The following is a 60,948-nucleotide window of genomic DNA, read 5'->3' on the forward strand; positions in this document are numbered from 1 at the left end:
ATCAGGCTTCCTACTCAGGAAGGAGTCTGCTTCCCCCTTGTGCTCTGCTCTCTCTCCTTTTCTCTCGCCCTTTCTCTCTCTCTCTCTCTCAAATATATAAAACCTTAAAAAAAAAAAAGAAGAAGCAGCGTTTGGATCATGGATCCTCTGACCCACAGTGAGAGAACAACAACTTAAAGAAAATAAAATGAGTTTACCACATCCTATCAACTGAACTCTCACATGTAAGCAGCCACACTTCGCTGAACTGGAAAGTCCACTTTTGTCCTGTGCTTCATTCCCTTTTAGGATATAGAAATCTAAGAAATTATGAGATAGAAAATGTCCTCAGCCTATGGAAGAGTGGAAAGTGTATTATATTCTCAGTGAAGAGAATATAATAATGGTTAGGAAGCTTTCTGATTTAAACTTTAGTCTTAGAGTACATCAGTTTGAGATCGTTTTCTTTTTACTATATATTCTGACTTCAAATTGTTCTACTTATAAATGATGACATCATATATACATTATAATGACAGCATCATATAGACATTTCAAGGGTGCATAGTAAGTGTTAATCCTTATAGCCAATCTTACGAACTCTGGTTCTACTTTCATTTGTAGTGATATGCCTAAGGCCACATATCAAGTGAGAAACGTAATATGATAAGAAATCAGAAGTTGTCATCATTCGGGTTTCTATTCAGCTATTTAGCTTTGAAACACCTAGTAATTAATTTTCTTTAAAAATTTAAGTCTTCAGTACTTGGAACAAAGTATGAGATAAATATAAATGTGTACACAGTCCCTATGAATATTCAGTATTCTGAAAATATCTCAATCAGACAGTTGCCTGATCTTCCCTTCACTGTTAGGTAAGTACAACAGACTGTTATTTAAGTCACATTTTAATAGCAAACCAAGAAAATCAGCCTTACTTCCTTGTGCCCATCCAGATAATAATAAAAATCCCATTGAGGCTACCAGCAATTCCTGAGAATTCAAAGGTACTTCTGTGCTCAAATAGCACTACTCCAACAAGAGAGCATTATACAGAGGATTATACAGAAAATTAATCAGCCTGAGGAGTATGAAGATTTGCAGTTATCTTACAAAAAGACATAAGGAAAAAATAATTTCAGGATAGTCTAGAATTTTTTGTTTTGTTTTGTTTTGTCTAAGAGTTCTGACATAATTGCACAGTTCTTTTAACTCTACCACACAGCTCTTTTCAGTGTATGTAATTACCATGAAAGATTAGTAATATTAAGCATGACAATGCTAAATTCACTTCAGCCCAAACCTTTAATAAAGGTCAAGATTGTCCTCACTTAAACAGCTTCCACTCTAGGGGCATCCGGGTGGCTCAGTTGGTTAAGCGTCTGCCTTCAGCTCAGTTTATGATCTCAGGGTCCTGGGATTGAGCCCTGCATGGGGCTTCCTGCTCACTGGGAGTCTGCTTTTCCCTCGCCCTCTGCCCCTCCCCCTGCTCATGCTCTGAAATAAAATCCTTAAAAAAGGGGGGGGGCTTCTATTCAAGTAGGAAAGACGGAAGTATAGCCATGTATTTATGATACCCTTTGGTAAATTTAAGGATTAAGAAATTTAGTACTATAGCACAAAAACGGAGTGTCCAACCCAGCCTGGCCCAAGGGGTGGGGAAGTGGAATGAGGCAACAGGAAAAGGCTACCATCAAGTAGAACTCCAGGGAATTATGAAGAATTAAGCAGGTTAATGTTTAGGGGCAGAGATCAGGTAGATCCATTTACCATTTTATTTATTTTTTTGTTTTACTGTTTCAGATAGCATGCCATCTATAAAAAGAATACTGGTGTTATCATCTATATGCCTGTTTATTTTTTTAAGCAACACATCTCTGTGCATCTTATCACTATGTGGGTCACTATTTGTTTCAGATGTTCAGATTTAGGTGAATTAGGCCATTATTATATCTCTCCATGCATGTACAAGAGTCAGTGGCCTTATCTGGCTACACCAATAATCCTTACACAAATCTCTTCCTCCATTCTAGGATTATAATGCCTTTTGTAAAGACCTGCCTAATGGTCCTGCCTTCGGTGCAGACAATATGGAAGAGTATAACAGATGTTGTCATTGCCCCATTGTGTACAAGTGTAGGACGCAGCTTCTCTTCTATCAGCTTGCAACTGAGTCACGACTAAACACTTGGACCCCAGGTCTGAAGATTTGGATACTGTAATACTTCTTGACTGTCCTAATGTAAAAGCACTACTGTTCTGTTCTAAGCGTTCCCAACTGTTCTAATTAAGAAAATTTTTAAGATTGGGCAACCACATGTAGAAATGTTTATTGGCAGATCTTTTCAAATAATGCTTTTCTAATTAATAGTCAAGGATTTCATATATAACTTTAGAGCCAGAATTATACAGTAGGTTGGCAACACTTAATTTTAAAGGCAGACAGTTTTTACTTTAGTACAAAAATATACATTTTATAATGATAAATTTATAAAGATCAAGAGACATTTCTCAAACACTGTAAGTTTTATGCACAACTGCCTGTAAAAATATGGAATTTCTTATTTTTTTACTCTGAAAGTAATACTTTTAAAATTACCTTTGCAGATCAAGTCATGGGAATACTTACAGAAAAAATATACAAAGATCCTAGAAATTATAGTAACAAAAGCATGCAGTGGTGATAGGAGCTATGAAATATAATAGGACAAATAAATGTGAAAATAGATTCATGAACATGTGTACCTTTAAATAAGATATTGTTAACCTACAGATCTATTTAATAAGATGTTTGATTTTACTGTATATTTTGTACTTAATGTAAATTTTGCTCTAATCAGATTGCTTTTGAGTACTTTTATTATATTTGTTATCTTGTTGAACTAATATATAGAATGAGTAAATGTCTCTTTCATGGGGAACTTCATTGGTGAGATTGCACTGTCTTGATAATGTAAGCATATATATCTTGTTTGGGAATAGAATGTAAAAGAGCAATATACAAGGCTTTTCTAACTTTTCCAGGCAAAATCCTGAAATGTTTTATGACTGAACTTTTCCTGGCTGTGACCTTAAAAATAATCCAAATCTAATTGGTATTTCATCCAGGAGATGCTTTCTCTCTCGTAGTTAGAGAAATTAAACTTGCATTCTGCATTCCTGTTAATGTCTCACTTTACCTTCAAGTAATACTGGTGCTAATTAATAACATTTTACATAAAGGCCATTTCTGACACTCGAGTATTATTTCAACTACAGTGATTCATGGAGATACACTTAATAGGAAAGTTGTCAATTTGTTGGGCCCACGCTATTTAGCTACATATATATATATATATATGTAAGAAACTAACCGATACAGACTTTTGTGATGTTGTCTGATATGGGATTTGTTACACAGTATAAAATTATTCTTATCACTTTTGAATTGTAGAGTCCTATTTCAATGTTATGAGTCACTGTTATTTTAAAAATCTCATTATTCCAAAATGATAGGCATATACAAAAGATGTCTATGATGTAAGTGGTTACTATAATTTACATATCTTAAGTGTGTAAAAGCTCAAATTTTAAGAATTATTATCAGAACCTGAATTAACATTCCTTTGAGTATCTATCTTCATAGATGAAGGATGATTTAACTGGAATACTATTGGGGGCCAAAGTAAACAAATGATTAAACTATGGAACTCCGATCCTTTTGAAGATAACTACAAAAGAGATTTCAAAATTGCCTCTAGGCCATTGTAGCATTCTTAGAAAAGATTCTTATGATCATTACCTTAAAACATTACCACTCATTTGACTACATGGATTTTATTATGTTAGTTAAAAAGATCAATCTCCTGACTTTATAGTTATACTATAAACTATAAACGATATAGTTGTATTTAAAGTTTTTTTTAAATATGTGGATATGCTGATTGACAAAAGTATTTGATTAATAAAATATGCATTTAAATAGATTATGTTTAAATAAATCATATCTTTTCAAATAGCTGTTGGTAAGTTTTAAAGCCAAAATATATAGCAAACCTTTTAACTTTTAACAAGTGAGACATATGATTTCCTTATTTCTGAATTGCATTGATTATTCACCAAAATGAATTTTTATTGAGATTTATCATTAACTATTTTATTTCAAAGACTGAAATTTTGTACCAAGTGGATCCAGGTTTCATGTGCAAATATGTTGGTTCTTTTATTTGGGGGTGGGGCAAATAGATGATGAGTATCTATAATAAACTTTCTAAAAACCCATAAAATGTGCTCATTGTTTTTATTACATTAGATAAGAAATTGATCAATAAAGAACATTTTTAAACCTTGTTAAAAACCCATAAGAGAAAAAAATACATGAAAAAAAAATACATGAGTTACTGCTCATTCAGGGATGTACTTATGAAAAATTATGGGATTGGTAATTTAATTATTTCTTTTCCCAGCACTTAAACAGGTTCCCTGTAAATTTTTCTATCATTTGATGAATAGTATACACAATGAATTGCTCACAAGCCCATCATACTTCATCTTCCTCATGAAATGAAAGTCTCTTGCTAATTCTAAGTAAACTGGTATTTCTGTTTTCAATTTTTTAAATAAGAAAGTAAAACAATATAAATCACATGTACTTGGATACTGGTACCACGAAGCCAGACTAGAGTCCAAAATTATTTTTGGAAAGTGAGTATGTGATGAGTAGTTGCTGATATTGGCATGGATTTTCCCATCAGCTAATCTGGAAAAATGAACAGCCCCTAATAATAAAGCAGGTGTTTGGCTTTCTAAAATGCTTTTTATAGTTTCGAAGAACTTAAAAATCTCCTCTTTTCAAATAGTCATCCACATTCCATTGATTTATTTAGATGTCTTTCCTGGGAAGCTGTTAGAGTGCAGTGAAAAGGGCCCTGCCCTCCTGATGAGGCATCTGGATTCCAGTCTCAGATCTGCCATTACTGAGGTGTGTCACCTGCAAGGGGTTTAACCTCAGGGTCTCAGTTTTCTTACCCCTTTAATGAAAGAATTGAACTAAAGGATCTCAGGAGCTTGCCATTTCATTGCTTTCTGTGACTTCAGTAGGATGAAGACTTGCCTATATATATATGCAAGCCAGTCTAGCTGTTCAGACCAAGAATTTTCTAAAAATTACAAACTTTCTATCAATTAGCCTATGTGCTATAAAGATAATAATGAACGCATTTACTTTTCAATCTTCAGCTGATTATGAAAATGAGTAATGTGGCTTTGATTCTCCATGACAGGGACTTCAAGGTCTTTAACAATTCTGATTCTTTATTGTTTTTACATTTTCTCTGAAAATAATGTGTTATTCTATCTTTTTAGTTAATTAAAATATATTTTATTTGAAGATATTTCTACCAAAATCACTTCTGTAAGACCATAATCGTTGCCATTTTCATCTTTTGCCTAGGTAGTTGTCACAGCCTCCTAATGGGCCTCACTTCCAGCCTTCAATGATCTCCAACCCATCTTCCTTTTCAAAAAATAGAGTGATCTTATCAAAACTCTCCTGACATTCTTCTGCATAAAATGATCAATTGTATGTGATTGCCCTTAGACCAAAATCTAAACTCTTGAGCTATGGATACAAGATATTCACTCTCAACCCATTGCTGTCTTCAGCCAGTGCCTATTCTAGCCCTCACTGAAGTGCCATTCTGCTCTTGTGTGCCCCACCCTCTCCTCTGTTCCCATGCCAACATCTCTCCTGGAGGCCTTCCCCACCCCCACTTCTAAAACTCCTCCACATCAAGTGCCTCTTCTATGTCTTCAGATAAAATCTTGTGCAAACCCCTGTTACCACTTCCCACATGGTAAAACCAACCCTGTTAAGCCCCTCTAGACTACTACATGGTCTTTGAGAACCAAAGACATCATCTTTGTTTCCTAAGATTCTGAAATGGTGCTGAGCAGTCAGTGAGCTCAATCAATATTTTCTGAATGAATGACAATGTGAATAAATAATTGAAGAAAACTAGGAATGATTGCAGAGCTGAGATGTGAATCACATTTCAACTTGATGATTTTCTTTATTTTCAAGAGATGTTTGAAATGAACTGATTGTAGTAAGATTTCCTTTCTCACCATTTTCTCACTCATGAGTCATCAAGTTGGGAAAACAAAAATGTATGTAATACATATTAGGTGTATTTCATCCTTTGGGATAATGCTTGTCTTTACTCTCAATTCTCTTACCTAAATGAAATGTATTTTCGCATCTCAGGGATAGGAAATACCAGCACTTAAAAGCTCATCTGGAGGGAGAGGGTGGTGGGGAAATGGACATTGGGGAGGGTATGTGCTATGATGAGTGCTGTGAAATGTGTAAACCTGGCGATTCACAGACCTGTACCCCTGGGGATAAAAATACATTATATGTTTATTAAAATAAAAAAATTAAAAAAATTTTTTAAAAAGCTCATCTGGAAACATATATTCTAGTATGTTTAAAATATTGCTATTTCTTTTACTATCGTATTTTCCATTTTGAAATCTATAATACTAAAAGATTGTTTTATGGAGTTTTACATTGTCGAAAACACAATCCCTACTTCGTCTCATTTGAATCCCAGGACAAATTAAATAGCATAGTAGAGAAATCATATAAAATAGTGGCTTAGTTTCTTTAGCTTGCAGCTTTGTCATTTAAGAATGTTTATTTAAGATAACAAGAGCTTAAAGAATGTTAAAAAAGCTATATATTAAGAAACCAAAAAAAAAAAAAATGTAGGTAGTACTGCAGTGAAAAATTACCACCACTAATGCAATTTATCATAAACCAGGATTTGGTATATTTCTTTCCTTCAAGGTATATCTATGTGTATGGGGAAGGACAAGAGAAAGAATTAAAGGAGGAGAAAGCAGAAGATAAAGATATACTAGATATTCAGGCAATAATTTTTAGGAATAAAAACAATTCAGGTTCCCATAATTTAATCATCCCAGTTTCCTCTCCCTGTTCACCCCCAAAAGGCAAAATGAGCAAAAGAAGATCCTTTATTATATTTTTAAGACATTTTTGTACCTCCTCCTCAGCCTTTTTCTTTGGACTATATCTGAAATACCAACAATGGAACCTTACACTTGGATGTTTGTTTAAGTAAAAGATGCCCTTGGGTGGGGTAACATTTCAATCATGAGCAGTCATCCATTACTTTATGTGAATGAAGGACCTGAGAAGGGGATACTGAAAACTACATAAGGGATCTGAAAGTGAAGACTTTAACCTGAGTTCTACATGAGAGTACCAAAGAGGAAGTTGGGACAGAAAAAGGGAAAATAGGAGCCTCCAAAGACAATGATCCTCACCCATCACAGCTTTGCTTTTGGACATTCCTGCCCCCAAACCTCTAGTGAAGGGGACAATGGAAAATGAACAGGGATAAAGGGAGTTGAAGTTATCTACTGACTTCTCTTTTTTCCATAAAAAAGTGTTACTTAATGTCTTATTGAAGGAAAAGGGCCCTGGAAGGGGGTGCGAGGGCTCTGCTACCACCATGTGCCCTAAAGACAATGTTGAAAAGCAAAAGTTGAAGTAAAAATGGAACTATAACTTCCGACTATCTGTCTCTCTCCCACCTTGCCTCTCTGTGCTCCTGATTGTTGCCATGTGTCTGTAGCAAAGAAAGAAGACCATGCAGCAGTCAGAGAAATCAGAGGACACCACTTCAACAATTATCCAAAAATAGGACAGAGACACCTCTCAGCCTGCACTTGGACGTGTTAGGTCACTCAGCTTGGCTGCACGGCTGGAGAAGTGGTTTTTGCCATTATAGGAAAAGGTAGGGGTGGAAAATGATGAGAGAAAGGAAGAGACATGACTCAGAGTGGGAAACAGCACGTAAGCAAGGGCAAATATTTCTCCCAGACATAAATGCATCAGGAAGAGACTGGAGCAAAAGGTCATCTGTGGAGCATTCTTTTCTTTCCCAGCCTCCCAGCAGCGTGTCATCAGCACCTGCCAGTAACAAAAGGGAAGGGAAGGGCGTAAGCAGGACCTGCTTCTCTAGCCGAATGGTATACCGGTTCCAACCAGCTGCTGGCTCAGCTAACTGGGACAGTGAAACAAGAAGTCGTTTGGAAAGCTGCAAGGATAAACACACAATTTCCCAGTGAGGCAAGTAGCAAGGATTAACATACTTCTTTTACTGAGGGGGAAACTAGTCGGACTCCTTCATGCATAATATAAGCAGAATTCTGATCTCTGGTACAAAAACTAACACTGATATTTGGTGATCATTTATTACCTGTTAGGCATTTATTCAATCTCCATGATAACCCTATGACATGTGTTGTATCATTATCCCCATTTTCCAGAAGAGTAAACTGATGCCCTGCAGTTGAGGGATTTTCCCAAGATCACAATGGGAATCAAAATTTGAACCAAGAGAACCTGACACCAGAGCCTAGGCTCTTAATCACTACAGAAATGATTTGCTATTTCTAGCATGTGTGCACAGCTATTGTAATGATTTGTTCTCCCTTCGAGACAAATTCTTTTTCATCCATCATTCAGTCATGTCACATTTCCTGCCCTAAGAAGCACTCCGATCCAAGTACTCAGTGGTAAGAGCTCCCCTCAAGCTAGTAACTGAGTTCCCTGTACCCTCCTCACTCTGTCCCCTTCTGATCCCTAAGCCCTCCCTGAGCCTCATACCCTGCTCTCCTGAGCACACTCTTTCCTTCCCTTTATGATCTGTGCTCTAGGCCCTATACTCCTGTTCAGGGCAGAAAAATATTTTTCAAATACCATCATTCCTATCTGTTGTAAATTTCATAAAATTTCACTATCTTTAACATAGACATCCTTAACATATATCAAAAACATGATGATGATATTTCTCTTCAGTACTTGATAGCGTGACATGTAAAATATTAATAATTATAGTAATAACTTCTATTGATACTAAGCATGTATTTTTCTAAACAGAGGCCATATTTTGTATCTTTTCTCACTTGGTTGGAAATTTCTTGTCAGTTTGTACATCTTTTAATACGTTATCCAGTCTGATTAACAGTTATTTAATCTTGGAAATCCCAGGGAAAACCATATCTAGATTTTTCTTTCTCTTACAAGGTAATTTGCTCATGATAACTTTTTCTTTTTTTAAAGATTTTATTTATTTATTTGAGAGAGAGAGATAGCAAGAGGGAGAATACAAGTCAGGGGGAGAAGCAGGCTCCCTGCTGAGCAGGGCACCCAACTGGGACTTGATCCCAGGACCCTGGGATCATGACCTGAACTGAAGGTAGATGCTTAACTGACTGAGTCACCCAGGCACCCTGCTCATGATAAGTTTTCAAAAGCAGAAAAACTGGATTCAAGTATGCTATCATATCAATGGTGTTTGTATATTGTTATACTGCTTTTCAATGGGCTTATACAATTTAAAACTGCAATCACAGTGTGTGATGGCATTTCTATGTATATATGTATGTTAGTAAAAAGTTATACATATATTTGTAATTTTTACTAAGGTATTAGGTGTTATTGTAGAACAACATTATAGTATTTTATTTTATACATATAAAAATGTAATAAACATTTTTCTATAGTGATAACAACTATTGTTATCCCCATACTCATTTCTCCTCCCGATTCTTCACTCACATCTAAAATAGTAATGCTGTCTGTGCTTTGCAATAATAATAATAATGCTAGACCCCATCGTAGGGCATGGACTTTATATTTCCCAGTGTTGGCCCAGTGTTGGGCTAGGACTGATCCATCCATTCTCTTCCTTTCTTCTTTCTCCTCCTCCCCTTTTGCAGTCCAATGAACTGAATACTTTAGATGGCTGTGTAGGGTAAAGTTTTACAAAGTTTTCCTTTGAGACAAAGAAAAACTAAATGCCCACAAAATATAACCTTGATGTCTTTAGAACTCTGTCTTAGATTATCTAACAAAGTTTAATATTCTTTCTGATTAAAACTTTGTAAACTACAATGCACCCAAGTAAAGAAATTACCAAATGGACATGTCTGCAATGACAAATACTTTCACATACATATTTTCTCACATCAATATTAAAATAGGGACCTGGGGTGCCTGGGTGGCTCAGTGGGTTGAAGCCTCTGCCTTCGGCTCAGGTCATGGTCCCAGGGTCCTGGGATCGAGCCCCCCCATCGGGCTTTCTGCTTGGCTGGGAGCCTGCTTCCTCGTCTCTCTCTCTCTCTGCCTGCATCTCTGCCTACTTGTGATCTCTGTCTGTCCAATAAATAAATTAAAAATCTTAAAATAAAATAAAATAGGGACCAATTTTGAAAATGAGATGTTGTAGCACTGGAATATATAAAATGAAGCATAAGATAAACCAAATCCTCCTCTCCAGCTTTAGATATGACCTACTTGAGGCTCTCACAGGAATAGCCCACATTATTTGGGGTTAAATAATATAAGCAAAATGAAAATCTCCACTGAGTATTTAGTAGACTCAATCAATTTCATGGGCTCCTTGTACTGGGGTCATGCAGGGGATAGAAGGGGGATGAAAGGGGCATAACCAAAGCACTGGAAATAAAACACCAAAATTTCATTTTTTACTACGTGGAAGAAACAGGTGAGCAATCAACCGAATTATTTATATACATTTTATTTGGATGAGAGGAAGAATCCTATCATAATTAAAAATTTGAAATAGACCCCTAAAAAAAAAAAAGAGCCAGTTTTGGTACTATTTATTCCAAAGGTGATTGAAGGGCCATGTGAAACATGAAAGATTTTGTACAAAGAAACGATTTTATTAAAACTATTCTTTTTTTCTGAGAGGGAGAAAGCCTAAGTGGAATTCTCTTACGTGAAAATTTCATTAAAGTAAATACACACAATAAGATTGTGATCATAAATATATTCAAACAAAACGGAAACGACAAAAAAGGAGATTATAAAATATTTTTCCTGGAAGAACTTTGGGAATGATAAGCATTAATCTATCTGAAACAGATTAAATGGAGGCAGGTTCTATGCTGCATATTGAACTAGGGATTCATTTAAAGGTTTTCATGATTTTATAATGCTTAGAGTTGAAGAAATATTCAGAATTGTAAAGGAAAATTTCCCCAGCCTTAAGATCTGCAGTGAAGTCTGCGCAGCATGAAATACTTCATGGTGCAAGATGGGTTTGGACTACTTTAAGCAGTCCCTAAGAAACTGCTCCGTGTTCTTAATAGTTAACACGCCAGTGGTGTCTCAAATCTAGCTACAGGCCAATACTTTTTTGGGTGTGGCTAATGGGATAGTTTAATATAGCTCAGGACCTTTCATACAAAAAAAAAAAAAAAAAAACCTTGGCAGCTTCCCAGTTTGTAATTCTTGATTTCACATTCCAAGAAGCCTTCAGTTTATAGAAATGAAAAGAACTGCCAGTTCCCTGCGAGCAACTGGGCCAACTTGGCCTGTAGGATTCCCCCTTAAATGATGGTTCCTTCACTTTGTTTACAAATATTTCCTTAATAGTATGTTTGTTACTTCCTCTTGTGGAGTTGGGATTCCCTGTTAAGTCATCCAGGCTTCAGTTCTACTGCTCTTCCCATCACGTAAAGGATCTTTTTGCATGTAATTATATTGGGGTGGGGAAGGGGGTCCTTCGTTTATAGTTCTTACATTGGAAAGTAGTATTCGCTGGCATAACTCCTGACCTTTAAAATGCTTCAGAGAATGTGCATTTTCAAGTCTCCCCTAGATCACAGCTTCTCAAAGTATAATGTGTATAACCTAGAGCTCTTGTTAAAGTGCAGATTTGGATTCAGTAAATCAGGCACTGGGCCTGAAATTCTGAATTCTAACAAGCTCTCTGGTGATGCTGATGCTGTAGCTCCCTGGACCGCACTTTGAGTAATAAGGCCCTTGTAAAACTTGAATAAGACATGGAGAGAGATGGCAATGAAGCAGCTGCAGACAGAGAAAAGATGAAACTGACCAATATATTTGTTTGGTCCTATGAAAGGATTCTACGATCTGTCTCATAACCATAATTCGTGATACCTGCTTTTAAAACACATTCACATTTCCTCTGAAGTAAGCTGAATTGATTGAAGGCAAAACCAGGAGTGCAAAATTAAGCCCATCCTCTAGTATCTACAAAAGCTGATGTTGCAATCACAGATTTTCTCTGAAATTAGTGAAAAAACAAACTCATCAAATGATTATAAGAAAGCAGAGTTCTCTATAAAGACCAAACCACTTAATAAATTATCAATATGAATTTACATATATTTTTGAAGAGTGAAGATTAAGCATCATGGCCTCAAAGGAAGTGGTTGTAGAGATAAATTTCTCCAGGTAAAAGCAACTCCTGGTAAATAGTTTATTTACTAGGGAAAGGGCCAAAAGGAAAGAGAGTTTCCTTTGTTATATAATGGAGCTCTGACTTAAAGCCAGGCGGGTCGGTTACAAAACAAAGAGCTTTTGTAGAGGACTCCTCCCAAATATTTACATTAAGTTAAGAAAAAGGTAGAAGTCTGTATCTCCTTGTAATTTTTGCCAATATTCAGGGGATAATATTATTTTATTCTTTATCATTTCATTATAGTTAAAATGGAATTTTAAAATTAATTATTTGTTAAGGTGAAAGATGCGATGTTCTAATATGCTGTGTTTGTTTTTTTTTTCTAATATCCTGTTAAAACACTCTGCTCGTAAAAAAATCACTCTACTAGTATATTATAAAATGGTAAATATTGCAGATATGTTATATTACATTATATCATACATATGACATTTTGTTGTCCTATTAGGTTTTCTAAGAGTTAGTCATAGTTTGAATAAGACTTAGGGGGTTTTCATAGTTCTAAAGGTAGTCATAATTTTGTTTTGCTTGGATAGGAGGAAATGCAGTCATTGTCCACATGTCTATTCTACTTCTCTCAATTAATCTGGTTCTGAAAATTGCTAGGCCCAAGCCTTATATTAAATATTTTCAAACTTCGATTAGATAAGACTGTAATTATAACTTTTATTATTGATATAAATTTATCTAGATGATAAAATGAGCCAAACATTTATTTACCTCTCATTTCATGCTTTCTGAATGCACTATCCCTAGGTTATATTATTATGTGGCTCTAAGTTTAGACTAAGATTTTCTCTACTAAAGAATGCTAGACCAGGGGCTCCTGGATGGGTTAAAGCATCTGACTCTTGATTTCATCTCAGGTCATGATTGCAGGGTATGAGATCATGAGATCCAGCTCACCACTGCGCACCCCCCTCAGCTAGGAGTTTGCATGGAATTCTGCCTCTGTCTTGGGATTCTCTCTCTTTCTGGGCAAGGAAGGAAGGAAGGAAGGAAGGAAAAGAGAAAGGAGAGAAAGAAAGAAATCAAATCTATAAATAAATAGATAAAGATGGACCAGTTATTTTGTTAGGGCTATTATAATCTAGTTATTAAAATAATCAAGGTAGGTAGATAACCCAATTTCATAGCAGTTAGTTTGATTTCTTACGTCATCATAATGAGATGATAAATTGAACCTGGAATTTTGCATGGATCTAAGCACAAATTAAAAAGAACTCAATTTGATTTGTGTTTGCTTCTCATTAAGCATTTTCTCAATATTTAAGTTTATATAAGATGACAAACCAGGCTGTTTTTATAGTTTTGCTTTTAATATAATATGTAAAAGACAGTATCTCAAAGAAAAATTTTATAGGTTAAAAAAAAAATGTAAAGCCATAAGTTTTGAGTGCTTATTTTTAGAGACAATATTTTGCTACATTTTCAAAGAAAGCCACAACTTTGATCAGAACAACAATAATAGTACTCCAGAACAATAATCCAGAATAATAATAATGGTGATGACAATGATAAGATGATGGCCTAATGTTTTGAAAGTAAGATAAATTGTCAACTGTCTGGAAAATCACATTCTGATTTAAAGCAAGAGAGTGCATCTTTTTTTATATGCATTTTTTAAGGATTTTATTTCTTTTTTTTTTTGTCAGAGAGAGAAAGAATAAGAGGAGGAATTGCAGGCAGAGGAAGAAGCAGGCTCCCGTCTGAACAAGAATTTCCCCAAGGAGGACTCAATCCCAGGACCCTGGGATCAGGACCTGAACAGAAGGCAAATGCTTAACCACTTAACCACTTAACTGACTGAGCCACCCAGGCATCCCAAGAAAGTGCATCCATCTTATCACCTGTCTAGACCCCTCTCACTGAAGCCCTCTGTCAAGCATCATATGTGAGAATCTTCATACAGAAGGTGGCATTTAAGATTAAAAGATTTTTTTTTTGTTACCAACTATTTAAATGGGAAGATTTTAAATATACTATATAAAGCTTTATGAGAATTAAATAAAAGATAGCAAAAGGTTATATCTAACAAACTAGATTAAAACACAGAAAACTGAAACCAAGAGCCAGTCCCTAAAAACTAATGCATTTAATGTATATTTGGGAACTTCACATCTTCCTGTATTCAAACTCTGCCCTGGTCTCACCATTGATGAAATTCACTCAGCAACCCTTGACTTTGGCCTAGGTCATGTGACTTGCCTTGGCCCACAGAATGGGGCAGAAGTAAGTGTGTCATTTCCAGGTCTAGGCTGCTGGGAACCTATGACATATTTTTTTCTCTTCCTTTTTTGTAGCTGCTATTTCTTGTATCATGAAAAGAATCTTCCCCAATAGCTTGCTGGTCCAAGGAAGACAGAGACATGAACAGAGCCAGCACAGACTTGCAGTGAAAAGCAGAGCTGCCCCAGCCATCCTAACCTACATCAGCCAAGCCCCAGCCCACCCAATCCATAGAACTGTGTGAACAAATGAGCTACAGAGTTTTGTAGTAGTTAATTTATGACAAAATATTATAACAATAACTGATTGATACACCCTAAAATTCAGTTTAAAATGTGCAATGGATAGGGGCACCTGGGTGGCTCAGTGGGTTAAGCCTCTGCCTTTGGCTCAGGTCATGATCTCAGGGTCTTGGGATGGAGCCCCACATGGCATCAGGGCTCCCTGCTCAGCAGGGAGCCTGCTTCCCGCTCCCCCTCTGCCTGCCTCTCTGCGTACTTGTGATCTCTGTCTGTCAAATACATAAATAAAATCTTTAAAAAAAAAAAAAATATGCAGGGGCGCCTGGGTGGCTCAGTGGGTTAAAGCCTCTGCCTTCAGCTCAGGTCATGATCCCAGGGTCCTGGGATCCAGCCCCGCATCGGGCTCTCTGCTCAGCAGGGAGCCTACTTCCTCCTCTCTCTCTCTCTCTCTCTCTCTGCCTGCCTCTGTCTACTTGTTATCTCTGTCAAATAAATAAATAAAATCTTAATAAATAAATAGATAAATAAAATAAAATATGCAATGGATAGATGATGACAAATGAAGTGTTGGTTCACACCATCTTTCACTTTTAACTAGCTATTGTGATATCACTCAGACATAGCCATAAAGCTTCATCCGCACTGATTTAGTACATACAACTATACTTTTATCAAGTTTAGTTAGGACACTGAAAAGAACTGCACTTTTCTACACAGGATTTGTATCCAAAATTTTTTCTCAAGAATTAATCTTATTTCAATCATATTAAATAACCAGTCAGATTGCTTTGGTCTTAGTAACAAAATATTTAATAAGAAAATTGTAAAGCAAACTGACATGATAGCTAAAGGCGAGATATATTATTCCACTACCAATATTTTGAGTTAATTAGAAGAATGGAAGCCTTAATGTAAAGCTATCAATAAAATATAAATATTGACAGAAGTCCTCCTATATTTAAAATTTGAATTTAAGGGTTTGTTAACATTTAGAAATACCAGATAGAACTTAAGAAAGATGTTACTGGCAAAACTTGGCAGGATTTGGTTGAAGGGGAAAAAGAAAACTGAATGATGACATTTCTGAAATGTTAACTTCTGTTCTTCTCTAGATGCCCCTGGAGCCCTCCCCTCCCCACCCACCCCCATGCCTAGGGAAGGATCATTACAGTGTAAAAGCAGAGATAAGACTTTTCTTGATTCCAAAAGCCTTGGTGAATGTCCTGGGGGAATTCAGGGCACAGAAAAATTGTTGGGTGATGTATAAGCATGGCTTCCTGCACAAGGGAAAAGAAATTGGGAAAATAAGCAAAATGATTTTTGACATATGTGTGTCTTTAGCTGAGGCCCTAATAAATTAAGAGAATCTTATAGCTGAGATATTTGTGCCTCCTGTTTCTGAGTAGGGCCTGTGGAGATGGCAACCCCCTAGAGTTTCTCTGTACCATGGCAGGGCATTTCTTCTCTTCTCCACAGCAGCTTCACCATGGGTGGATCCGTGCTGCTACGTAAGGCCTGCCCACCCAGATTCAGTAGATATAACTAGAGCCCCAAGAAAAAAACAGAAGTAGTAAAAAAGTGTCTCTAGCCCTAAAGGGTATATTGAAGGAACACGAAGGGACAGAGTAGCAGTGCTCTGAATGGACCAATAACTGAGGATGATGATGTACCTATCAGCAGATCCAAGACGGACAGCTAAGGAAGAGATTCCTCCACAGACCCACCCCGAGATTCCTTGGCAATTCATAAGCCCCTGGAATTTAGGTGCAATCCCGACAACATGGCAGAAACTAGAAATGGACTGACCTGAAGTTTCTGTCACCTGAAAGGGTGGGGTTTGTGAAGAAATTAAGCTCAGTTACCAAAAGAGAGGAAGTTACACCTCACAAGGGACTTCAGTAATACACGTTTTCCATTTTTAAAAAAAATCTAAAACAGGGGTGCCTGGGTGGCTCAGAGGGTTTAGCCTCTGCCTTCAGCTCAAGTCATGATCTCAAGGTCCTGGGATCAAGCCGTGCATTGGGCTCACTGCTCAGCGGGCAGCCTTCTTCCCCACCTCCCCCCTCTGCCTGCCTCTCTGCCTACTTGTGATCTCTCTCTGTGTCAAATAATAAAAATCTAAAAAAAAAAAAAAAAAATCTAAAACAAATAAGACAAAATGGTATTATTTGGTCAAGCTTGATGGTGGGAGTTCATTATACTATTTACTGCAACTTGGGGGAATTAAACTATTTTGCAATAAAAATACTTTAAATACATTTATTTCAATTCTGAATCTGTAGGCTGAAATTTGTCCCTAACCCTAGCATCTGTTATGATTTAGGCAGTATCCTTTGTGCTTTAAATGTATCACCTCATTAAATGTTCATGGCATCACTATTGGGTAGATGTCAATATGTTTTCCATTTTACAAATAAGCAGAGTGAGGTTAATTTAAAGAAACAATATGAAAAGAATATTTTCTCATCCATTGTGATCAGGAAGATTTTTGAATGTAGAAATAGGTGTTTGTTTATTATTTTAAGAAAATAAATAGATGGGGCACCTGGGTAGCTCAGTTGTTAGACGTCTGCCTTTAGCTCAGGTCATGATCCCAGGGTCCTGGGATCGAGCCCCACATTGGGCTCCCTGCTCAGAGGGGAGCCTGCTTCTCCCTCTCCCACTCCCTCTGCTTGTGTTCCCTCTCTCTCTCTCTCTCTCAAATAAATAAAATCTTTTTAAAAAAATTTTTAAAAAAAGAAAGAAAAAAGAAAATAAACAGAAAAAAAGACATTTAAAATACTCAAGATGGAAAGTCCCACAACAAGGAAGAGTCCAATGGGGGCCTTTAAGCCAGAAGAGGGATGGAACGGGATCAGATGATGAGGCAGATCTTCATCTAGAAAGCTCTTTCTTTCCATATATAAAATGGAAGTTATAGAAGAAGGTAAGGCAGGTGTGAGAAGGCCTGAATGGAATTCAGTGGAAGGTATGTGAGGTGGTGATGCTGAAACAGGATAAATATTCAGCTGAACATACAGCTTGTAAAAATATTGATATTTATGCATGTAAATAGTCACCCTCTGAAATGTTCCCGCTTCCCCTTCTCACCTTCTCCTAAAGGCCCCTAACACCCTAGTGAGCCAACAACTAGCCAGCAGGACTCAAAGACACAGCTCCAGAGCTGTAACCCAAGTTGGGAATGACTGCTGGGTAGCTCTGCCTTGCTGGTTATTATTCTTTTTATATCACACCTAGTGATGGCCGCTATTATAATCCAAACTGTAATCACTTTTCTGAACTCACTGACAAAGTCATATTTGGGCAGTCGTGGGCTTCTGAATATTGACAAATGTTGGAAAGCTGCCTGCTTCTTAAAACCACTGATATCATTGTAAGCAGTCAAACCTTAGACTCCTAATCCTAGAGTGGAAATTAGATGAAGCCAGTTTAGCAAAAGAAGATTCTAGGCTGGTGGGGACTAGAGAGGTTGGGGGGGTGGCGGTTGGTAAGATAAGAGAAAACAAAGGGCAACTAACTTCACAATTTTACCATGAGAAGATCCTCACCAGACTATTTAAGAATCTTATGTCCCAGAAATTGTTAATAGGCGCTCTAGTTATTTATCAACTTTAAAATGTTTCGTTACCCGCAAAATTCCTTAAGAACAAATCATTTTTATGTATTTAGACATCAATTTCCACATCTCTAACGTGACTGATTTGGATGAATGGTGTCCTTTTAGCTCTATATTTTTGGTAACATATAATGTGTGAGCTGACCTTCAATTCTGCTTCTTAAAAAAAAAAAAAGAACGCAAATAAGTTGCCATTTACTCATTTTTTAGTAAATGATTTAGAGAAATTTATTAACTTGCCTCCAAGCCTAAAGTTATCTGTGGGAGTATCAAAGAAAAAATATATTGCTTTTTATATCATCTGTTCGTTTCAAATCTTATACCCATGCTAACAATGTTCTTCATCTTTATTTCTCGAGAAGTTGGAGCCAATAGTTTAATTCAGCTATCATAACCAGAATACAATCTGTTTCTTTTTGGTTCTAGCTTCTTGTTGAGGCAGGTTAATAAAAACTTTGTGGTTTTTCCTCTCATTAGGAATTCATTTTGGCATTGACAACGGTTCAGTGATCATTATGATTCCCTGTGCTGCTGTTGATTTGGCTTCACCATGGACTTCCCTAGGTTGAGTGCTAGTTAAGCATTCACTCACAGGCCTCCCCAGAAAGTCCATTCCTTGCTGGAATGCAGGACACACACTCTCCCTGTTCCTGTTGACTTTTTTCACAGTCAAGATTACTCATCACAGCTGAAAACTGAGTAACAATGGATGGGAAACAGCTTCCACATTTTTCCACAGACCATAACCACAACTGCTTTGCAACCAACTTATGAAGGAAGAATTAGATGAAAAGCAACCCTTCAGCAATCACTTAGAGGTAGACTGGGCACCACACAACACACTGACCCTGACACCACTCTTCCATAGTATATCATGTTTGTTAAGCCACAATTTATTCAAAAAATTTAGATATGGATTTTGGCAGAAATAAAAAATTAAAAACCCAATTTTTAGAAGATCTTTAGTATTCTAATAATGACTAGTCACCAAAATTAATGCCAACACTTGTGACATTTTCCCTGCCATATAATTAAAGCTGATCTTTTTTAAAAATTGTATTGCTTTTTTACTATAAACAATAGCTTGTCCTTTATGGTTCTCTTTTATATTTTCGTATCTTCTCCCTAACTAGAGAATCAACTCCAAGTGTTCCATCCTCTTTTCCACCTCTCCTCCCCCTTTTGTGTCCCCACCCCCATGTCAGACTGCCAGTATTTTTTAATGCAATCTATGCCCCTTCATGTATATTCTCAGTTGTTGTTTTTTTTTTTAATTTCAAGTCACAATTTTACTCTTGATTGTATGTGGAATCTTAGGTAAAATGTCCTTTCCGGACAGTGAATTTCTTGACTTATTATAGCCCAAATGGAAAATTACTGCTTATTGTTTAATTATCTTGTGTTGCTTTATAATAAAAATTCCCAAATTCAACATCCCCAAATTCAGGAATAGATAAACTATTTTAACTGCTAACAATTTCTTAAACTTCTAATCAATTAGAAAAACCAGGTCTCCTCTAACTCACAGGCGAATACATTAGAAAAAAAACTCTATGACACACTTGAAGCTCTAATTAAATATTTCTACAACTGTAAATATTTTACATATTTGTAAATATGACATAACGTGTTGGCATGAATTTCCTTTGTTCCAAAAAGATCAGTAAAATTTAACATTTTCATTTATTTCAAAGCTTTGTGGAGAATTTCAGAATTGGTTGGGAAATGTTAAATTCTACATATCTGCTTCTTCCAGTTTCCATCCCCATCAACTAGATGTAAAGGAGTGTCACCAAAAGCACACCATACACAGGAAACCACACAAATTCCTTCCTTGTCTTTAAATGTGAAATGCACCTAAATAAAGGTTTTGGGTCATTTTTCCTCCCTTCCTCTGTGAAACTGGGAGATAGCTGTGTCTTGGGCAGCGATGGAACGTGGGCGATGAGAAAAGGCTTAGAACAAAGCTGAATTCTTTCTGAAGCTCGGGTGCCCAAGCTGGGCATCTCTGCTTACGCGCGGGTCCCTTCACTCGCCACCCCAGTGAGAATGATAGCACTTCGAAAACATTCGCTCTCCGCAGGACGCCTCTGAGTGGTTCATAACTGGGAAAATCTTGCCCCAGGTTTAAAATATTTGCCCAAGCAACTCAGCGCTGGTGAAACGCTTTCTCATTGCTCTTTGCTCCCTGCGGGCGCTCCCCGCCCTCTGCTGCCAGAACCTTGGGGATGTGCCTAGACCCGGCACCGCGCAAGTCCCGGCCAACCGCTGCAGAACAAACCCTTGGAGGACGGCCAGGAGGCTCCCTCCCAGCCACCGCCCCCCCGCCAGCGCCTTTTTCTCCCCCATACAATACAAGATCTTCCTTCCTCAGTTCCCTTAAATAACAGTCCAGGGAAATCTCAGAGCCTTCATCCAGCCACGAGCCAGCATGTCTGGGGGCAAATACGTAGACTCCGAGGTAGGCTTGTGTGGGTACGCGCCGAGCCCTGCCGAGCGCAAGGAGTGCCTCCTTCTGCTATCTCCCACTCCAAATATTCCGACTGCTTTCCCTGCCCCAGCCCTCTCTCGACTTCGGAACACTTCTCTCGCGCTGGCACCTCTGCGGAATGGGCCTGGGCAGAGAGGTGAAGAGGAGGCAGGAATGTTTTCTATTTTTCTATTTAGAAAAGGGGCCGGGTGCCCCTATACTAGAGGGAGGCGGAAAGGGGAGTCGGGTCCTGAAATTAGCACTGAGGACGCATTTCTAGGTGGATCTGGGGTGCTGCTTGCTGCTTTATTTCGGGACTCCCACGGTCCAGCCCCTGCCTGCTGAGAGGCGGCGAGATGGAACGCAGGGTGGGAAGTCATTCACCCGCAATCCTGGGGACAGTCCCCGCGGCTCCCTGCCAGGCTCCTGGACGGGTTGGCTTGGGCGGAGAGCGTCCTGTTTGCACTTTCCAAAGCTCTTGGGCCACCTCAAGAACTCTTTCTGCATCTTGGCGCCTGGCGGGGTGTTTGGAGAGGGATGGACCTCTCCTCCCCCCAACTACCACCACCCCTTCCAACCACCCTCCTGCGCTCGGGCTCCGCCCGGGTGTGGAGACCTCGTTTTCTCAAGCGCGGACGCGGCTCAGCCACCGGCCGGCAGCCTAAGAGTGACCTGAGGGTGGGTCGAGGGCGCTGTGCAGGTGAGAGATCGTTGTCCTAAGGAGTTTAGGGGGGTTGACACATGGCTCGCTCCACAGATGGGGGCTTTCGGCACTGTGACCACCACGGGGGTGGGGAAAGCAATGTAGGGACAAAGAGGGCTGAGGGAGGGTGGGGGACGCGAACAAGTGCGAGGGAGATGCGACCAGAAAGCAACAAAAATGGGGACACTCCGTGGGTCGGGGGTTCAAACTGGATCTGCAAGGTAAGCTTGAAGAGCTTATTGAGAGAAGGAATTGGGGCTAGGGGGACGGGAAAAATAAAGCAGGTGAAGCATTCGGGGCGACGGTGGCGTAGCAGCAAGAGTGGTTGGACAGAAGTCAGAGATTGGGTCCCCTCTCCTGCTGGGGTCTCTGCAGGGTACAGTGGGCTGGGTGTGCACCGGGCGGGGGCCTAGGCGGACGCTGCGGGGTTTGCCCTGACCCCTGGCGGCGGGCTGGGGAGACCGGAGCTCCCCGCCTGGTACGGAGGGGTGTGGTGTCCTCTCCTCGATCCTCTTAAAAAGCTTGCGGCGCCAAGGAGTTTACTGTGCGCGGAGCCACCACTGCCGAAGCCGTTAGTTCGATTTTGAAACTCGAGGTTGCCCAGCCACCAGGCTGACTTCTGATCGCTTGTTTTTCTTCTTGAAATTTTCTTCCCATCTCCCCGGCCACCCTCCCCTTCCTGGACGTCTGCACAGGGACATCTCTACACTGTTCCCATCCGGGAACAGGGCAACATCTACAAGCCTAACAACAAGGCCATGGCAGAAGAGATGAATGAGAAGCAAGTGTACGACGCGCACACCAAGGAAATCGACCTGGTCAATCGCGACCCCAAGCATCTCAACGACGATGTGGTCAAGGTAAGGTGAGGCAGCCAGCGTGTAAAGGCCGCCGCCCCTCCGTGCCCCCTGCCCCAGGGATGCTGTCAGGGTTGGGACATCTCTCCTCTGGCAAGCAGTCTGTGTATCCTTCTGTACCTTTGCCACACATAGTGTTTTCTCGGCTTGATAATGTGGGAGATTCCACAGTTGTCAAAAATGTCACATATTCCCTCCCACCACCTCCTGCTGGTTAGCTCAGGTGGAATTTAGCTAACTTGAGTTTCATATAACTGCACTTTTCTCCTGGCAAATGAACCTCCAGATCTCTGCAACAGATTGACCCGTACTCCTTGAGAGACTGAGACGGTTGCCTTGCAGTTCACCCTCTGTGTATTCCCAGGCTTAAAAGCTAGCAAAGGGTGGTGCCCCATTGCACACAAAATTAAAGCAGTAAGGTCATTGTGTAAGGTCTTGTGCCGAGATGAGAACAGGAATACAGAGTGGGCAGGTTCTCCCAGTTTCAATCAAGATAACCCAAAGTTATTTTTTTAAAAATAATAAGGTGGGTAAAATGCTTCTGACTAAAGACAAAGAGTACATATAATATATATATATATTATATATATATATATATAAATATATATATATATCTAGAGAGAGAGAGAATTTTAACTGGGAAAAAGTGGTACTTGTGCACAACCAAGCTAATTTACACAATCGAAAATAATGTGCACCTCTTGATTTCTCCCATAGACAACTCTAGTTAGGTATATAAAGTTTCTTCTTTAGGGACTACCTGGGTCAGGCTTCCCCGAGTTAATGGGACACTCAGGTTGGAGTTCTTTTTTATACTTTCAGAATGTGTTTAGTGATTTAAAAAAAAATAAGTCAATTGAATGAGTTACTGGCCAAACTTAGATTTGAGTCAGTAATCGGTTTTTTTATTATCATTATATTATTCAACTTTGATCCTTTTAGCAAATCAAGTCAGAGAAATTTATTATCTGAACCCATCTGGATTAGGAAATCATGGGCCTGAACCATTCTTGGCAGAGGGTTTACTTTGAGGGGTAGGGAGGGCCAAGGAAAATCCTGGCCTGGAAGTGTGAAGACCCAGCTCTGTACAACTCCAGAACAGCCAATGGGGCAGATGAGCAATTTCCACCTACCTATCTGTGGATGGGAGGAGCTATAGTTCAGAGACTGTTCACATTTATGAATAATATATTTCAAAAAGGAAAACAATTTAACCTGTAACTGGAAGGAAAATGTAACTGTCAGAATTGACTCTCTTGGCTTGCTGGTGGAGGAAAAAGGAAAATTGGACCATTAGTGGGTTTTTCTACTAGCCAGATTATGGAATATTTAAAAGCTTCAGCAATAACAAAAGTAGCTTATAAACTGGAAATTAGGGTTGCTAGAAACTATTTACTAAAAGCGTTACCTTAAAGTGGGGGGGAGGACATTTTTGCTTTTTTCCCTTCTCATGTAGCTATAGACAAGAAGAAGAGATGCCAGGAAAAGAGGCAGATTTCAGAAAGGGCTGGCTTTATTGGAGCCTCCCTGTTGTTCCACTGCAGTGTGAGTGGGGTTTCTGGAGCAAGCAAGCCTCCCAGGATGAGTCAGAGAGGCCAGCAGTGTGGATGTGGGTCTCCACACATAGCATGACTAAGCTAAGAAAGAAAGGCTCCACTGGGAAAGAGACTTCAACTCAGATGGAAAAAAGGCATAACAGGCTTAAAGGAAATAGCAGTTAACAGAATAGCATTTCAAAAAGCAAGTGTGGGGATCCTCATATTAAAAAAAAAAAAAAAAATTAAAAGGAAGAGTTAGAGCAAGCTCCTCCTGGCCTAAAGAAAGCAAACACCTCCCATTTGCTCCTATGAGCAAAATAAAACAGACAGAAAAGTCCACCTTGAGAAGAATTTGGTAGGCCCACTTGCTCAGATGCCCAGTTGAGAGAGGATTTTAGAGAATGTCCTACAGAGAGACACCCAGGCTACAAGTACAAATTCTGCCCAAAGGGTGTCATCTTCCAGTAGCCCAGAAAAAGTGGCCTATACCCTATGGAGAGTCCTATTTTAGAAGTGCTTTTCTTTAAGTCCAAAAACAAACATAATGACAGAAACAGGGATGATCCTCTCCATGTTACAAGGCAGTAAATAATAAATTTCCCTAAATTTTACTTTTGACCACATAGACTTCTTTTTTTTTTCTTTTTTTTTTTGTGGTTTTGTTTTTATAATTTTTTTTTATAAACATATAATGTATCATTAGCCCTAGGGGTACAGGTCTGTGAATCGCCAGGTTTACACACTTCACAGCACTCACCATGGCACATACCCTCCCCAATGTCCGTAACCCCACCACCCTCTCCCTTTCCCCCTCCCCTCCACCCCTAAACCTTCAGTTTGTTTTGTGAGATTAAGAGTCTCTTATGGTTTGTCTCCCTCCCTATCGCTTCTTGTTTCATTTATTCTTTTCCTACCCCCCAAACCCCCCACGTTGCATCTCCACTTCCTCATATCAGGGAGATCATATGATAGTTGTCTTTCTCCGATTGACGTATTTCGCTAAGCATAATACCCTCTAGTTCCATCCACATCGTCGCAAATGGCAAGGTTTCATTTCTTTTGATGGCTGCATAGTATTCCATTGTGTATATATACCACCTCTTCTTTATCCATTCATCTGTTGAAGCACATCTAGGTTCTTTCCATGGTTTGGCTATTGTGGACATTGCTGCTATAAACATTCAGGTGCACGTGCCCCTTCGGATCACTACGTTTGTATCTTTTGGGTAAATACCCAGTAGTGCAATTGCTCGGTCGTAGGGTAGCTCTATTTTCAACTTTTTGAGGAACCTCCATGCTGTTTTCCAGAGTGGTTGCACCAGCTTGCATTCCCACCAACAGTGTAGAACGGTTCCCCTTCCTCCGCATCTTCTCCAACATCTGTCATTTCCTGACTTGTTAATTTTAGCCATTCTGACTGGTGTGAGGTGGTATCTCATTGTGGTTTTGATTTGTATTTCCCTGATGCCGACCACATAGACTTCTTAAAATAACAAAAACACACAAAGTTTTACTGTTAATACATTGTACCTTAAAACTTCATGTGATAATAAGGAAACAGTGGTCAAGGTACCCAATCAGGTATGGAAAGTTCTGTTTAAAGGCAAGCAGCTCTGTAAAAGCTGCCTCTGCCAATTCTATAGTCACCAGCCACTTGTGGCTCTTTCCATTTAAATTTCAAGTAATTAACATCAAGTATAATTTAAAATTCAATTCCTCAGTCAACACTAGCCACATTCTGAGCTCTCAATACATGAGGTTACTGGCTCCCAAATTGGACAGCACAGGTATAGAACATTTCCATCATCATTGAAATTGTTTCTAGACAGTGCCAGACTAGTTCCCTCTGTTTTAAAAAGGCTCTTAAACCACATTTAGAAAAATAGGTTTAGATGGAGAAGAAATGAAACCCTGATGTACAGTGTGAGGAACAGCATGGTGTATCTGCACAGGAATCTTTCAGTCTCATAAAACAGCTCCTTAGGGAGGGAAAGAAGATTCAGGAAATTAGTCTATACAATTTAGTTCCAATAAAATCAGTTTCTTAATCTTATTAAAGGTTTGCTGTACTATATTACATCCATGCGGTCATTTATCCCAAAACAGTAGGCTATGAATGCTTTTTAAAATTTCTTCTGATTAAAGTGATCACAACTTCAGAACTTCATCCTTCCTCTGAGATTTCTATGCCTTCTTTTTATGTTCACGTTTTCATTTGTATGTTCACTATGCCCCTATTTGGAATTTCTATATAAATAAAATAGCTTCAAATTTATGATTCTGATAATTATCACTAATTAATTTATTAAACTCATCATATGTTAGACTACACACTGTGCCACATACTACAAACAATAATTCCTAAAATAAGTCCTAGCAATCACAAAGATTAGAGTTAGAGAGACAAGATGCATATAGATAAAAAGTTTTTAAAAATACACACACCATATCACAATAGTAAGTCACTGCCAAATGGTAACTAATGGGTTCTTTCTTGCTTTGACTACCAGGAAAACATATAGTTAGATTTTAAGTTTCATTAATACATGTTACTCCTCTCTCCCACTTTTTGTTTTGTATTTTCACTTTCTTTTTTAACTGACATGCTGTTTTATGTGGTCTCTACTGTAAACCTCCTCCTCATCATTTTGGAAATAGATCAGATATATAGTATAAATAAATCAAAAGTAAGCAGCATTGAATATTGAATAACAAAAAGGTTTTTAAAAAGTGAATGACATTAATTATGTTGATCTTGGTAATCAGTGTAGATGTATATCAGATCATCACATTGTACACTTTGAATACATACAATTATATTTGCCAACTATTCTTCAATAAAGTTTTTAAAAAAGTGAATGGTATTGATATTTAAGTATCAGGGAGACCCTGTGGATGGGGTCAACAGGGTAAAGGAAAGAAGATGGATTACAGATAGTTTAATAAAGAAGGGCCTGAGGAGTACAATCCGAGTTGGATCATGAAGGACAAACAGAATGCAAATAGCTGAGAAAAGCATAGGAAGGTGTTCTAAACAAGTCAGACATGGAGATGGGAATGTCTCATACAGGGCATGATGGAAGGTTTAGTAGCCCATTTTGAGTGGGATTAGAGAATTCATGTGGCAGAGTGGTAGATCATAAAAATGAACAGACTGGGGGCGCCTGGGTGGCTCAGTGGGTTAAAGCGTCTGCCTTCAGCTCAGGTCATGATCTCAGGGTCCTGGGATCGAGGCCCATATCGGGCTCTCTGCTCAGCAGGGAGCCTGCTTCCTCCTCTCCTCTCTCCACCTGCCTCTCTGCCTACTTGTGAATCTTTCTGTCTAATAAATAAAATCTTAAAAAAAAAAATGAACAGACTGATCATGGCCAGATGGCAGAGTACTTTACTTTACCCAGCTCTCATGGTAAGTTTGGACTTTATCATCTTAGGAAGACTTTACGTTTGAGTACGGCATGATGACGATGGGCTTTCTCAAAGATGACTGGTTAAGCTATAGGATGTAATGAAAGGTTGAACAGAGAACAGTTAAGATGTAACAGCATCGTCATCTAGACATGAAATGAGGACAGTATGCAGTGGCACTGGGGATAAAATCAGATAGGCATAAAATGACAGATTCTGAGAACTGGAAGAGAACATAATGGTTACCGGCCCAATTTCCAATTCCTTAAGAGATAAAGCACAAAGACTATAGAAGTTTAAAATTTTATCCACGTTTTCAAATGGTTACTGTCCAAAACAGATATTTTGAAATAAGGGAAGAATAGACAAGATTATGTGATTCTTATAGACTGTTGCTATGAGGTGATAAATGACTTGAAGATGATTCTGAGATTAGTCCTGAGAAAAATCAGAACATCTGAGAGAAGGCTTTCGTTGGAAAATAAAAATATACATTTATAAGTTTCTATCCTAAAACTTGAATGTAATAATTCTTAAATATGCTCAGACACAAATTTTCTTTAGCAGTCAAAAAAAGTCATAAGATGGTAATCAGATTGGTTTTGATTTCAGAATAATGTCCCCACACCTCTCTAATCCTTTTCAGCTGGAAAGCATTCTAGAGTGATTATTGATTAATCTCAATATAATGGTAATTTCAAATTCTATATTTATTTGATATATAATCAAAGCATAAGATTTAAAAGATCAGATTGTCTCAGAGCACTCAGCACCCTGTTAATATTATCTTCTGTTAGAATTGGTATTGGTTTTGTTTGTTTATTTGTTTAGGAGATAGCTCCACACGATGGTGACTGATATTCTGCCACATATGAGATCATGCATGCAATTCAGAATCTCCAGCTTGTAAGGGAGTATTATGGTCATTTTTGTTGGGAAATTATTCTCACATCACTGAGCGATACTAAATGCGGGATATTATTCATTCTTAAGCAACTGAAAACACTTTCACGTTCAGCCAACAATGATATACATTTTAAATGATTATTAAAAGAAAGTCTTTTTCTTCTCCATCTCCCATCATCAAAAAATAACTTGTTTTTAGCCAAATAAAATTTCATAATTATTTATTAAAGTTTAAGACCAGATAGACCAAATATCTTTGAATTATGGAAAAGCTCATGATGTGGCTTATTCTTCCAATTAATAGCAGTGCTGGCTACATTTTAAAAGGGCTTAAAGTAAGAACAGCTGCAATAGTAAGCAGCATCTGGGAAGTCCAGTAATTTGAAAAACCACCTGCTTTATGTGTCCTGCCCACTCAAGTCCATAAAATAATAGACATTTTCATATTTTGAATGAAACTGCTTTTTAGTTTGCCCTACTTTTCAACATAAGATCTCTATGATGAAATGCCCACAGAGAATTAGTCCCTACAAGAATAGGGCTGTGTGCACTGATCTGTGGGGTGCTGGGCCCTTTCATGATCCTTCTGACTTGGTTTGTGTGGGGAAAGGGCAAGGCTGCTGTTTTCATACAAGGATGGTTTATGCCAAGAAACACACACCGTTTCTTCTTCCATACTGTGGACCTTGTATATTATCTCCTTTATAGTACCCTAAGGCCATGGAGAAAAAGATTTGCCTACTATACTTCTTTTAAAAGAAATTCTTAAAAAAAGAAACCCTCAGCCCCTAGACATATATAACCCTCAGCCTGACATATATCCTGATAGAGTGGAAAGAGTATTGTGCCAAGATAAGAAAAAATATTTTTGTATCTTTCTTCTCTAAAACTTGAATGTAATCATTCTTAAATACACACACAAAATTCTTCTTCTTTAACAGTCAAGGGAAAACATGTACATAGTAATCAGATCAGTTTTGGTTTCAACATAATGGCCTACTGCTTTCATGATCTCTTTCAACTAGAAAAAGCATCTAGTCCCGTTAGTGTGGGACCGAGGAAGGAATAAAGAATGTCAGGGCCAACCGATTTCTTTCCCTCGGTAGTCCCTAAGAATTAGGTTTATAAATAGGATTGAACTTGTTTGGCTAATAAAAGCTAATAAACACCAACCCTAAAAGTATTTGGGGCAAGCTATTTTGTTTCTGTGCTTCAATTTCTCTAACTATAAAGAATGAGAGTCATTCTCATATAATAGCATTCCCTCCAAAAGCCATCCTTCTTTCTATAAATAATTATGCACTATGCCATGGCTACCATATGGAATTAGATACGAACACTACTCACACAGAGTTTATAGCTATTTCCTTGCCTCTGTTTATATAGTTTCCTTTGTAAACTTTGCTGGAATTCCTTTACCACATTCCACTGTCTGTTAAATTTTATAATCTTCAGGGCTTAGTTCAAAAAATGACTCATCTATAATGTCTCAAATTGTTCCTGAGCCAGTAAACAGGGCATAAGAAAAATAAGGAACTTATATATTTTTAAACAATTTGCCTCTGTTCTTGTCCTACACAAAATATTAAATTATGGAAAATATTTATGTTCTTTCATATTTTCTCTTCCTGTATTGGCTCTCAACTTCTAATATTCATATTAAAAATTTGAAATTTTGGGCGCCTGGGTGGTTCAGTGGGTTAAAGCCTCTGGCTTCAGCTCAGGTCATGATCTCAGGGTCCTGGGATCGAGTCCCGCATTGGGCTCTCTGCTCAGCCGTGAGCCTGTTTCCCTTCCTCTCTCTCTGCCTGCCTCTCTGCCTACCTGTGATCTCTGTCTGTCAAATTAAATAAAAATCTTTAAAAAAAATTTTTTTTGAAATTTTTAGCTCTTTAAAAACCCTATAGCCTCTTTACAAACCTAAGAGTGTTCTCAAATATAGCTAGGCATCAGAATCACCAGAGGAATTTTTGAAAACACAAGTGCTTGAACTTACTATAGATCTATTAAATTAGAATATCTAGAGCTAGAGTCTAAGGATCTGTATTTTTCCCTATAAGTTAAGTTCCCTATATAATTACATTGTGAAGTCAGGTTTAGAAAGGTGGTTTAAAGACATACATTCTGGATGGGTCTATCTTAAGACAATAGAGAACTATACAGTAACACTACATAATTCTAGATGTTCTCCCTGCCAGAAGAATATTTGAAGGTCAGGCCAGTTTAAACCCTGCCAGAGAGTTTTGAAACACCATGAAGGGCTCCCAGATCAACTTTGCTCAGTGGTTCTCCATCTCTTGAGGCCACTTAGGTTTATAGCCAACCATAAGCTTAGCATTGTAGGGTCACCTAGGTGCTCTAGGTTGTTGTATACAGACAATTTAGTACTGATCAACCCTGAGTAACTATTAATAGTGCCCCTTCCATATTTAGAAGTGTCCTAGCTTGGAAGAAAAATTATAAGGTCACAGATGGATTGGCAATGGCCTATAGCCGATTCCTATAATCTAGAATACATTCAAAACCCCAACACACACTAATTTTTAGCAAAATGGGCAAAATTTTCATATGCCAGTCATGACATGCCTTTCTTTCCTCTCTGCTCTCCTGCATGACCCCACTCCTGCCTGTCATCACAGCCATCGAGCCGCACTATAACTTGAAGGAGGAGCTCTTAAATGCCAATCTACTCCATCCTGAAACCTTAGTTTCTTTCCCTGCAACATAGGGTTAATGAAACTGACATCCTTCCATCACATTTTTTGTCAGCTCCTCCATCAAAGATTAAAATGTTTAAAATAGTTTTAACTATTTTTCAGTTAGTCCAGGAAACATAAAATGGCATGCTTTCACATGAACCATTGTTTAGGGCAGGGGAAGTGTTTTTAATTTTGTCTTAAAGGAAATCTGCATGATCCATGTACTTTGCAACTACCAGGGGAACTAATTGGTAGAACAGATTTACACCTGCAAGGAATACCTATTTCCTGCCTTTCATGGGAACTATGTTGATGTTTCAGATATAAAATACATCTTGTTTCCTTTATTGAACCTTGAGAAGATGTCTTCTCGTTGGTCATGATTTCATGGCAGGGGAAATACATATTCCTAAAGGCACAACCAAGCTTCCCCTTTAGTCATTATCAGCTGTTTAGGTAATTAAGAGCCAGGCATTTTCAATTTGGTGGAGGTTTAAATAAATTGTGATGCTGTGTGTATGTGCTTAATATTTATTCTATGTTATAGCAATTTAAAAGTGAAGTTTTTAAAAACTGTATTCAATTTTCAATTCCTGAACCCAATAAAGACATTACGGTACCAACGGGCATTGATAGAATCTTATGTAAAAAGATAAATTGTGTCTAGAGATTGCACTGCATCATCTTCTGTTTGTTGCAGGTATCAAACACAATTACATTTTTTCATTTATAATGAGTGACTAGAAAAGATGCTGATATCTGGACCCAAGTAGTGAGAAAGTAGAAGACTGGGAGAAAAAAGAAACAGAGATAAAGAGAACCACAAGGCCCCTTCTCCCTGTCCTGCCACCCACTCTGTGCTGGACTGAGCTTTGCACACATCAACTCCAGGATCCCCACATCCATTTCTTTGTGGGGATCCCCACAATGTTGCCATGCCTGATGACACAGTGTGGCCAGAGCAAGCAGTTCCCAGATCAGCAGGGCGTCCCATGCCCAGCCAAGGCATTTGTCCCTTTATAGGCCACAGCATTGCACAGAGGCATTATTAGGCCAGGAAGTCAATTTATGAGATACGGCCTTCACTAATAGAAAGGGTTAACTTCAAGCAATGGGGCCAACCAAAAAGTGCTGGAGGTGCAGGCGAGAGTGAAATAGGCGATGGGATGCTTCCTCCAACATTCCTACAGGCTAGCTCAGTGGCACAATTCCTCCTCCAATGACTATGGAAGACTGTTATTATCACCATCACATTCAGTTTGCAGATAAGGAAACTCAGGCTTAGCCATTCACTCAAAATTACAAAGGTAAGAAGTAGTCAGAGTTTCAACCTAGACAGTGAGAGACTAGAATCAGGTTGTCACCTAGGGCACTCCAGTGCCTCTCTCTCTCTCCAGCAATAGATCATAATCCAAGCAGATGGCAGTATCTCCAGAGTGCAGAAAGAGATGGCTGTGTTCTTAGAGTGGGTGGGCAGCATTTGGCAAGGGGGATTCCAGACGTCCTCTGAGTTGGGAATGACAGGCTTGTAGCTCTAAGGTCAGTCTCTAGATCCTGGCAGGTATGCTGGGGAAGGAGGGGGAAGGACCAATGTGAGGACTAACGTAAAACCTCAGACCTCAAGAAATCTGGATGCTGGGTGAGTTCCCAACAAGCCATGGAGGGTCAAGTCTCAAAGACCAGATTTGGGGTACAAAGCGGGGGTGTAGTGTCAGTGATTAGAAGTACAGCACATGCCCAGAACCAGACATGCAGCAATGCTGGCTTGTGCTGAATCCCCTGAGTCTTTAAAGCACCTTGACTGCCAAGGGAAGAGCCTGGGGTGTGGCTGATCCTGCCTGGATATATGGAGAGGAGCAAGGTTGAGAGAATAAAGCAGGTCCTGACAGGCACTCTGAATTTAACAGCTTCATTTAAGGTTCTTGATTTGCCTGTTTGAATTCCAGACACTTATGCTGTTACAGTAATACATTGTGAAAACAGAAAAAATTGAGAAAAACCTGAATTGTATGCTAGTGGGAGAAATGCCTCTTTAATCCTGAAAGTAGTTTCTCTGAGACTTCCTCCCTGGTAATTATGTATTTGTTCTCAAAAACAAATGCCAGAAGTAAGGAACGGACTTCATAGGGCATTTTACAAGGCACCATTAATCTCTCAGAAGAACAATTGAAATGTTCCATCAATCATGGCTCACTTGTTGGCCTTGTCTATACGATTAGCAGTAATAATACATAGCTGGAAATAGTATACCAAAATCTGTCAAGGCAGTGGAATTGCATTCCCTGGATTTCACCCCCAATTATTTTGGTTAGGTCAACAGATCTCTTCCTCACTTGACCCTGAACATCATGCTTTTTAGTAGGGAGAGAGAAACTGTTTGTCTAAAATAGTTAATAACCACCAATTCACCAATTTATTTTGAGTAAACCCCTCCACTACTCTAGTTATAATTATAGAATGATTCTCATTCTCAGATATTGTGCTCCCTGAGGAAGGTCATTCAACAAATACTTAGGAAGCACCTGCTCCACACCAGGCACAGAGCATGTCATGAGTCCTACTGCACGAGTGTCCACCTGACAGACTAAGGCCATCTGCCAGGGCTCACCTGAAACACAGGGGCTTCTGTTAGCCTTTGCTGAAAAACACAGGGGCTTCTGTTAGCCTTTGCTGACCACCCTCTTGGAACTGGTCATCTCTTCACTTTGCTTCCGCCACATCTTATTTTTATCTCTATTTTGGCATATATCGAAGCCCTCTGAGTATCCTGCTTCTCTATCCCCATGCCTCTCTCCCCAACTTTCCTTCCTATTGCATGCCTCTCCTTCAGGGTAGGACAATGGCACCCTGGTGGCCCCAGGACTATGGCTTCCCTGTACCCATCTCAGGGCTCCACACTGAGTCTGTCATCAGCAAATGGATATCAAATTGAATCTGCTGAAAAAAATCTGAAATTCTTCTTTAAGTAACTGAATGTCTCCTGTGAGTGAAAAGACAATAGGATTACATTTCCGAATGTCTTTCTTTGCCCCTTTCCCCAATGGCAGCCACATTTTAAACCTTCTAAGAAAAAGCATATCCAAATAATGAATAAAGAAATCCAGAAACATTCACTCTATTTACCAAAGTAAAGAAAAAATATGTTCTGTGTATAAATTTATTATTAAGAGTTTTATTTTTAATCTGTTTGAGGAAGACACAGATGCATCTCTCCTGAGCCTTCAGTAAACAGGCCATGGCACCTGGATAACCTTCTGGGGCCTGGAGGATAAGGCTAAACTCCTAAGTATCTGTCAGGCGGGGCAAGCAAATTCCCAGAACTCCAAGAGATGTTATCACAAGTGGTTGGCATTGCCCACTGGGACAGAAATGTGAAGACTGACAAGTGGATCTCAGGCCACATGAGAAATACCTTGCAAAGAGAGGGGTGGAAGGACTCCCTGTCAGACCATATGCCAATGGACAATGCCAAACATCAAAGAAATGACTAGGTCAGCAGACAGCCCTGAAGAAATATCCAAACCTTCCATACCTGAGGGAGACAATAGCTGTGAGAAACCCAAGCCTCTTTTTTCTTCTCTTTGGCTTTCTTATTTCTAGATTTCTTAAGTACACAGAGCTCAGAGATTTTACTAGCTGGGAAGGGGGTGACCATTAATATCCACTATTCCAACAGCATAGAAATTTCTTTGTACCTCAGAGGTGGTCTTTCATAAACCTCAGAACCCTTCTCAGAAGAAAAGAAAAAATAGACAAAACACACAGATGTCTCTAGAAAAGATCGGACATCATTCATTTCATTGTTGATGTCTGTACCAAGTGAAACAAATACTAGCTCCTTTTCCAAATGTGCTGCTTTCTCTCACCTCCTGTGAGAGAAGGTGGATTTACTGTAACGTAAAAAGTAAGACTTTTCAATTTGACTCCAAATAGTTTCCCTATCAACAAGCTAAATATAGAAAATCAGGACCATTATTCAGTTCAGAATACATAGGACTAGGAAGTGACCATCAAAAAAGGGTGATGATGTGTAATGAGAATTTTAGGTGTGACTGGCATCTAACATACAGCCAGGACCACAGCCCTAGCACATTCAGTATTTTATCAATGACTGGAATGAATAGGTTAAGAGGACTCACAACTTAAAAATGACACCAATCGCAATGACCTTGTTAATATCTGTGATAAAAATAACATCAAAGTGATTTTGACAAATACCAATCACCCACAAAAATAAGATTAAAACCTATATACAAAGTGAGATAATGCTAAATGACTAGAAATAACAAACATTAAGTAGGAAAAAGTGGGTAAATTTATGAAAAATAAGAAAATACTAGGAAAGGGTTATCATTTTTGTGGGAGCTTGTGACATGGAAAACCAAGATGGTTGGTGAGTATAATGGATATGCTCATAATACCACAGTCCCCAAGGGACAAAGATCTCCAAGGTGATAATCACTATTGTAAATGTGCCCTTAAATGAATTTACCATACTCCACTCCCCTTGGGCAATAGGGGATAGAAACTAAGGCTACCAGTTGTTCATAAACATTAAACATCTCAATAATTTAATGATATACTTTAAAGGAAGTATAATGGGGGTGGGTGGCTCAGTCAGTTAAGCATCTGCCTTTGACTCAGGTCATGATCCAAGGGTCCTGGGTTTGAGTCCCGCATCAGGTTCCCCACTCAGCAGAGAGTCTGCTTCTCCTTCTACCGTCCCCACTGCTTGTGATCTCTCTCTCTCTCTCTCTCTCAAGTTCTCTCTCTTTCTCTCTCTCAATAAATAAATCAAATCTATTTAAAAATAAAAATAAAGGAAGTATATTGGGGCACCTGGGTGGCTCAGTGGGTTAAAGCCTCTGCCTTCAGCTCAGGTCATGATCCCAGGGTCCTGGGATCAAGCCCCGCATTGGGCTCTCTGCTCAGCAGGGAGCTTGCTTCCCTCCTTTCTCTCTGCCTGCTTCTCTGCCTACTTGTGATCTCTATCTGTCAAATAAATAAATAAAATCTTTTAAAAAAATAAAGGAAGTATAAAGGATGGAAACAAAAGGACAATGTAATCAGAAGAAATGTCACCTACAAGATTCTCTGCTTCGCTTGCTATTTGTCAGACTTATTAAGAATGGGTTCCTATTTTGATCTTTTGAGGGAAGCAGTGATGCTACAAAGATCCTAAGGAGGAACAAAAGGAAGGAGATAAGGGATGAAGAGAAACCCTCAAGTTTGGCTGAGGAGGGACTGCTTTGTCTGGAAAATCTGTTAGAAGAGCTGAAGGGAACATGGAATGACAGTTGTCTTTAGGTGTGCCAGGTTACTAAGAGACTTACAAGAAAAATACTGCTTGGACACAATCACCATTTGGGACAAGGGAAAAGGGGGAAGGGTTGTACCCTTTGTTTAAAAAAAATATATATTAGGTTACCTGGGAGAAAGAATTCCAAGTAATAAGAGTGGTAAATCCCAGGAATGTATCACAGTTGTTTTAAAATGATTGTGTGTTAAATTCCTTGTCTGTGTAACCTCTCAAATCCCTCTACTTCTACAATTACACTTAGGTGTATAACAGCATTGACATACAATCTCATAATTAAGCGCTAGCATACATACAAACACTTTCCTCTATTCCAGGATACCTGGTGTATTTGGAAGCAAAGAGGGGTCAGTATGGCATTGTTTTAAACAGTGGCTGAGAATGCAAGTGGTAAACATCTAAAAGTAGAACACTGCAAAATGCATGCATTGTCTGTACCAAAAGGTCAGTATGAAACATTATCTTTATGGCAAGCCTGCCCATCCACTCCCTCCTACACATTGTATATTCATACAATTTCTCAGCTTGTATAAACCCCTATTGTGATTTAAACTCGTGAGAGAGAATGGCTTCTGCAAAGTGTGTCTGTTTTGTGACTTTTGACCAGATGTTCTTTACCCAAGCTGTAGATTATCTGGGGAACATTTTGAAATACTGTTGTGTCTATCCCATCCCTAAAAATTCTAATTGAACTGATCTATAATGGGACCCAGGCCTATGTACTGTGCTTTGTTTTGTTTCATTTTTGAAAGCTCCCCAGGTGAGGCTAATGTAAGAGCTGGAATTGAATCTGGTTTAGACTCTCAGAATTTCTTAATAATAAAAACATGTACTGTGATAAAACTTTCAGGACCATAAGGGCCACAGTGGGGAAACTGTTACTTCTTTAGGTCCTCATTTGGGGAGCCTTAGCATTTTATTGGAATATGACATTGTCTCTCAAATTCCTATTACAAAAAAATACTTTTTGGAACTCTACTATAGCAACTGCAAAAGACAGACTCTGTATGTGGGATAAAACTCATGTGATTTATGTAATCCAGCCCTATTGTTTCCCCTTTCTTTTGCTTGTTCTTTCTATTCTCCCCAAGAGGAAGATCATCTGGTTGGAGTGTCATCCTTATCCCCCCTTTTTCTACATGGGTTCATGGCTCTGACATACTAAGAATGGAGATAATGACATGCACTGGTTTTTTCTCCTAATGGTGCCGAGGCCACAGGAAGCTTCAGTGGACCTAGGGACAGGCAGGTCTCCTTCATTTCTCCAGTGCCTGGCACGAAAAGAGACCTCAAGTCACTAAGAAGTGCTTTACTGATGCCAATCACTCTTCGGAGCAGATGGGGAAACTGGGCCTCAAAAGAAATCTGAATTCTAGCCCTCTTTTGGACATTCAGCTCAAGTGGTAACTTGGGCCTCAGAAAAGTCACTTGGACCCATGGACAGCAGCTTCTTCACCTATAGCCATCAAGAAGTGACTAGATGGTCCCTAAGTTGCTTCCATTTCTAAAATTCTGTGATCTGTTTAACCATTATTCATTAAAGAGTAGAAGCCTGTAAAGATGCATGAAGTCCATTCAGAGAGAATGATGGAAGATCTCTCATCTATACTAGGTTTACTACCTTCTTCCTAGATTTTACCAATGGCCAATCTCATTCTTAATATTCAGGCTGCGGGATTTAGCTGAGTGATCTTTGAAATACTGAGCTATCAACGGATAGCATGCAAATGCAAATATACCACAAATAAATATTTGGGAAGAAAGAGATCAAGAGCTGGAGTTCATTTCCCCTCCTCAACTGTGCTCAGAACTGTGTGGTACCTTTTATTGCCCTTGCCTCAAAAATGGGCTTTTTGTGTTCCAAGATAGACCAGAAAGTCATTTCTAAAGTAGGTTACAAACATTCAGGAATCTTTTTTGTAACCAGTAAATTCCTCTTCGTTCACATAACAGAGTGCATCATTACTTACAACTTTAGTTAGAGCAATGGTCTTAAAAAGGTCTGGCTAAATAAAAAATGCTCAGACTGTCCAAGTGCTGACAATTGTCAAATTCGCCAAGTTCGTGTAGCTACATTTCTGAAGATCTTTTAACAGCCTGTCTCTGAGCAGTTGGATCAGATGACTAAGAACTACAGAGCAGAAGCACTATTACTTTGAGTCAGTTTTTCCCATTAGCCAACTATAGTTTATTTCTTTCTGATCCATAAAAATTTTCAAATTTAGGGCCCTGTGTGATTTTAATCCCATCACTTAGCACCCAAGCTGTATGATTCCGAAGGTAAACATGAAGTTGTCTGAATTCCAGACCACCTGAACATTCTTCAGGAATTCATCAGCTCCCTAAGCAAAGCTATGTCTGCATCTGTAGGTTTGAACCCAAATTTCATGAGAAGCAAAAGCTAAATTGATTTTATTTCACTGTCATTAGTCACCTTTGATCATTCTTTTATCAAAGTTACTGTGACTGGGTTAGAATAAATTAATGCAATTACTACCCCTTGGACAGGATAAGACATTCAGAACTTCTTTCCTAAAGGAGATTATATCAGATTATTCCTCTTGTAAATAGAAGAAAGAGAGAAATATAACATAGCAAACACCAGCATTCACTAATTCATTAATTAATGGAGCAAATATTAACTTAGTACTTATTATATTCCAGGGAGCTTATAGTCTAGTAACAGAAATAATCTCCCCCACCCCCATCACACACACACACACACACACTGAAACCATTAAATAAATGTTAGATATGCTGGATGATAAAAACATCCAGGTGAGAAAAGGCGTGGGAACCAGAAAGAAGTCTCTGAAGAAAGAACATTTAGGTTAACACATGATCAATAACTTAGAGTTAGTCAGGTGAAAAGTGATGGAAGGAGTGTTCCAAGCAAAACCAACAGCAGGTGGAAAGGCTCTAAAGCAGGGACGGGCTTGGACCGTTATCCTGAAAGAAAGTATTCAAAATTCCAGTGTACACTCACATGATTACTGACTTGGGAAAGAGCAAGAAAATTAGTTCCTCTTCCTCAACAGTTAAGGTAGTGCACCACAGAAGGATATCACCTCTCCTTGTTAATGAGTCCTGAGGAGCTGGAGCAGCCAGAGGCCATCTCTATTTCATTTGTACGGCTCCCTTTTCGGTGACCCATAACCAGCTCATCAACCCTATTCTGGCTCTGTTTCCTTGTTTACCTTGTTCCATCCTCAAAAAGTAGGTGCTTCATAAATATTGAATGAATGAATGAACTCATAAGGCCACGGTACTATAAACCAAAAGTTCCTGCAATAAATACACAAGCATTCTAGCCTATAAATATTTCTAAAATTCGAGCCCTATCTCATCACATCAGTTCTGATTTTCTAGAGCAGTGGTTTTCAACCAGGAATAATTCCCCACCCACCCACCGCGAGGGGACATTTGGCAATGTTTGCAGTTATTTTCAGTTGTCACAGCTTAGGGAGTACTACTCTGGCATCTAATGGGTAGAGGACAGGGATACTGATAGTCACTCTACAGTGCACAGGACAGCACATATACATTCACCACAACAACAAAGGATTATCCGGTCCAAAATGCCAACAGTGCTCAGAAAAACCCCATAGTAGAGGTGAGGGGCTGTGTCTTGGGAGACACATATGGTCTATGATTATCCTTGCTTAGACCTGACAAGAACTCTAGTTTAGATCCTTTTCTTCACTTGCCTAGCAATGTTCAAACCTGCAGAGATTTATTTCATCCATTTTCTATTTGTTTAATAAACAGACTCCAAGCACTGGAGGGAAAAATATTCCAGCAGTGAGGTAAGATGAAAGCTATTAGTAACCCTAGTTTGACTTGACTGAATGGTAGGAAAAAACCTCTGCCATCAGGAAGTGAATTAAAGAAACTGAAAAGAAGTTGAGACTGTTTAAAAAGCTCTGGTTCAAACAAATGTCTATGCAAACCAATGAGTAGTTTGAAAATGGTGAAGACATTTCCGTTTCTTGTGTCTTTGTTAGAATGGAAAGAGCTTTTGTTTTCTTTAGTGTGGTAATCATTCATATTTGTCCCATGACACACCCAGAAGTTTAAAAGAATAACAAACTCCCAAGTGTAAACACAGAATTTAGTGAGCAAGTGAGGCTTGCTCACTAAAGTGAGTGAATCCTTATAATTCCGTTTGGATAGAATAGGATTTCCATGCATTAACCAATGCAGGATTTTTCTATTAGGAAAGAGAACTTCCAACATTTCCAAGGGCTGAAGTTACTTCTCCTCAAGGATGGCACACACACAAATGCCCCCAAGGTATTACTCCTTCCTGTTCAAGCTCAGTGTTTCAGTCTCAAGGCTCCTATCACTAGCCCTTGCGTGGCCTATTTTTACGCTGTTCACTGTTGCATGTCATTCATTTGGTGACACTCAACATCAACAACTGCCACCAAATCGGTACCAGAAGACTGGAGATTTAAATAAGGAATCAAAAGATATGCAACCTGCTTTGTACTGAGTTATCTGCACCTAGGCACCTTTTGTGATGATAAAAATGTGAGGCCATGTGGACTGAAGAGATGGTTCCAGGTTCCTGAAGAAGGCTCAGAACCGGCTGGTTGCAGGTACACTGAAGGTGGCTTTAGATTTCTACTTGGGATCTCAGAAAAAAAAGGGTGGACAGCCTACTCAAGGAAGTATGAAAACGCTCTGGAACCCGGAAATCATCTCATCATGAAGGATAGTTTTTAGCAATTTTTCAAAAGGATGTATAATCATTTCCTGGAGCTACCTTAGCATGTATCACAAACTAGGTGGCTTAAAACAATAGAACTTTATAGTCTCATTGTTCTGGAGGCTAGATGCCCAAAATTAAGATGTCACTAGGGCCATGCTCCCTCTGAAACCTGTATGGGAATCCTTCTTTGTCTCTTCTTAGTTTCTGGTGGTTTGCTAGCAATCTTTGGCATTCCTTGTCTTGCAGCTGCATCACCTCAATCACAGGACCTTCTCCATGTGTGTCTCCTCATTACCATCTTCTTATAAGGATGCTAACCATATTGGATGAAGGGCTCACCCCATTCCAGTATGATCTCATCCTAATTACATCCACAAGACCCTGTCTCCAAATACGGTCACATTCTGAAGTACCAGGGATTAAGATTTCAACATATCTTTTTGAAGGGACACAATTCAATGCACAACAGGATGTAAACTAGGAATATATATCTTTGTTATCAAAACAGGGAAATTTAACTTAAATTTTCAAACTGTAATACAAACCCTAGGGTAATTCATACTCTCTCCTAAGAACAAAAGATAGAGAAACCTGTTGGTTACTTTCAAATGAGTGAAAAAGAAAAAGAAGGCAAAAAGAAATTAATCTAAAGCAAAGAGAATCCCATTACTTCATGTTGGTGTCACTTTCTGACAAATCCAGGAGCTCAGTCAGCTGGGACATTTTTATCCCAAGGGCCTGTTTGGTTGCCGTGTGCCTCATGTTTATAATAAACTCTAGAAGGTTGATGCATTTGATAGAGATGACCTACTCCTTCTTGTTTGCATAATGGTAGAATGCAAAATAAGCACTCACCTGCCTGAAATGATTTCAGAAATGCCAAGAGGTTCTCCTTTTCCAAAATATCTCCTCCATTCTCCCAACACTGTTACTGAAATCCCTGACATTTCCCTCTTCTCCTGGTTGGAGTGGCTGGGCCAGAAGCTCCTGGTGCAGCACTCACCATTGCCCAGGCACTGTCCCAAACATTTTGCATAATTTAAATGTTTTAGTACATGGAACAATCCTGTGAAGTAAGTACTATTTTACCAGCAATTTACATATGAGAAACTAAGACCGAGCAGCTTAGTAGCTTATGTGAGATAGCATAGCAGAGTTGAGAGTCAAACCAAGCCCTGGTGCTATCAACCAGAGGACAGTACTACCTCTCAAAAGTAGGCGGCAACACAGTAACTAAACTACTATTACGCCCACTCAGAAATGAATGTCAGATTTTTCAGAGCCTCTCACCTAGCATAGAATGAAGCCTAAGGCAGCCTTTGTTTCTCAAAGTCTTCTCCCCAGACTACTTGCATCAAAATGGGTGGGGAGGGGGTACAGATATCTGAACCCTACCCTTGAACCACTGATTCAGAATCCCAAGGCCCAGGAATCTGCATTTTAACAAGCATCCCCAGAAACTTCTTGAGTGTACTAATGTTGGATAACCACTGGCCCTACAGAAATGGAGTAAGATATAATGTTACAGTAAATCTAGAAAAACCAGAGAGAAATGACAAGGTCATAGGGACCTGGTAACCAATGGCCAGTCAAATGACCCAGGGATCCTGGCTATAGAGGAGCTTGGTTGCTGGGGAATGAGAGTAATGCTGAGCATGGAGGTTTGACAGCAGGACAGCCACATCTTCTGACTTGGATCACTTGCTCTGTCCTGGTGAACATCATTACTTGCTGAGTCAGGGAGGCATGTTCTATCAGTTTGTATGGGAAGCATGGGTGCAGGCAAGAAAAAGCGATCAGAGCATGTGGATTCAGAAATTCCCATGTAACTCCATCTGAATGAGCAGGGTTGCATAAACAGAATGAGAATTTTGGTGTGGGGTTAAAGAGATGTAATAGAGGGTGAAGTGAATGAAGATCTGAGAGACACAAGTCCTGTATTTGGTCCAGTCACTGATTACAACCTCCCTGAGGCTCAGTCTCCTAGTCTGTAAAATAGGGAAGACAACTCCTGCCTTGCCACTCCTCATACACATACAGGATGTGATGTCAACCCAATGAGGCATATAGTGTTCCATAACACTATTGTTATTGCAAGGTCTCTGTGAAAGTCTGCTGCCTCAGAATATACAGTTGACCCTTGAACTAATGGCACCCGTGTGCAGTCAAAAATCCATGTATAACTTTTGACTCCCCCAAAACTTAACTACTAAGAGCCTACTGTTGACCAGGAGCTTTACCGATAACACAAGTAATCGATTAACACATATGTTGATTGTTATATGTATTATGTACTATATTCTTAATGTAAGCTAGAGAAAAGACAATGCTATTAAGAAAACCATAAGGAAGAGAAAACACATTTACAGTACTGCACTGTATTTATCAGAAAAATCTGTGTATAAGGGCCCACACAATTCAAATCCATGCTGCTGAAGGGTCAACTGTATCTACCACCCTAATACTCTGCCTTTCTCTCCACCTCTTCTTATGCTCCTTCCAGGAAACTAAACGCAGTCAGCTATATTCATTCTGAACTACAAATTACTCGTAAGCCTCCTTTCCTGCACTGGGAAAACACACACACACACACACACACACACACACACACACACACACACACGTGCCCGCACACACACAACAGGAAGACGTGGAGCAAAAAAACCAAGTTTATTCCCTCACCCTGTCCATTCCTCACTGGGGTGTTCTGCTGATCCCCTGCTTCCTTTCCGAGAGTCCATCTCACCCTCCTTTTAGGTCAGGTTTACACAATTGTATTCAGATCACTGAGGGCAAAACCCAACCAAGCAAAACAGTCCTTTAATCAATATTTTCTAAATCATCTCTCCTTAAAGGTGAAGACTTCTGAGCTTGAATTGCCCCCTTCTGTGGTGCCCAAGTCACTTAAACAATAACCAACCCTCCACTTCATTTTGATCAGAATGGTCATGGCATTGTAGGGCTGTGGTAAATAAGAACATCATTTTGAATAAAACAGGATACAAAAAAAAAGATAAATAAAAGTGCATTTGTGATAGCAGGCAAAGAATTCATAGGAGATAATATGATGGTTAGTGAAATGTTATATATATGACTATATCCTTCTGATGTACATTTATAGCTCCTCTAAAAAAGTATACTTACTAAAGAAATATTTATTTCTAATTAATGTGTGCATAGTACTATTAGGTATCATGGAAGATATCAAGATGGGTGCAACAGATCCAGACCTCCCTTAAGTCCTAGTTTGAGCCAGTCATTTATAGTAAAGTGACCTCTTCTTAGTGGGAAAATGAAAGACAATTTTCCATTCTTATTATGAAGATAACTAGAACTTTATAAGTTTATAAAGAGAAGTAGATGTGTGAAGTTGGGCACTATAAATGTGAAGTATCATTATTCTGAGGCTTCTGTAATGTTTGGAAAGCAGAAAGAGGAAGGTCAGTCTAAAGGAAGAGACTCAAGGGTCCCAGCCAGAGGCCCAGGTCAGAGACAGCACATTTCTTCTGAATTCCTCCCCTTGTACCCCAGCCCTCTCCTCTCACTCTGAGAGGTAGATAAATACCCCCATTTTACCCTCTTCCAGCTTAAAACCTGTATTATTAATACAGACATCTCCTCTCCTCCCCAGGAGGCAAACTTGTGTTCTTATGCGAGGTGAAGTTGCTTAGTACCTGCCACCCCAAGGCAGCCCAAATCACCTCAGTGTTCCTGCCCCAGGTTTACATTTTTCTTAGGGCTACTTAGGGATACTCCGGGAATCCAAGTAATTGCAGGCATTCACACAATCCAGGCCTCCTCTTTTTAGTTGGTGCTGCAAGAACACTGCAGTCTTTTCCCTCAGTGGTGCTAATTTGGCCCAGTAAACACATGGGTATTGGCCCTTGCCCCTGAGAAAACACACTGACATTAGGGCAAAGTTCCTGTGTTCTGGTAACATTTAATTGTGCTAGTTCTCAACCCTCCCTACGCCCACACACTCATGCACATTTATTCTGTTGACTTCAAAAGCTACTCAACATGTTGGAAATATGTGTGAGAACAGTGAAGAGAGCTTGCAATTAGTCTAAACCTTCTTTCTGGATGACTGGGTTTGGTACATATGTGAAAATTTTAGAAGTACATATTTGATATTTTAAAATATACTTTTGTTTATACTGGGTTTAGAATCATGAAAATAAATCAGGATTTCTATTGCCAGTTAGTGTGTTTTCATAATAAATAAGTCATTCATCCTTGTCCAATAATACATATTTAATAGGTTTAAATTAGCAAAAGCTTTTCAGAGGGAATTTCCATTCATTATCCACCAACATCCAGATGCCATCCAGCATATGAGGAGCTTCCAGAGAGAAGCAGGAAGCAAACCAGGGCTTCAAGGCATGGAGGGAAAAGAGTAGCATGGACAAAAAGGAGTTCTTACTAGATCCAAAGGTGCAGGCATAACTCTGATTTAGTCTTTTGCATGAGAAAAGAAGAGAAATCTTGTTAAAAATACAGATTCCCCAGGTCCTGCCCCAGAGAATCTGATCTGAGAATAAAATGGGGCTGAGTTTTGCATTTTAACAAGCACCCTCCCCAGCTGATTTTTTGCTTTGTCACATGGTCCATTCTGAGAACCCCTAGGAACTGGGACCTCTGTGCTAGTTCACTCATAAGTACCAAGTGTAAGAGTCCATAATTGGTGATGGGCCTTCCATATGGAGCTGGCTCTTAGTCTTTGGTACATATTATAAATCCAAGCCACTTTAAGGTAAATGAATGATTGCACCATAAGTAGCCTAAAACTCTTCTAACATTCTGTTTGATGTGAATTGAAGAAAGTTGAAAATGCTCTTTCCTTTTCATATGTTTCTGAATTTTGCCCCAAGACTGAAGTCTAGGATATTTATTTTGTTGTTGTTGTTGTTGTTGTTGTTTATATAAATTCAATTAATTAACATCTAATGTATTCTTAGTTTTCGAGGTAGAGGTCAGTGATTCATCAGTCTTATATAATACCCAGTGCTCATTACATCACATTCCCTCCTTAATGTCCATCACCCAGTCACCCCATCCCCTCACCTCCCTCCCCTCCAGCAATCTTCAGCTTGTTTCCTATGATTAAGAGTCTCTTATAGTTTGTCTCCCTCCCTTCTTTCATCTTATTTTATTTTTATTTTATTTTATTTTATTTTTCCCTCCCTTCTCCTATGATCTTGTTTTGTTTCTCAAATTCCACATGTGAGTGAGATCATAATTGTCTTTCTGATTGATTTATTTCACTTAGCATAACACCCTCTAGTTCCATCCATGTCATTGCAAATGGCAATATTTCATCCTTTTTTGATGGCTGAGTAATATTCCATTATAGACACAACACACCACTTCTTCTTTATCCATTCATCTGTTGATGGACATCTGGGTTATTTCCTTAGTTTGACTACTGTGGACATTGTAGCTATAAAATTGGGGTGCACATGCCTCTTCGGATCACTGCATTTGTATCTTTGGGGTAAATACCCAGTAGTACAATTGCTGGGTCATAGGGTTGCTCGATTTTTAACTTTTGGAGGAAACTGCATACTGTTTTCCAGAGTGGCTGCACCAGCTTGCAGTCCCACCAACAGTATAAGAGGGTTTCACTTTCTCGACATTTTCACCAACATCTGTCATTTCCTGACTTATTAATTTTAGCCATCTGACTGGTGTGAGATAGTATCTCATGGTGATTTTGATTTGTATTTCCCTGATGCTGAGTGATGTTGAGCATTTTTTCATGTGTCTGTTGGCCGTTTGTACGTCTTCTCTGGAGAAATGTCTGTTCATGTCTTCTGCCCATTTCTAGATTGGATTATTTGTTCTTTGGGTGTTGAGTTTGATAAGTTCTTTATAGATTTTGGATACTAGCCCTTTATCTGATAAGACATTTGCAAATGTCTTCTCCCATTCTTTTGGTTTTGTCAACTGTTTCCTTTGCTGTGAGAAATGAAGTCCCAATAGTTCATTTTTGCCTTTGTTTCCCTTGTCTTTGGAGACATGTCCAGCAAGAAGTTGTTGTGGCTGAGGTCACAGAGGTTGCTGGCTGTGTTCTCCTGTAGGATTTTGATGGATTCCTGTCTCACACTGAGGTCTTTCATCCATTTTGAGTCTATTTTTGTGTATGATGTAAGGAAATGGTCCAGTTTCATTTTTCTGCATGTGGATGTCCAATTTTCCCAACACCATTTGTTGAAGAAACTATCCTTTTTCCATTGGATATTCTTTCCTGCTTTGTCAAAGACTAGTTGACCATAGATTTGAGGGTCCTATTCTGGGTTCTCTATTCTATTCTACTGATCTATGTGTCTGTTTTTGAGCGGTTGAGGATTATAGTTTTGTAATAGAGATTGACCAGGATATTTATATACATTCACTGTATATAATTTTCTATAAGCATGAGAACTGAATTATCTAACAGAGAAGAGAAATGAAATAGAACATTTGAAAAAAATACCTTTTTTCAATACCTTGGGGGAAAAAAAAAGAAAATAAGAAATGATAATCAAAATAAAGGTGGTTTGTTTGGGGACTGTTTTAATTATCCCTGGTGGCATTAACAAATCACTCCAAAATTCAGTGGCCTATAACAACAAACGTTTATTATTTTGTGGTATGTCAGAATTCCAAGTGTGGCTTAGCTTAGTAGTTCTGGCTCAGGGCCTCTCAAGGCTGCAACCAAGGTATCAAAGCTAGAGTCACTTCAAGGCTCAACTGGGAAAGGACCTACTTCCAAGCACACTCACATGGCTGGTAGCAGAATTCAGTTCCTCCCAAGCTGTTGGACTATGGGCCTCAATTTCTCAATGATTGTTGGCCAGTGCCATCCCTCAGTTCTTACACACAAACCTCTCCATAAGGCAACTCACAACATGGCACTGGCTTCTAGCAGGGTAAGCAAACGTGAGAGTAAGAAAGGAAGCAAAGCAGATGCCACACCCTTTTGTAACCCAATTTTGGAAGTGACACCCCATCATTCTTGCCTTGCTTTATTATTTAGAAGCACATCTCTAACTCCAGCCCACAGTGAAGGGGAGTATATTACATGGGGCAAGAATACCAGGAAATAGGGGAGAAGGAATCATTGGGAGCCATCTTAGATGTTACTTATCACAAATATGTTTGTCTCTTTCATAGTTAATTTACCATCCTATTTATGCTTTACTAAAATTAAATGTTAATGTAAAGCAAACATTTTGTGATACAGGTTAGGAGCATATTCTGGGAATAGAGTCTACTAGTGCTAAAAAGATACATTGAGGTTAGAAATTGAACTCAGATCTCTAAATGTGGAGATATACAACTACTATGTCAACCAACAGAAAAGACTATTAGTTACTGTATCACTTAGGAATGTTTTCTGCTGTAGGTAACTGAAAATCTGAATAGCTGTGGCTTAAAAATAAGTGTATATATGTGTTACCCAAGAAGCCCAGAGATGGCCAGCTACTGGCATTGTTTTTATAGGTTGACAATGCCAAAAGCAATATCTTTTATATTCTTGGCCTTTAAAACATACATGTCACCTCCTTGTCACATGATGACTTCCCTACATCAAGGCAATACATAATTTAAGCAGGATAAAAGGGCAAAGGGCCACATCAAGCACCTCTGTCTCTTTTCATAAGGAAGATAAAGTTTTCCTGGAAGTCCCACCCAGCAGACTTCCATTTAGGGAGAACTGAGCCACATGTCTTCCTTAAACCAATCTCTTGCCAAGAAGACTAACACTATCCTAGCAAGTCTAAAACAACCTAACTTATCTGTGAGATCAAAGGATTATTTCTATTCCCTGAATAAATCAGGATTCTGTGGATGTTGTGCAGATAACACACAAGGTTTCAGTAAACACCTTATATATTGTTAGTTATGTGTTCTATATATCTAATACACTCACAATTTCTACTAAGAGTCTAAAAAGGTATTTCCACATATAAACAGAATATGCAAGCTTCATATTCTTTGAGATTCTAAATGTACTTTAAGTTTTCTTCTTCAGAAATAAAATGTCCATATTTTAGGACAAAAAAAATGACCCTGAAAACAAACAAAAAACCCAAAAAACAAAAACAAACCAAAAAATGACCCTGTATTTTATTAATCCTGTGTACATATAAAAAATGTCTTAAATATGGTTATGACGTACTTTTAACAAGATGAAACATTCTTAGATTTATTACCTTAGTAAAGTATTATCAAAACACAAGAGAGATTGCTTTTCTTGACCTCTGCCATTAGATTTTTGTTGATTTATGTTTCTGAAATTATAGCATCATAGGTCAATGCTGCATAAAGGAATTTAATGTCATTTACAAAAATCTAGTAATATAAACTGTTGATTCCTTATAAAGCATCTATTAAGACATAGAAATATCACTGAAACACATTCATGCCTTTGATCTTGAGGTCTGCATAAAGATTCTTGCCAGAAGGGCAACTTGTTCCATGGATTACAAAACAGAAAATCAGTTCTTGCAGATGCAGGTCAACCTCGTCTGAGGCATCTCATTTTAAGAAAATAAATGACACCTGCATCTCTTGGTTTTTGCTTTTGTTTTAAATCAAATATCTAATTCCTCTTCTGCTCCAAATCTAAGTGAGCAGATAAAGTTCCTGTCTAGGTAAGACATACTCATTAAGGAGTAAGAGGAATAAGTTCCTGAAGAAATGGGACTCCAGAGTGATAGTTTTAATGAGGGATAAATCAGCCAATGATGGATGTGAACAATGAACACATTGGGGATTGTCAGAGAGAGGCACCATCACTTATTTAGCAATAGCCCTATGGGACCTCTTGAGAGCAAGATGATGTTCAAGTTCCAGTGCAAACCTCTCTGTCTTTTGCAGCAGCTACAGCAGCTAGACTGACAGGGGATGTGCAGCAGACAGGAGGAGAAGAGCCCAGTAGAGTTCCTAAGCCTGAATTCTAATCCTGTGTCTGCCATACCTGGGAAGGTACCCTTGATCCAGTCATCTGACAACCTTGGCCATCAATTTCTAAGGATTCCTTTAGCTTTAAACATCTAAGAAAATGCTGAATCAACTGTGCTTTAGGTGATGGGGAATTCTGACCTAACTCTATATGGAATGACTGATTATCTAGCAGAACTCTGTTGAGTTCAGTGCATTACTGATACATATCAAAATGTGCAATGAAGTTTTTTTTAGAATATTCCTTCCTGTTTTCTTCACCCCAGGTAGATATTCAGAAATGTTTACGTTCATACTGTAAAAAGGACACTTCTTCTAACTTCAAATAGAAATAACCTTCAAGTCAATGCCTTAGAAGGTAATGAGAGACTTACGGGAGACCTGGAGATACAAATGGGGTAAATGGAGAAGGGATATGGTAAGAAAGATATAAGTTCCTAAAGATACAGTTTTGAGCACAGAGCTAGACCTAGGCCTGGGAATCAAGAAGTTAGAGTTCTAATTTCAGCTTTTCCACTGGTTCATTTGGGACCTTGAGAATGTCTGGCCCATTTTAAACCTTCTGTGCCTCAGTTTCCTTATCTGCCAGTTAGAGTGAGAGTTCTTGGCTGAGTGCCCAGGATTGTGAGAACACACTGTGCAGGGCCAAGAAAATAAAATCAGTACCAAAAATCCAAAACATCCTAGTTACTAGATGTCCTAACTTAAAATGGAAACTCTATCAACAGTAATTCCTTTAATAATCAAAATGGGAATGTTTTAGGAAGCATATCTATGTGGGTCAAAATTAAGCAAGTATGACTATTATAGGGGCTTGTAACCCCAGGTATACAAAAACAAAATGAGCTCACACTTCAGGTTGAACAAGTTTCAGCTTTGCCACTTAACATTTATGTAACCTTGAGCAATTTTTTAACTTCAAACACCACCCTCATCTATAAAATAGAAATAATGTCATGCATCTCAGAGAACTGTGGTGAAGAGTGTTACAGATGGAAATTATTCTTTTGAGCCATTGGTGCTTTGTGGTTGATAGTTTCTATTAAAATTCCCAATAAAAAAGCTTAGTCACCTACAGCAAGGAATTTTTAATTCTACTATTTATTGAGCATTTACTATATTGTAATGCTGTATACCCATGTTAAGCACTTTACATAAATTATGTCCTATACTCTTCAGAAAAACCTATTACTATTACTGTTACAGAAATGGAAGTAGAAAGTAAGCTTTATTTCTGGTTCCAATGTGTTTCCTTTACATGCCTTACTTTCTTTTGCTCAGCTGCATCTAATGGGCTATACTTTTAGTAATCTCTAACAATCTTAAATTTTCAGGACTAAAACAGCAATCAACTAACTGAATATATTTATGTAACATGTTATTTTCGTCATGTTGTTGTCTACCCCTAGAGACCTGCTCTAAATTTACTTGAAGGCAGTTAAGAATTTCCAATATATTCGTTGAAAAATGCATTTATAGTTATGCTTAAAAAAATAAAGTTGTTATCAAGAAATCTCACCCACATTCATATGTCCATCGATCTTCATTAAGGACCAAATTGTATATATGATATACATAACCTCATTGCAACATTGTCCTTAGAGACCATGTTGTGAGAATTCTTACGGTTACAAGAAAAGTAAAATTCAGCAAATTCTTTTTTGTTAATATGGTTTTTAATTGTGAAATAGTAAAATTGTCTTGGAGAAGATTTGAAAAATATTTTCCTAAAGTGATGTGGTATTGAAGAAAGAGTCAGTATCTTTCAGACCAGATTCAAAACTCAAATCCACCTCTTATCTATCTGGACAATTTATTAACATTTCTGAACCTTGAATTTTTCCTATAAAGTGGGAATAATCTATGAAGAGTTGATGTGAGTTAAGTGAGAACAGTGTCTGATCATAATAGCAAGTCAACAAATGTTAGTAACTATCCCTCCCTAGGAAATGCATCTCAAGGCAGGCATAATTCACGTTCTGCTCTGTAAAGAGGTAGGAATACCCTAACTCCAATAAAGTGCTCCCTGCCCTCTTTTGATAGTAGACTACCTTTACTTTTTAATGAAAGTGAGGTACCCTTTCCCATTGTGCACTCAGAATGAATGTTCCCATTAAAGGGCATTCATGGACCACGATTGCTCTTCTTTTGTATGCTCTAGTGTATTAATTTTGGCTTCACCAAATATTTCTACAAAATAAGGTCATCTTTAAAAAAAAAAAAACACTATTGGGTATCTTGAAATTGGATGAAGAAAAACCACAGGCTTTTATTCTTAATAGCTTGGGGAAAATACAGTGTCAGAACAAAACCCCATAGTGGACAATTAAGTAAAGTGCACAAAAATATCATTAAAGGATTGATCTGACTTGCCACATATTTCATGCAACTTTTTAAAATACACAAGTAAATGTTTTTCTCTGAGTCTAGATCTAAATAGGCAAAGAAAAGAGTTGGAATGACAATAAATCTGTTTAAAAAATGAAGATAATTATGTAAATGAAGCATATGTAAATTAAATTACAATCATCATGCAAATGAAACATAATAGCAGATATACCATTTTTACATATTACCTTGTTAAGGCATTGGACAATAGATCAAGAAACAGAATGTTTTAGAAAATAAACTTTAATTATTGGTAAGCATCATGTACTTTTTCCAAAAGAAGTTTTATTGTGTTGAATCAAAGGTGGCATCCTGGCACTGAGAAGCTCCATAGTCACCCAAGACCTCATTCCCTAATCCTGAGCTTGCCTGGATTCCTGATGATGTTGGCAGTCATCAACTTGTCTGGATTTCAAACTACATTAGATCCCTTCATATAGCTGCCTTTGCCAAGCAGATGAGCTGGCTCTGTCCTACTGTTCTATTGGTAATTTTTTTAATCCTGTGCTTCAGTTGAGTTTGTATAAATCCTTCTAGAGAGATAAAAGCTCCTGCGAATTCATTGTTTAGGTAGCAGGTACTGTGGAAGAGAATGCTCTAGGGAAATGTGTCAAGTTTGCATTCTGGTCCCACCATTGCTGTTTGCTTCCTGTTAGCAAGTCACCTTCACCTCTCTGAACTTCTGTATCTTCTTTTGTAAAGGGATAACAACCCACCTTCTCAGATTGGTTTGAAACCCTAGATCATATAGAGACAATGCATGCAGAAGCACTTGGTTACTGTTAACTGCTTTGTACTGCAAATTCATTTATTTGATTACTTCCTTATGGCCACCCAAAGGGACTACTACAGGATTCACTGGTGTGGACCACTGATATTTGCATCTGTCTTTACTCAAAACTTTACTCTGTTCGTTTAATTAAAAAATGAAGCTCTCCCTTAACATGTCTTTAACTGCCTTCCTTTCTAACTTTCTTCTTGCTATTAATGTCACCTCGGCTTTCCTTAGCTGGCAAATCAGAATCTCAAAGCTCATCTTAGGCTTTTCTCTCTCCCTAATCTTGAAGTAACCAAATCCTGTGGGGTCTTCCTTTAACATCCCTGAAATTCATTCTTTTATTTTCTTTTTCCTGGCCACAATTCCAGTTTGGGCCCGGCATCAAACTTGGGATGTAACAACAGTCTCTTTGCCTTGAGTTTCTTTTCTCCAGCCTATACACTGCTGTAAAATTCATCTTGATAAATGACCACATTGAGAGTGGCTGCATTCTCCCACTCTACTATCTTCAATAGACCTTCTACTGTGTGTAAAATAAAATTGAGACTGGCTTCAATCAGTCTTACTAGCTGTGCCCACACAGGTCTCTCTGCCTGTGAGACTCACTGTATCACCCTTCCTTGTTCCTGCGATCTTGCTCACACCATTTCCAAAGTACCCTCTTCCTTCTTCTCCAAATCATACCCCATTTTCCAAACCCTGCCCAAGTCCCACCACCCCATGAAGACTTCTTGAGTCCTCACAGCTCCCAGTGATCTAATTTGCTGAAGAAAGTCTACCAATGGAGTGTTCAAAGAGTCAGCAATCAACTGCACTAATTACCCCTCAACACTGTTTGTGTAGTTATGTTGGAATACAATTAGCTTAGGTCATGTAATTTCACTGAGCGCCTCGTCTATTTATCCATGTTGCCAGGTTTTACTTAAATGCAGGTAGTTTAAAGAAATATGTAGAGAACATGTTAGAAATTCTCCTGGATTCCACCCCCAGAGATGCAGTAAGGAAGGTCCAGGTGAAGCCCAAATACCTGTTTCCAGCAAGTTCAGAGTGATGTTGATGCTGCTGAGTACTTTCAAGCATCTCACACAGAACCCATACATTAAAGCTAATATGTATTTATGGATACTCAGTAGTGTTTTTTCCTCTTTTCTTCTATTATAAGCTCACATTCTGTCCCTTCTTCCTTTTAGATTGATTTTGAAGATGTGATAGCAGAACCAGAAGGAACACACAGTTTTGATGGCATCTGGAAGGCCAGCTTCACCACCTTCACTGTGACAAAATACTGGTTTTACCGCTTGCTGTCTGCCCTCTTTGGCATCCCAATGGCACTCATCTGGGGCATTTACTTTGCCATTCTTTCTTTCCTGCACATCTGGGCAGTTGTACCGTGCATTAAGAGTTTCCTGATTGAGATTCAGTGCGTCAGCCGTGTGTATTCCATCTACGTCCACACCTTCTGTGACCCGTTCTTTGAGGCTGTTGGCAAAATATTCAGCAGTATTCGCATCAACATGCAGAAAGAAATATAAATGACATTTTAAGGATAGAAGTATACCTGATTCTTTTTTTTTTCCTTTTAATTTTCTTGGTGCCAATTTCAAGTTTCAAGTTGCTGGTACAGCAACAGTATATGAATGAATTTTCTTGGTTCAGAACAAAGAAATCACTCAGTTTTCATAACCATTATTTGTGTCTTCTGAGCTATTTCATCTATTTTTTTTGTGGTCTTGATTTTTTAAACCCATTTAAAATTTTTTTCCTTACATTCTTATTTGCATGTGGACCATTGTTTTATTGGCTGAGATATGGACCTATTGTTGAAAGGTAACTTGAGAGAAATATGAAGAACTGAGGAGGAAAAAAAAAGAGAACAAACAACCTCAAGTGCCTATTCTAAAATGTTGATCATTTTATGGTAAGGGAAGAATTCCTGGCTAAGGCCATTAAGTGTACAGGTATGTGGGCAGGTTTTAAGCAAACTCTTCCCCCACCATCTGAAGCATTAATAGACTGTTGCCGTTCACTTTAATGATCCAACTGGATCTAGTGATCTTTATCAAGTTAGAAAACATAATCTGCATTCACATGTTCCAACTAATGCCTTACACTTCTTGAAATTTTAACCTGTGATTCTTTCTGTGCCTGAATATTTGTTATATAGATAATGAGACCTAAGTGCCTTCCTGTTCTTCACATTTTCCTTTTCAAATAGGGTCCAACTCATCAACTTTCATTAGGTCCAGCAGCCTTCCTGAAGACCAAAATTAGAAAACCCATTCTCCACGCTTCTTTCTAGCTCTCAGAAACAGAGTTGGATGAAGTTCACATCTGCACTTGATCACGCAGCATCTTTATCTGTATCAAGTATGGTGTACATCAACCCCATGAAACAAATTAAGGTGGACAAATGGGACTGAGCCCTCTCTGGGCTGGCAGGAGTGGAAGCCAACTTTCCCTGCCTCTCATCAGCTGAATGAGGTCAGCATGTCTATTCAGCTTCGTTTATTTTCAAGAATAATCACGCTTTCCTGACTCCAAACTAATCCATCACTGGGGTGGTTTAGTGGCTGAACATTGTGTTCCCTTTTCAGCTGATCAGTGGGCCTCCGGGGAAAGGCTCATAAAATGGAGGCCATTGTGAGACTGTCAGAGTTGTTGCAAATGTGACCCCCTTCAAAGTAAAGCACTTGTAACTATCTGTTATGCTGTGACACACAGCCCCTCCCCCTGCCAGGAGCTTTGGACCTAATCCAAGCATCACTTTGCTCAGAAAGAAGATGGGGAGGAGGCAGTAATAAAAGATTGAGGTAATTTTGCTGGAATAAATTCAAATTCTTCTGAACTCAAACTGAGGAATTTCACCTGTAAACCTGAGTCATACAGAAAGCTGCCTGGTACATCTAAAAGCTTTTTATTCCTCCTGCTCATATTAAGAGTCTGACCTTGGGGACATTACTTTTAACCTTCAGTTATATGCTTTTATTTTTATTTTCATACACCTATTGGAACTCTGCTTGATTTTATTTTTCATCTCTTCTAGATTTCCTGACACTTTAATTATCAACCTGTTACCTACATTTAAGTTTTGCATTTAAAACAGACACTGGCATGGACATAGTTTTACTCTTAAACTGTGTACATAACTGAATATATAGTATATTTGCATACTTCTTAAGTGTAAAGATATTTTTATCTTTATATGAGGAAAATCACTTGGGAAATTGCTTTGTGATTCAATCTGTAAACTGTGTATCCCAAGACATGTCTGTTCTAGTCCCTCATGCAAATCAATTGCTGGTCCAAAAGATTGCTGAAATTTTATATGCTTACTGATATATTTTACACTTTTTTATCTTGCATGTCCTGTATAGGTTACAACCCCGCACAATAAAAATGTTTAACAGTTCAACAGTCAGCTTCATTATTTTTCCCCAGAACTGGTGTGTATGTCAGTGTCTGTGTTTGTGTGTGGTGAGCATGTACATAGTGTGTGTACGTATTTGTAGTATGGTTGTGGGAGGTAATGGTCTTACACTTGTCGGTTATTGCAAAGTGGGATTAGGTGGGATCTTTGTTCTAAGGCCATCACCATGCATGAGTTACCTCAGATAAAAGTTATAATTAATAAGAATTTATTTAACAGTTTACCCAATGCTTTAAGTTTTTATTTAAATTCCAGTAAGTTAATATACAATGTAGTATTAGTTTCAGGTGTATGACACAGTGATTCAACACTTGCATATAACACCCAGTGTTAATCACAACAAGTGCACTCCTTAATCTCCATCACCTATGTAATCCATTTCCCCAACCACCCTATGTGTCATCTAATTTGAGCCCCCAACAACTTCGTGTGATGGATATTAATATTCTCATTTGGTAAGGGAGACATCCAAGGGCTAATGCTTTGAAATTTGCAATGTCTTAACTGGGATTTTTTTTTTTAAGAGGTGTATTTCAGGGGCACCTGGATGGCTCAGTGGGTTAAAGCCTCTGCATTCGGCTCAGGTCATGATCCCAGGGTCCTGGGATCAAGCCCCACATCTGGCTCTCTGCTCAGCAGGTGGCCTCTCTTCCTCCTCTCTCTGTCTGCCTCTCTGCCTACTTGTGATCTCTGTCTGTCAAATAAATAAATAAAATCTTAAAAAAAAAAAAAGAGGTATATTTCAGTCACAGTTTATTTTTGGCCTTGGCTAAGTTTACATTCAGAACTTCTGTATTAGTCAGGGTTCCAGAGAGAAGCAGAACCAATAAGAAATATATTGATTCTTCATATTTGAAAATATACTGGTATATATAAAGAATAATATTAAAAGCTATATAAAGACATATACATATAGATAAGGAGATTTATTTTAAGAAATTGGTTCACATGATTTATGGGGACTAACAAGTCTTGAGATATGCAGGGTGAGTTGACAAGCTGGAGACCCAAGAGAGTGTCAATGATATAATTCCTGTCTTAAAGCTGCTGGCAAGCTCAAGACCCAGGAAAAGCTGATGTTTTAGTTCACGTCCAAAGGCAGTAAAGAAACTAATGTCTCAGTTTAAAGGCAGTCAAACAGGAGGAATTCTCTCTTATGCAGAGAAGGATCAGCCTCTTAGTTTATTCAGTCCCTTCAAATGATTGGATAAGGCCCACCTACATAGGGGAGTGCAGTCTGCTTTACTTGTCTACCAATTTAAGTGAGATTCATCAAAAAACACCCGCACAAAACTTCCCAGAATAATGTTTGACGAAATATCTGGGCATCTTATGGCCCAGTCAAATGGACACATAAAATTAACTATCACAGTTTCCAAACAAAATTTTTCAAAGGAGATCCTCTTCTAATCTCTCTGAAATTCCTTTCAAGAAGTTTACAGAGTCTCTCTCTTAATTGGGCTCTCAAGGAAGCACTGAGGCTATGTATTTAGTAACCCAGTCTGGCATTTGTATTTGCCCAATAAATCTATTTCTAGTATATGAACTAGAAACATGTCTTTAACCATGGTAGCATGTGAAATACTGGCCAAAGTTATGCACTCAATTCAGGCAAAATTCATGATGTTACTTTAAAGAGGGATTATCTTTCTTTTGGCTTTATTATTTAAATTTCTAAATGAATGCATATTAACAAAATCAGGACTTTCCTTATATATATTTTGGTTCAGCCACACACATGAAACAGTTCCATTTCTGGACATACAAATAACTACATGGGTTCAGACAACTTTTATTCCACATTGGGAATAAGCAGCTTCATACTTCACACTTTCAGTAAGTGTTAGTTAAATAATAATACACTCTAATCTAATAGAGTAGAGCTCTGTCTGAATAGTTGACACATACCTTCTCTAATGTAAGCACTGATATTTATATGTTCCAGTTATAAATTAAAATCCATATTTATAAAACCGGGCAGAAAGTGGAAAGGTAGAGAAAAATACCTGTACCATAACACAAAGAATAAAATCATAGAAAAAAACATCATGGCTGTGAATACATAAAAATGTTAAAGTCCTATATATCAAAAACAGTAGAAATAAATTTAAAACAATGATCAAGAGTGTCAAAAGAAAGTATGTGTATCTATATATGTTCATATATATGTAAGTTGCAAAGCATTATAGTACACTGAAAATATAGAGAAATCTCATGTCAAGAAAAAGATGAATATAGTAGAAAATAGACAAAGATATGAAAAGATAATTCACAAAAAGAAATGCACAACATATCAAAACACTTATACTCATTAGTAATGATATAATAAAAATCAAAGCAATGAGATACTATTTTTGCCTGAGTTTGCAGTGATAAAAAGATAAAATATCCAAGTTGATGAGGATACAGAGAAGAAAACACACTCATCCATTGCTTTGGCAAATGTAGTTGATACAAGCTTTTTGGAGGACAATTAAATGTACATATGATTGATCCAACAATTTCACTTATGTAATAAAAATAACAGGGTCGGGGGGGAGAGGGCAGAAAGCTTGGGTGGCTCAGTCAGTTAAGCATCTGCCTTCAGCTCAGGTCATGATCTCAGGATCCTGAGATCAAATGCTGCCCAGTGGTGGGCTCCCTGCTCAGCATGGAGTCTGCTTCTCCCTCTTCCTCTGTTCCTTCTTCCCCCACCCCTCACCGTTTGTGTGCTCTCTCTCTCTCACTTTCTTAAATAAATAAAAATTTTTTAAAAATAACAGAGATATACCAAGGGTCAATCACCATAAATATTCATTATTTGATTGTCAATAGTAGAGAATATTGGAAACAACATAAATAATCAGAAATAGGGAAGTGGTTAAGTAAATTATGGTATATATATTTAATAAGCTACTATTAGCTTTTAAATATTCTTATGTAATCAAATATTTAATGACATGGAAATATATTCATGAGATAATATTAATTTTAAAAGTAAAGTTAAAAATTATATGTAAGATATACTACTTTATTCTCACTTTAGAAAATGGAGAGGAGGAGTCAAATAATTGTGTCATTTCTCAGTGCTTTACAGGCATTATGTCATTTATACATTCAAAATGTATTGATGCCCTCATTTTGCAAAAGATTTCATTTTAATGAGTCACCAATTCACATAACTAATAAACATCTCGTTTAATCCAGGTGTCTCTGCCAATCAAAGCCCTGCTCCTTCTACTCCTCTATCTGCACTGTATGGTTTCTGAGCCCTAACCCTTCCTCCTCTTCATAAAGTTTCCTGTTCCTACCGGCTTGCAGAATCACTTCACACATGCTTAAATACAAAATAAGCAAGTAATATGAGCAGAGTCGGAGTAAACTTTAGCAATAGTTAAGTAATAGTAGTTAAACCTCATAATAATCTCTACATGTCAAACATTGCTCTATACACTTTAAATGTATTAGTTCACTTAATCCCCCCAATAAACCTATGCAGTATGTCCTATCATTATTATCTCAGTTTTACAGACTAGGAAATTTAAGCACAAAGGAGCCAAGTAACTTGCTCGAGGTCACAAAACCAGCAAGTGACAGGGTCTGGCTCCAGAGTCTGGGACCTGAACCATGGCAGCAAACCATAGAATTAATGATAATGCAAAAACCCAGAAAAACAAGTTGTGTCTCTACCGAGAGCAAATAATAGTCAACAATATGAATGGCAATGAAAATATTGCTACAACATTATACATCTAAAGTATAAAATCAAAATTACTCTCACAGATTTATCAAATCTTTGATTACAAAACTTAAATACAAGTTTTTACAACATAAAAAATGTTTTGCAATAGTGTATATTTGATGACCTTATAGTTTAGTGACTTTCAAGACCATAAAATCACTAGTGACAAGTTAATGTACAGACTCCAGGACAGAGATTTCAAAGATGGAAAGAAACATAAACTTTTTGAAATAAACTATAATATTTATGTGTATTCAGAAAATTCAATAACATACTGGAATCTGATAGGATACAAATAACTGACAGAACCATTTTACCATTAAGATTTAAAACACTTCTGGGGCACCTGGGTGGCTCAGTGGGTTAAAGCCTCTGCCTTCGGCTCAGGTCATGGTCCCAGGATCCTGGAATCGAGCCCCACATCCGGCTCTCTGCTAGGCAGGGAGCCTGCTTCCTCCTCTCTCTCTGCCTGCCTCTCTGCCTACTTGTGATCTCTGTCTGTCAAATAAATAAATAAAATCTTAAAAAAATAAATAAATAAAGATTTAAAACACTTCTATTTTTACGTCTCTAGGAATCCTCTCATTTACTTGACTTATATGCATTCTCAGATCTGTCAGTTGCTTGAGCAATAATGAGTTTCTCTAGGTGTTATTCATCACCCAACTTACTAGAACTATCAATACAAATTCTCTCTTCTTC

The 60,948-nt window shown here is 38.4% G+C and overlaps 2 protein-coding genes across 4 annotated transcripts in view; both read left to right on the top strand.

The window, feature by feature from the left end:
• Positions 1 to 4,238, top strand: part of CAV2 (caveolin 2) — a gene marked incomplete at its 5' end in the record, with an annotated part of 7,944 nt that extends 3,706 nt beyond the window's left edge. Inside the window, one exon of one of the 2 annotated variants that reach the window (XM_080818438.1) lies at positions 2,013 to 4,238. In XM_080818438.1, the coding sequence (XP_080674564.1) occupies positions 2,013 to 2,163 (151 nt within the window). In that variant the 3' untranslated portion in view covers positions 2,164 to 4,238. The remainder of the gene's footprint in view (positions 1 to 2,012) is intronic. The other variant, XM_080818439.1, reaches the window with a different exon arrangement.
• A 16,366-nt stretch (positions 4,239 to 20,604) lies between these two features.
• Positions 20,605 to 56,508, top strand: CAV1 (caveolin 1). Of its 2 annotated transcripts, none has more exons than XM_080817934.1 (3): positions 20,605 to 20,835; positions 22,243 to 22,407; positions 54,289 to 56,508. In XM_080817934.1, the coding sequence occupies exons 1-3, from the start codon at positions 20,806 to 20,808 to the stop codon at positions 54,628 to 54,630; spliced, it is 537 nt and encodes a 178-aa protein (XP_080674060.1). In that variant the 5' UTR covers positions 20,605 to 20,805; the 3' UTR covers positions 54,631 to 56,508. The 2 variants fall into 2 exon arrangements, with proteins under 2 accessions (XP_080674060.1, XP_080674061.1); XM_080817935.1 differs by lacking the exon at positions 20,605 to 20,835 and adding an exon at positions 21,266 to 21,544.
• The last annotated feature ends 4,440 nt before the right edge of the window (positions 56,509 to 60,948 follow it).

Source organism: Martes martes (genome assembly GCF_963455335.1).
Source record: "Martes martes genome assembly, chromosome: 11".
Taxonomy (NCBI): domain Eukaryota; kingdom Metazoa; phylum Chordata; class Mammalia; order Carnivora; family Mustelidae; genus Martes; species Martes martes.

Bases quoted from the DNA above. Each gene is read 5' to 3' on its own strand.
- CAV1 (XM_080817934.1), top strand. From the start codon at position 20,806: ATGTCTGGGGGCAAATACGTAGACTCCGAG. The intron at 20,836-22,242 runs GTAGGCTTGTGT...ACGTCTGCACAG, and splicing joins GCAAATACGTAGACTCCGAG to GGACATCTCTACACTGTTCC. The intron at 22,408-54,288 runs GTAAGGTGAGGC...TCTTCCTTTTAG, and splicing joins TCAACGACGATGTGGTCAAG to ATTGATTTTGAAGATGTGAT.